At 30.7% G+C, this 72,089-nt stretch overlaps 2 protein-coding genes across 2 annotated transcripts in view; both read right to left on the reverse strand.

The window, feature by feature from the left end:
- Positions 1 to 1,371: 1,371 nt before the first annotated feature.
- On the reverse strand, positions 1,372 to 6,723 carry LOC142231444 (uncharacterized). The gene has a single exon (XM_075302051.1). The coding sequence runs from the start codon at positions 6,721 to 6,723 to the stop codon at positions 1,372 to 1,374; it is 5,352 nt and encodes a 1,783-aa protein (XP_075158166.1).
- A 34,450-nt stretch (positions 6,724 to 41,173) lies between these two features.
- LOC142232176 (uncharacterized) overlaps positions 41,174 to 72,089 on the reverse strand; it is a 212,278-nt gene continuing 181,362 nt past the window's right edge. The window contains exons 3-5 of the mRNA XM_075302894.1: positions 57,141 to 57,845; positions 45,760 to 46,168; positions 41,174 to 41,682 (exon numbers count right to left, since the gene is read on the reverse strand). Of these exons, the coding sequence (XP_075159009.1) occupies positions 41,274 to 41,682; positions 45,760 to 46,168; positions 57,141 to 57,845 (1,523 nt within the window). The 3' untranslated portion in view covers positions 41,174 to 41,273. The remainder of the gene's footprint in view (positions 41,683 to 45,759; positions 46,169 to 57,140; positions 57,846 to 72,089) is intronic.

The raw sequence follows: 72,089 nt of genomic DNA on the forward strand, positions 1-72,089 counted from the left end.
GTTAGTATATGTTCTCTAACAACCATGCAAAAATTAGTTCACATCAATCCATAATTATATATAGCCCCCATATAAACCGATCCCCCGATTTGGCTTGAGGAGCCTTTAAGAGGAGCAAATTTTATCCGATCCGGCTGAAATTTGGTACATGGTGTAAGTATATAGTCTCTAACAACCATGCAAAAATTGGTCCACATCGGTCCATAATTATATATAGCCCCCATATAAACCAATCCCCCGATTTGGCATGAGGAGCCTCTAAGAGAAGCAAATTTTATCCGATCCGGCTGAAATTTGGTACATGGTGTTAGTATGTGGTCTCTAACAACCATGCAAAAATTGGTCCACATCGGTCTATAATTATATATAGCCCCCTGTTTAAAGTTAGGGTTATAGGGGGATTGGTGACGGTGACTGTTTGGAGTGAGAGCGAAGTGGACACCAATTCCTGGAGTAGTGTGTGGACTGTATAACACTTTTAGATACCAAGGCCCTAGGAGAATTGTGGAAGGTCAGTAGGTGGAATAAAATCTCAGTGTATGAGAAATTATGGCACCAAGTCGAGCAACAGGGAAGACAAGAAAGTAAAGGCGGGTATTACAATTCTGAGGTATTGTAAGTTTATTGAGGGATATGCTCACCGTTTGAGGTATTAGAAGGAATAGAATGATTAGCTTATTTTTACTGTCCAAGAAACTTAAACTATAAAGTTACAATTCACAATAACGTATTTCGATAAGTTGGCAATTTCGATGAATCGTAAAAGTATTTCATGGATTTCAATAACAGTAATTTACAATAGTTCAGATTAGATACAAAATATATTCCGTTGAATTCAAATAAAATTATATACAAAAAATAAGTCTAAACACTGGTTTAGACATGCTCCCGTCTCAACAGATGATTACTTCGGGGAGGAGCATAAAACTGAAGCCAAAGCACGAATGGCTTCAGATATAACCTTCTGGTTAGGACGTTGTTGGTTGGTTTTGATGTCATCACCATTTTTCGCTTCGTTGCTTTGACGTTGTCCTTTGTTGGTGTTGTTGTTAGCTTTGGTGTAGTTTGGATGTAGTAAAGTGTTATGGGGTCTTCCGCATTTGCGACACATATTTTTTGATCGGCAATCTCTGAATCTATGGCTTCTTGCCAGGCAGTTGACACAGTACACCTCCCGTAGGACCCAAATGTTGCGCTGCTTTGGCGACATCTTCAAAAATTTAGGGCAGACTTTCAGAGCGTGAAATTTGTTGCAAAGTTTACACTTATATACATTAGCTGATCTCTTTTGACGGGATACGGATGATCTGGAATATATGAGCTTTCATTAATGAATATAATGGGCAATAGGGTTAGTAAGTTGTTAATGTTTTAAACAATTTTATTGTGTTCAGCTTCATCGCAAGAGTTAGAGAAAGGCAAGTAGCATAATTTTGCTATGGGACGAGTCACAGTTCCGGTTTCTGTTCGCACATCTGCGACTCGTACTTTCGTGTCGGAACCGCAATACGTTTTTACAATTCGGCCCAAGAGCCATTCATATGGAGGAAGCAAATCATCAATCACAACGACAAGATCATTTACTTTTAAGTTAGGTGCGGCAGATTTCCATTTATAACGTTTGTGCATGGTCTTTAAGTATTCTTCTTTCCATCTTAGAGCAAATTGATGATGAAGAGCCTTCAGTTTAGTCCATCTATTTATTAAAGACAATTGTGGAGAAATGGGTTCTGGGAGCGCAAGTATTGGAGAACCCCTTAGAAAATGTCCTGGTGTCAAGGCCTTGAAATCCGATGGGTCTTCTGACATAGCCGAAATCGGACGAGAGTTCAAAACCCCTTCTATTCGAGAAAGAAGAGTTGAGAATTGCTCGAATGTAAACCTATGTGCGCCGGCGAGTTTCTTAAAATGAGTTTTGAAACTTTTTACTGCCGCTTCCCACAGACCTCCCATATGAGGAGCATGGGGTGGTATAAATATCCACTCGAATCCGTGAACAGAATACTTTTGAGATATTGAGCTGGAGGTAGTTTTAATAAACATAGAAAACTCTCTGAGAAGCGCTCTACTGGCTCCAACAAAATTGCGACCATTATCTGAGTATATCCTGGATGGGAGCCCTCGCCTCCCCACAAATCGAGCTAATGCAGCCTCAAATGCTGCTGAGGACAACTCTGTACATGCTTCTAGATGTATTGCTTTTGTGCTAAAGCATACGAACACACATACGTAGCCTTTTATTATGGGGGCTTTTCTTAGAGAGGAACTTTTAAGTTCAAAGGGTCCAGCGAAATCAATTCCAGTGATATGGAATGGAGGTGAGAATGTGGAGCGTTCAGATGGCAAGGGGGCCATGATTTGGGAGCTGGGTTTGTGTTTATATATAATGCATGTTTTGCATCTGTGTATTACTCCTTTCACTCGAGGTTTCAAACGGGTAATGTAGTATTCAGTTTGTACAAACCGACACATCTGATTACATTCTCCATGGGCTAGAAAAGTATGTAAATGCGACAAGTAAAGAGTGCAAAAATGAGAATTTCCAGGAAGAATTATTGGAAATCTTTCTTTATAAGGAAGAGATGAATTTGACAAGCGACCATTTGCTCTAAGGACTTGGTCCGAGTCTAAAAAAGGGTTCAAAGTTAGCAACGCGCTTTTGTGAGGTAGCGGCTTTGAATCACGTAAAGCTTGATACTCAGTGTTATAATATCTTTGTTGAGTCAGCGATATGATGCGATTTTTTGTAAATTGTATCTCATTTTGAGAGATTTCGACAGTCTGAGGAGTTCTATTGTTATTCGATCGAGGGTGAATGTTGTGAAAGAAACGAAACACGTATGCCAAAACGCGCAAAGCCCTCGAGTATGAGGAAAATCGAGAAATAATTTCATCTTCGTCAATCGTGACTTGATGAGAGGTAATTTTCTGTGTCGGTAAATTTGGGATTATGGGATTTTTTGTTGGCCATGTGGATTCGGGATTTGTAAGCCACGAAGGGCCATTCCACCAAAGGCAATTTGCTGCTAAATCTCGGGGACTACATCCTCGGGTGCCAATATCGGCAGGATTATGATGCGTAGCAACATATCTCCATTTTGCATTGGGTACCAATTCGTGTATTTGGGATGTTCGGTTGGCTACATATGTCTCCCACGAATACGGAGGTTTCGATAGCCATCCAAGAACAATTGATGCATCAGACCATAGGGTCACTGATGCAACTTGATCGTCGAATATTTGGGAAACATATTTAACTAAATGAGACAGTAAAAGCGCACCATTTAGTTCTAATTTAGGCAACGACACTGGCTTAAGTGGAGCAACTTTACTTTTCGCCATAAACAAATTTGAGAACACTGTTGAAGTGGAGGTTTGCAATCTGAGGTACACGCAGGCACAGTAAGCTCCTTTAGATGCGTCGCAAAATCCATGTATTTGGATTTTATCTGTGGGCATATACTGAATCCATCGAGGTATTTCTATGACATTAATTTGAGACAAGTCCTCTAATAAATAATTCCAATTACGATGGGAATCTGGAGATATTTCATCATCCCAACCAGATTTTTCCATCCAGAGTTGCTGCATAAGCATTTTGGCTCTTATTATCACAGGAGTTACCCATCCTACTGGGTCAAAGAGTTGAGCCACTTGGGAAAGTACTTGACGCTTTGTAGTGGATGTATGACTTTGAGCGGAAATTGTGGAATATGAGAATTTATCGCTCAGAGCATTCCATTTAATGCCAAGTGTTTTTGTTGAACTAGATTCAGCAAAGCGTAATAAGTTCAAATCATACAAGTCTTCGGGAAGTAGATCTTTTAGCAATTCGGGATCATTTGCTGTGATCTTCTTTAATGGGAAACCTGCTGAATTGAGTACGGAGACGAGAGATTTGCGAGATGCAATGGTTTCTTCAATAGAGAATCCACCAAACAAAATGTCGTCAACATAGGTTTCTCGTCTTAAAATCTTTGCAACTTCAGGGAATTGAGTTTCTGAATCAGAAGCAAGTTGTAGCATAGTGCGTATTGCAAGGAAGGGGGCACAGTTGATACCAAATGTAACTCTATTTAATTGGTAATCCTGAACTGGGCCTTTAGGATCCGATTGGAATAGAATCCTTTGATAAGCTCTATCATCGGGATGTATCTTTATTTGTCGATACATTTTTTGAATGTCTCCACTGCATACATATTTGTATTTTCTCCAATTGAGAATAGTGAAGATCAGATCATTTTGAAGTGTGGGACCAGTGTAAAGGACATCATTGAGTGAAAACCCTGATTTTGATTTGCGGGATGCGTTGAATACTATTCGCACTTTAGTGGATTTATGTTCCGGACGAAATACCGCATGATGAGGAAGATAAAAGGAATAAAATTTACCTTGAGCACATATTTCTTGGGAGGAAGTTTCTTCCATATGATTTAGAGTGATGTATTCTTGGAGTACAGAGTTATATTGATCCTGCATATCAGGATCTTTTAACAATGTTCTTTCCATTCTTGTATACTGTCCAAGCGCAGTGAATCTGGACGAACCAAGAGAAATGGATTCAGGAAATTCTTTCCTGAAGGGGAGCCTTACAACATAACGACCATCATCGTCACGGGTTGTTGTTGTGGCATAAAAGTCTTCACAAAATTTTTCAGATTCCGAAATTTCAGGGGCTGCTGGGACCTCTTCAATTTCCCAGAATCTTTTAAGTGCATCGCTGAGCGTATCGGATTCGAGAGCGAAAACTTTGGTTGTGAATGAGAGAATTGATTCCGTTGGCATGGGACCACTGAGCACCCATCCGAATATAGTATTGTATGCAGAAGCGGAGCCGTATACATCTTTTTTGATGCCATCAATATTAATGAAACGCTCAGAGTCATTGCCAAGTATGAGATCAATATGAGATGAGATATTAAAATTTGGGTCAGCTAAATCGAGTTTTAGAAAGTCGGGGCACTTTGGAATTTCGAAAGAGACAGCTGGTAACTTTCTTGTAACCTTTGGAAGGATAATAGCGCTAATGGAAAATCTGGTATTGTGTTTTGGGGAGTAGATGACTAAATCACATTCTTTGTCGGAAAACTGAGTTATCCCACCAATTCCACCGATTTCATACCGGGACTTTCGGAATGGGATATTCAAAAGGTTTCTGACTTTCTCTGACAAGAAAGTTCTTTGGGAGCCTGGGTCAATCAAGGCTCTTATAGTGAATAGCTCGCCTTCGTGTTCTATTTGGACCAAGGCAGTCCTGAGCAAAATAGTTTCACTATTTTGAGAAAAATTCGCATCAACGCGATTGTATGCCTCTTTTGAAGTTGACGGGGTAGGATGCTGAGCATTATTTGTACTAAAATTTCGTTCAGTTGTTCTAGAAGCCGAAGTGCTTGAATTTTGAGATTGGTCGTTCGAAATCGGATTGCGTTCTAAATGTAACAGACTATGATGAGGTTTATGGCAAGTGAAACACAAACGTTTACTTTTACATTTCGTTTTCAAATGAGAAGAAGAGAGACAATTGATGCAAATTTTTTTCTTAAATGCAAAATCAATGCGCTCTTGAGGTGAAAATTTCCGGAAATCGGGGCAAATGCGAATGCTATGCTCTAAGTTGCATAGCGAACAAGTTACGTTTAATTTTTCTTGTGACGTATATGTTTGTATTTTGTTCGTACCCTGAGGCAAATTTTTTTGGGTCATATCATTTTGGACTTTGAAGTTTCGGAAACTAGATATCCGCTCTACCACCTCAAATCGATTGATTAAAAATTCGTCCATTTGGGACCAACTAGGTAGCTCGCGATGGGATTTAAGAGATTGTTCCCATTGGGATATCGTTTCTTCAGGAAGCTTTGTGGAGACCAAGTAGATCAACATAGGATCCCAAGAATCGATATTAACATTTAGTGAAGTCAATGTACTAAGACAGTCTTTCACTGTGGAATGTATCCTTTGTAAAGACTCACTATCTTCGCTTGTAGCTACGGGAATATTGAATAATATTTTAAGTTGGTTATCAACCAAAACGCGCTTATTCTCATAACGAGATTTTAAAGCATTCCAAGCCAAAGTGAAATTTTCATCACATAAGGCATACCGCTTTACTATTGCACCAGCACTACTTTTGGTCTTATTCCTTAAGTGGTAGAGCTTTTGAGCGGGGGTGAGTTTCGGGTGGTTGACATACACGGCCGTGAACATGTCACGAAAAGATGGCCACTCTTCATAGCTGCCCTTAAACACCTCTGTATCGCAAGGGGGTACTTTTATGCATACTTCAGAGCTGTTGGAATTGGAATTCCGAGGTTCTGAATTCCTTTCAGGTAAAAGAGTTAGTCGAGAGTTTCTACGAGGGGCAGTGTTTATAGACATTCTTAAAACATCTAAAATTTGAGACCGAGTATCGTAATATGCCTCAGAGCAAATATTAAGATTTACCTTCGCATTTTGTTTCAATTCCTTGGAAACAACCGATTCGGGAGATAGCATCAAGTTTTCGTACTCTTGTTGAACTTTTCGCCATCGATCGATTAAGTCATCTAGCTTGACTTCTAGTAGAGAATCTGTTTGGTCTGTAATATCAGCATTCTCAAAATCTGAGCAAAAATCAGTTAACTGATTGCAGATAAATGCAAACTTTTCGAAGATGGGCGATGGCTTTGCACTGTTCACGTTTGAGGGGAAATTTCCCGAAGTACTTTGATCCGACGGATTGAGCATTTTGGTGAATGAAATCAGTTGGAAAAATTGAGTGAGAAAAGATTTTCGACTTTTCGTGAAAAAGTTGACCTTAACAATTGACTTTAATTTTTGTAAAAAAAATTAAAGCTGATAAATCAAACGCAAAGTTTTGTTAAAGCGGATTTGGAAAAGACTGAATATTGTATAAAAAAAGACAGCTAGAAAAAGCTTTGGTCACTCCGATAATTCGTGAAAATCTTTATAGAAGTTTTAAGATTTATTGAAATATTTAAAGTAGTCGTAGATCAGACTGTGGAAACTAAGAATTTAACGCGATTCAGCAAATTTACTGAAAATTTTGCAATTTACCAGTGAATTGGGTACACAGTTATAAAGTAAGAGCAAATTTCGTGACAATAGTCTTCCAGTTAAATGCCTCACCGAAATAGTTCATAAGAATACAATTTGAGATACTATAGATGAGGGTTGCTATATCTCAGTTGAAAAATATAGCTCTAGGTTAATTGTAAACCAGAACTGGAAGGTTTTTTTCTGCTATATTTCCGTTGACAAAATATAGCTAAAAATTGTTTGTAAACCCAGAGAATGAGAAGATATCCAATATTATAGTAATGCAATTGAGACTGATAGATTGATATTAAGCTGTTATATATTAGTTGAAATATATAACTCTGAGATGATATTTTTTGTTATATTTCAGTTGACAAAATATAGCAAAGTTATTCGTAAACACGGAGAAATCACAATTTTCGGTATCATATAAAGAAATATGTCCTCGCGACTACTTATATAAATCGAATTTAGAATTCGTAGAATTCTATGCAACAAAATATAGACAGATTTAAAAAGTATTCAATCGCTAATTATTTCAGGGAATCGTTTGTAAAACATACAAACAGTACACTCGAATTTAAAATCACAGTATAAATTCCATAAACTGTAAAAAATTCTCACTTAGGGATCAGACAGAACTATTTGCAAAAACCACAGAGTAAACTTTTAAAATTTAAATTATCCACTTTTTGGATCAACCAGAAAACGACATGTGTATTTTCTTCAAATTCACATACAAAATAATTCAAGATATAAAATATCCACTTTTGGGATCACCAAGAAATTTATGTTTGATTTTTTTTTCCAAAATCCACAGAGTATAACATTAATATTATAAATATCCACAATTGGGATCAGCCAGAAATTAAAAAAAAAAAAAATCCACGTTAGGGATTAGCAGAAATATTCAAAAAAATCCACGTCAGGGATTAGATATAATTAAAAGTTTAAATATGTTGTGAGATAATGTGTATGAGAATGAAATTATCAAATTGTTGTTAAATTTCGTTAGTATAAATTAGTACGGTGAGTATATTTATATGTATTTTCTTTGTATTTGGGTTTTCGTAGGTATTATGTCTAGTGTATTTTAATTTATAGTTTTGGCAGTAAATGTGTTCTTCTTCGTTGGGCTTTTTTTTACAGTTTACAGCTTGTATTAATGTAAAGAATCCGCTACTCAACTTTGGAGTTTCCCATAATTATAAAAATTTTTTATTATAATTTTTCTCGCAGATTAGGTTTCGAGACACTGTGCGTGTTTCAGAACATTCGTGTTTGAATGTATTGTAATTTTAATCAAGAGTTTCTTTTGTTTTAACCAGTAGAACTTTTCGAGCACATTAGGTTAAGAGATACTGTGCGTGTGTAGCTGGGCAGAACATTCGTGCTTGAATGTATGGTGTAGGGTAGATGTGCACTATGTATAACAGTTTCACTAGCATAGCAATGAGCATACTGTGTCGCTCTCTCTTGACTTTTGGTGGTTTCTCGCACAGTGGTTAGAGATTGTAATATTAGCACAAGCAGTATGGGTTAGTTAATTAATTAATATTAACTACTTTATATTAACTCATAAGTGTACCTTAATACATACAGGAAAGTTAATTTATTTACATTTTCTTTACTTCGCGAACCGAATCACCGTTTGGTTTTCATTTTTGTTTCGCGAAACCGATTTTATTGTTTCGTTTTTTTTTTATACCCACCACCATAGAATGGTGACGGGGGTATAATAAGTTTGTCATTCCGTTTGTAACACATCGAAATATCGATTTCCGACTATATAAAGTATATATATTCTTGATCAGGGAGAAATTCTAAGACGATATAACGATGTCCGTCTGTCCGTCTGTCTGTCTGTCTGTCTGTCTGTCTGTCTGTTGTAATCACGCTACAGTCTTCAATAATGAAGCAATCGTGCTGAAATTTTGCACAAACTCGTCTTTTGTCTGCAGGCAGGTCAAGTTCGAAGATGGGCTATATCGGTCAAGGTTTTGATATAGTCCCCATATAAACCGACCTCCCGATTTGGGGTCTTGGGCTTATAGAAATCGTAGTTTTTATCCAATTTGCCTGAAATTTGAAATCTAGAGGAATTTTATGACCATAAAGAGGTGTGCCAAAAATGGTGAGTATCGGTCCATGTTTTGGTATAGCCCCCATATAGACCGATCTCCCGATTTTACTTCTTGAGCCTATAGAAACCGCAGTTTTTATTCAATTTACCTGAAATTGGAAATCTAGAGGTATTGTAGGACCACAAATACGTGTGCCAAAAATTGTGAGTATCGGTCCATATTTTGGTATAGCCCCCATATAGACCGATCTCTCGATTGTACTTCTTGGGCTTATAGAAACCGCAGTTTTTATTCAATTTACCTGAAATTGGAAATCTAGAGGTATTTTGGGACCATAAACAGGTGTGCCGCAAATGGTGAGTATCGGTCCAAGTTTTGGTATGGTCCCCATATAAAACGACCTCCCGATTTGGGGTCTTGGGCTTATAGGAACCGAAGTTTTTATCCAAATTGTCTGAAATTGGAAATCTAGAGGTATTTTAGGACCATAAATAGGTGTGCCGAAAATGGTGAGTATCGGTACATATTTTGGTATAGCCCCCATATAGACCGATCTCCCGATTTTACTTCTTGGGCTTATAGAAACCGCAGTTTTTATCCAATTTACCTGAAATTGGAAATCGAGAGGTACTTTAGAACCGTAAAGAGGTGTGCCAAAAATGGTGAGCATCGGTCCATGTTTTGGAATGGTCCCCATATAAACCGACCTCCCGATTTGGGGTGTTGGGCTTATAGAAACCGTAGTTTTTATCCAAGTCGCCTGAAATTGAAAATCTAGAGGTATTTTAGGACCATAAAGAGGTGTGCCACAAATGGTGAGTATCGGTCCATGTTTTGGTATAGCCCCTATATAGACCGATATCCCGATTTTACTTCTTGGGCTTCTAGAATCCGAAGTTTTTATCCAATTTGCCTGAAATTGAAATCTAGAGGTATTTTCGGGCCATAAAGATGTGTGCCGAAAACGGTGAGTATCGGTCCATATTTTAGTATAGCCCCCATAAGAACGATCTCCCGATTTAACTCCTTGGGTTTCTAGAAACCGTAGTTTTTATCCGATTTGCCTGAAATTGTAAATATTCTGGTATTTTTGGCTCACAAAAACGTGTATCGGATTAAGTTTTTATAGGTCCATTTGGTAATGCCTCCATATAGACCGACTTCACTTCTTGAGGGTATAGAAGGCGCACAGATCATGAAAATTGCTTGAAACTCAATGTAAAATTTCCAGATTATACTTCTCGGGTGAAACTCTACAGATTTAAGATTTCAAATCAAGACGTTATTTTATAATTTTCTTGCACACTTGCAAGAGATGTTAATGATTCCTCTAAAACTCAAACAAAAATGGTTCTTATAAATCCAGAATCTGATATCTTGGGGAAGTGTCCTCAAGTCCTCAAGCCCTCCTGAAATTTCAAAGGAAACCCTAATATTTGGTTCATGGTGGTGGGTATTTAAGATTCGGCCCGGCCGAACTTACTGCTGTATATACTTGTTTTTTGATTACTTAGTAAATCGATAAAAAATATTTCATCTTTGGTTAATATGGTATCACATTAAGCACAAGTTTTTGGAAAAAATTTTATAAATTGTTTTTTGTTTTCTTCATATGGAACACTTTCTCTACCTCTCAATTTCATTTGTTTTGAGTTAAACTCGATATATTTTTTTCAGTCTCTTCATATATCACTCTCTTCGATCCAACACATTCATCACTCATATGTTGCTCTCTTTATTGCAAAATGCAGATTAAATTATTAGCACAGTGGAATGGAACATGCACAAATGAAACGAAAATGGAAGAGAATGTAAATGAAGGGAATGGAAAACGAAAATAGAAATATTTATTTCCCTATATGCATATGTGGACTAAAATTGTTTTTGGAATTTTAACTGTAGTTTGGGTTATGTATAAAGCGACGAACAATTGATGCAGGCACAGAAATTATGTTGTTATTTTTGACGTTGTTTCATGTAACGGTAACCAATGTGCTAATTTTTTCTTAGAAAATTATGCAGAATATGTGCACTGTGAAATTTACTATTATGTAATATTTCTAAGAAATATGCACACTTTATTTTTGATTTTCAGAAATAATTTTAAATTGGAAACCGTGTAATTATGATTGAGCACAATTTTTGAGATTTTGAGAAGTAAATTTGAGATTTTGAGAAAGGTATGTGGCAATACAGCATGTAAATACGAACATGTGTTATTTTGATTATAAGAAGAATGTAGAATTTATGTTTAACGAGTTAAACGAGTACACGGAGACAATTTGGTTAGGAATGCGTTTAATTTAGATTTAGAAAAATGTGTAATAGGGATATGTGCAATAGAAACTTTAATAAAGTTTCAGAGAATTTTATTTCACGTGTATCAAGAAAATTTCGAAATATATGAAAAGCTCTGTATTTATTCCTGTGTGATGTATGAAATATGCTTTCTACGGCAAACAAAAATACGTGCAATTTATCTTAAAAAAATTTACAATCTCGGGTTGTGCAATATAGGTTAGAACGAATTTTTAGAAAGAAATTTTAATCAATATTTTGCCCAATTTTTATTCTGATTATTTAATACTTTTTGAACACGTTTTCATTCACTTTTCCGTTTTTTAACAACTTTTTTACAGTTTTGTATATATATATTTTTATTTTAACTGCTCACGAGTTTTTAACTAATTTTTTGAGTTAATTAATTGTTTTTAATAGTTTTTATGTTTTTTATATAGTTTTACTTTTTACAAAATTATGCTTACAACGTAAATATGAAAATGTTCAAAATTTATTACACAACAATTAGCGAATAGAAGAAAGGCACATTTGCACGTTTTTACGATCTTCCTCGACTTTTACGTAAAATTGTCTTTTATATTTCCCGCATTTTAAAATTTAACATAAATTATACACGATTTTAAACCACGATTTTTCCCGGTTTTTTTCTTTAAATTTGGTTCTTTTTACGTCGAACGATTCTCAATTAGCGGATGAACATGCAATATGCATCGATCAACGTCACAATTCAACTAGTTTGAAGGTTTTTTCTCTACTTTGATTTACCTTCTGTTCTCCTTGCTTGGCTTATGCTGGTTTGTAAATCCTCTCCTCGAGTGGACCATGTTTAAAGTTAGGGTTATAGGGGGATTGGTGACGGTGACTGTTTGGAGTGAGAGCGAAGTGGACACCAATTCCTGGAGTAGTGTGTGGACTGTATAACACTTTTAGATACCAAGGCCCTAGGAGAATTGTGGAAGGTCAGTAGGTGGAATAAAATCTCAGTGTATGAGAAATTATGGCACCAAGTCGAGCAACAGGGAAGACAAGAAAGTAAAGGCGGGTATTACAATTCTGAGGTATTGTAAGTTTATTGAGGGATATGCTCACCGTTTGAGGTATTAGAAGGAATAGAATGATTAGCTTATTTTTACTGTCCAAGAAACTTAAACTATAAAGTTACAATTCACAATAACGTATTTCGATAAGTTGGCAATTTCGATGAATCGTAAAAGTATTTCATGGATTTCAATAACAGTAATTTACAATAGTTCAGATTAGATACAAAATATATTCCGTTGAATTCAAATAAAATTATATACAAAAAATAAGTCTAAACACTGGTTTAGACACCCCCATATAAACCGATCCCCAGATTTGCCTTGCGGAGCCGATCCGGCTGAAATTTGGTACATGGTGTTAGGTTAGGTTATGTGGCAGCCCGATGTATCAGGCTCACTTAGACTATTCAGTCCATTGTGATACCACAGTGGTGAACTTCTCTCTTATCACTGAGTGCTGCCCGATTCCATGTTAATCTCAATGACAAGGGACCTCCTTTTTATAGCCGAGTCCGAACGGCGTTCCACATTCCAGTGAAACCACTTAGAGAAGCTTTGAAACCCTCAGAAATGTCACCAGCATTACTGAGGTGGGATAATCCACCGCTGAAAAACTTTTTGGTGTTCGGTCGTAGCAGGAATCGAACCCACGACTTGTGTATGCAAGGCGGGCATGCTAACCATTGCACCACGGTGGCTCCCTACATGGTGTTAGTATATGTTCTCTAACAACCATGCAAAAATTAGTTCACATCAGTCCATAATTATATATAGCCCCCATATAAACCGATCCACCGATTTGGCTTGAGGAGCCTCTAAGAGAAGCAAATTTTATCATATCCGGCTGAAATTTGGTACATGGTGTCAACATACGATCTCTAACAACCATGCAAAAATTGGTCCACATCGGTCCATATTTATATATAACCCCCATATAACCCGATAACCAGATTTGACCTCGGGAGCCTTTTGGAAGACCAAAATTCATCTGATTCAGTTGAAATTTGGAACGTGGTGTTATATATGGCCTCAAACACCCATGAAAAAATTGGTCGAAATCGGTCCATAATTATATATAGCCCCCATATAAACCAATCCCCAGATTTGACTTCCGGAGCTCCTTGGAAGAGCAAATTCCATCCGATTCGGTTGAGATTTGGTACGTTTTGTTAGCATATGGTATCCAACAACCATGCAGGAATTGGTTCATATCAGTCCATAATTATATATAGCCCCCATATAAACCGATCCCCAGATTTGACCTCCGATGCCTTTTGGAGAAACAAAATTCATCCGATCTGGTTGAAATTTTGTACTTGGTGGTAGTGTATGATATTTAACAACCATGCCAAAAGTGGTCCATATCAGTCCATAATCATATATAGCCCCCATATAAACCGGTCCCGAGATTTGCTCTTGGAGGAGCAAATTTCATCCGAGACAGTTGAAATTTGGTACATTGAAATTTGGAACATATCGGTCTATCGGTAAATCGATCCCCAATCACACAAAAATTGGTCCATAGCAAGTTCAAATTTGTATATAGTCCCCATATAAGCGACCCACGTATTTCAATTCTGGCTCTCTACGTACCGTGCAAAAGTCCATATCGATTCGTAATTATTTGTAGACTTACCTACACATACCTTTTTTGTCTAATATATACCACGTATGGACTAACTCACAATTTAGAAAACGATGTTAGGAAGTTCAGAGATACCACAACCCAAATAATTCGATTGTGGATGACAGTCTTTCGTAGAAGTTTCTACGCAATCCATGGTGGAGGGTACACAAGTTCGGCCTGGCCGAACTTACGACCGTATATACTTGTTTTTATAACCACCACCATAGAATGGTGAATGGCATAATAAGTTTGTCTTTCCGTTTGTAACACATCGAAATATCGATTTCCGACTATATAAAATATATATATATATATATATATATATATATATATATATATATATATATATATATATATATATATATATATATATATATATATATATATATATATATATATATATATATATATATTCTTGATCAGGGAGAAATTCTAAGAGGATATAACGATGTCCGTCTGTCCGCCTGTCTGTCTGTCTGTTGTAATCACGCTACAGTCTTCAATAATGAAGCAATCGTGCTGAAATTTTGCACAAACTCGGCTTTTGTCTGCAGGCAGGTCAAGTTCGAAGATGGGCTATATCGGTCCAGGTTTTGATATAATCCCCATATAAACCGACCACCCGATATGGGGTCTTGGGATAATAGAAATCGTAATTTTTATCCAATGTGCCTGAAATTCAAAATCTAGTGGTATTTTATGACCATAAAGAGGTGTGCCAAAAATGGTGAGTATCGGTTCATGTTTTGGTATAGCCCCATATAGACCGATCTCCCGATTTTACTTCTTGGGCTTATAGAAACCGCAGTTTTTATTCAATTTACCTGAAATTGGAAATCTAGAGGTATTGTAGGACCACAAATACGTGTGTCAAAAATTGTGAGTATCGGTCCATATTTTGGTATAGCCCCCATATAGACCGATCTCCCAATTTTATTTCTTGGGCTTATAGAAACCGTAGTTTTTATCCAATTTACCTGAAATTGGAAATCTAGAGGTATTGTAGGACCACAAATACGTGTGTCAAAAATTGTGAGTATTGGTCCATAATTTCGTATAGCCCCCATATAGACCGATCTCCCGATTTTACTTCTTGAGCTTATAGAAACCGTAGTTTTTGTCCAATTTAGCTGAAATTGGATATCGAGAGGTACTTTAGAACCGCAAAGAGGTGTGCCAAAAATGGTGAGCATCGGTCCATGTTTTGGTATGGTCTCCATATAAACCGACCTCCCGATTTGGGGTCTTGGGCTTATAGAAACCGTAGTTTTTATTAAATTTGCCTGAAATTGGAAATCTAGATGTACTTGAGGACCATCAAAAGGTGCGCCGAAAATGGTCCGTATCGTTCCATGTTTTGGTATAGCCCCCATATAGACCGATATCCCGATTTTACTTCTTGGGCTTCTAGAATACGGAGTTTTTATCCAATTTGTATGAAATTGGAAAACTAGAGGTATTTTGGGCCATAAAGAGGTGTGCCGAAAACGGTGAATATCGGTCCATATTTTAGTATAGCCCCTATAAGAACGATCTCCCGATTTAACTCCTTGGGTTTCTAGAAACCGTAGTTTTTATCCGATTTGCTTGAAATTGTAAATATTCTGGTAGTTTAGGCTCACAAAAACGTGTATCGGATTAAGTTTTTATCGGTCGTTTTGGTAATGCCTCAATATAGACCGACTTCACTTCTTGAGGGTATAGATGGCGCACTAATCATGAAAATTGCTTGAAACTCTATGTAAAATTTCCAGATTTTACTTCTCGGGTGAAAATCTACAGATTTAAGATTCCAAATCAAGACGTTATTTTATAATTTTCTTGTAAACTTACAAGAGATGTTAATGATTCCTCTAAAACTCAAACAAAAATGGTTCTTAGAAATCCAGAATCTGATATAGTCATCATAGGTGAAATTTCTAAATTTATCTTCGGGAAGTGTCCTCAAGTCCTCAAGCCCTCCTGAAATTTCAAAGGAAACCCTAATATTTGGTTCATGGTGGTGGGTATTTAAGATACGGCCCGGCCGAACTTACTGCTGTATGTACTTGTTTTATATACTAATCTGTCCCAAGAGCTGTTTTCCAAGTACATGTTTATGTTCCAGGGTGGATATTTACGATTCTGCCCGGACGAACTTTCGGTCATATATACTTGGGCACATGCCTCTTTCTCTCTATCCATAGTGTAAAAATTATCGAAACAAAATGCAACGTGAATCCATTGAAAATCTCACATATATTGAAAAAATATTTTTGTGAGGCCAAAGATTTCAAGTCCTTAAATTTCGAATGCGAATTTTACTTAGCACAGAAGACACATGTCTCTGAAACAAGTTTTTTCCTTGTCCAAAAATCGATAAACTTTTCAAGTCATTTTGTCCTTATTGATAAGTGATTAAACTTAAAATTGGATATTTTAACATGAAAGATAATTTCATTTTACTAAGATCAACTTGGCTTTAATACATTTAAAAAAAAATCAAATTTAACAAAATCGTCTTTGTTGACGTTTTACATCTTGACTACAAAACTAAAAAGCGTTGAAAAATGTTTGTTAACATTTTATTATAAATAACGGGAGCCATCGTGGTGTAGTAGTTAGCATGTCCGCCTTACATACACAAGGTCGTGGGTTCGAGCCCAGCTTCGACCAAACACCAAAAAGTATTTCAGCGGTGAATTATCTCACCTCAGTAATGCTGGTGACATTTCTGAGTGTTTTGGTTTTTTTTTTTTTTTTTCAGTGTGCATAAAACAAATAATTTAACAATTTTTTTTTGTTTTTTTTTTTTTTTTGTGTTTTTTTAATACCATTATAAAAGGCTTCTGATTCAATTTCGATTTAAACCTAAAAAGTTAGAAGCCTCAGATATTATTATATATTATGTACTAAAGGGCTCTTTATGGATCTTAAGAATCCCACATTGAATTTAAAGAAAAGAATATCCTAGTTTCTTTCCATTGAAGAGGTAGCACTTTTTTGTTCACCTTTTTCATAATTTCTATGCAAAGCTCTTTATTCAATGTAGGTTTTCTCTTGAAAAATATTTCGAAGGTCATACTTGAAATTCCTTTTGGCAAAACTCAGGAGTATGCAAAATCCCCATACGTGCTCATATCTTCGCAAAAATTCTGCTCATATTTAATCCTTTATGGTTTTGTCCCAGTGGATTTTTGTGTCAGATACCAGATAGTCTACTATCATGCTGCCTTTACCACATAAAAATGCATGCGCTGAAGTCTTGATACCTTTAACATTTTTTTTTTGCTTCTTTAGCCAGTTGCGAAGCGGTAGACATTTTGGCACTTGATAACACTTTTGTGCATTTGAGACTAATCCCTGCCTCTGTATCTCTATCTCCCTCTCCCTCTTCCCTTCCCTACCATATCCTGTTATTTATGGTTGTAATATCATCTGATGTTTTAATTTTCATTTATGGTGGTTCCGAGCATTCTCTTAAGTCTAATGGAAAAATAACATATGAATGTTCCTTATGGGTTATGGGTGGGTAACTAAGTAAGAACAATGAATTGCAGCTTTTGTGTGCCACAATTTGAATGTTATTTGATCCTTCAGAAGATAGGAAAAAAACAGTGGAAATATTTTTTGTTTTTTAACTCGGAGTGATAAAAGAGAAATGTTTCAAAGGAAGAAAAATTGTGACAAAAATAAAAGCCTTCTACAGTCAATATTCTAGTGGTTTCTAAATCTATAATTTATGGCTTCGGTTTTCACACCTTAACAAGTGCAGTAGAAAATAAAATTCTTTAACAAGTAAGGAAACTCTAAAATCGAGGCGATTTATTATCATGGTTGCCACAGTAGGTAGAATTCTACCAAAAATTTTAATTTCTTTCTGTTTGGTAGAATTCTGGTTGTTTGATAGATTTTGTAAAATATACAACATTTTGTATAGAAAAAAAAAGATAAAATTTTTTATGGAAATAAATTTTCTATAGAAATAAAATTTTGAAATTTTCTATATGATTAGAATTTTGAGACAATTTTTTTATAGAAATACAATTTTGACAAATTTTTCTACAGAAATACAATTTTAACAAAATTTTCTACAGAAATAAAAATTTGACAAAATTTTCTATAGAACTAAAATTTTGACAAAATTTTCTATAGAACTAAAATTTTGAGACAATTTCATAGAAATAAAATGTTGACAAAATTGTCCATAAAAAAACAATTAACAAAATTTTCAATCGAAATAAACGTGTTGACAAAATAAAAGATATAAAACAAAATTTTAACAAAATTTTCTAAAGAAATAAAGTATAGACAAAATTGTCTATAGAAAAAAAATTTAACAAAATTTTCAATACAAAAATATATTTATAAACATCTCTATTGAAATACAATTTTGACAAAATATATTTTTATAGAAAGAAAACTTTGACACAAATTTTCCATGAAAATAAAATTGTGGCAAAATTTTCTATAGAAATAAACGTGTTGACAAAATAATAGAAATAAAACAAAATTTTGGCAACATTTTCTATACAAATAAAGTTTTAACAAAATTATCTATAGAAAAGAATATTTATAAAAATTTCTATAGAAATAAAATTTTGACAAAATTTTTTATAGAACTAAAATTTTGACAAAATTTTTTATAGAACTAAAATTTTGACAAAATTTTCTATAAAAACAAGTAAGGAAAGTTTAAATCGGGCGGAGCCGACTATATTATACCCTGCACCACTTTGTAGATCTACATTTTCGATACCATATCACATCCGTCAAATGTGTTGGGGGCTATATATAAAGGTTTGCTCCAAATACATACATTTAAATATCACTCGATCTCGACAGAATATGATAGACTTCTACAAAATCTATAGACTAAAAATTCAAGTCGGCTAATGCACTAGGGTGGAACACAATTTTAGTAAAAAATAAGTAAGGAAAGTCTAAAGTCGGGCGGGGCCGACTATATTATACCCTGCATCACTTTGTAGATCTACATTTTCGATACCATATCACATCCGTCAAATGTGTTGGGGGCTATATATAAAGGTTTGCTCCAAATACATACATTTAAATATCACTCGATCTGGACAGACTATGATAGACTTCTACAAAATCTATAGACTAAAAATTCAAGTCGGCTAATGCACTAGGGTGGAACACAATGTTAGTAAAAAAAAATATGGGAACCATTTAAATCTGAAGCAATTTTAAGGAAACTTCGCAAAAGTTTATTTATGATTTATCGCTCGATATATATGTATTACAAGTTTAGGAAAATTAGAGTCGTTTTTACAACTTTTCGACTAAGCAGTGGCGATTTTACAAGGAAAATGTTGGTATTTTGACCATTTTTGTCGAAATCAGAAAAACATATATATGGGAGCTATATCTAAATCTGAACCGATTTCAACCAAATTTGGCACGCATAGCTCCAATGCTAATTCTACTCCCTGTGCAAAATTTCAACTATATCGGAGTTAAAATTGGCCTCTGTGGTCATATGAGTGTAAATCGGGCGAAAGCTATATATGGAAGCTATATCTAAATCTGAACCGATTTCAACCAAATTTGGCACGCATAGCTACAATGCTAATTCTACTCCCTGTGTAAAATTTCAACTAAATCGGAGTTGAAAATTGGCCTCTGTGGTCATATGAGTGTAAATCGGGCGAAAGCTATATATGGGAGCTATATCTAAATCTGAACGGATTTCAACCAAATTTGGCAAGCATAGCTACAATGCTACTTCTACTCCCTGTGCATAATTTCAAGTAAATCGGATGAAAAAATTGGCCTCTATGGTCATATGAGTGTAAATCGGGCGAAAGCTATATATGGGAGCTATATTTACATCTGAACCGATTTCAATAAAATTTGGCACACATGACAACACTACTAAGTGTACTCCCTGTGCAAAATTTCAACGAAATTGGGGTAAAACTCTGGCTTCTGGGACCGTATTAGTCCATATCGGGCGATAGATATATATGGGAGCTATATCTAAATCTGAACCGATTTCAAAAAAATTTGGCACACTTGACTATAGTAGTAATTGTTTTTCTTGTGTAAAATTTTAAGCAAATTAGGGTAAAACTCTGGCTTCTGGCGTCATATAAGTCAATATCGGGCGAAATATATATATGGGAGCTATATCTAAATCTGAACCGATTTCTTCCAAAATCAATAGGGATCTATTCTGAGCCAAAACACAGACTTGTGCCAAATTTGAAGTCGATTGGACTAAAACTGCGACCTAGACTTTGATTACCAAAATGTGTTCACGGACAGACGGACAGACGGACATGGCTATATCGACTCAGGAGCCCACCCTGAGCATTTTTGCCAAAGACACCATGTGTCTATCTCGTCTCCTTCTTGGTGTTGCAAACATATGCACTAACTTATAATACCCTGTTCCACAGTGTATATATTATACAGTGCAGGGTATAAAAATTTTAACAAAATTTTCTATGGAAATAAAAATTTGACAACATTTTCTATAGAAAAATATATTTATAAACATTTCTATAGAAATACAATTTTGACAACATTTTCTCTATCTTTTATAGAAATAAAACTTTGACACAAATTTTCCATAAAAATAAAATTTTGACGAAATTTTCTATAGAAATAAACGTGTTGACAACATAATAGAAATAAAACAAAATTTTGGCAAAATGTTGACAAAAAAAAATAGTTTTGACAAAATTTTCTTTAGAAATTAAATTTTAACAAAGTTTTCTATGGACATTTTGAAAAAAAATTCTATAGAAAAAAATATTTATAAAAATTTCTAAAGAAATACAATGTTGACAAAATTATAAAACAAAATTTTGGCAAAATTTTGACAAAAAAAAATAGTTTTGACAAAATTTTCTTTAGAAATTAAATTTTAACAAAATTTTCTATGGACATTTTGAAAAAAAAATTCTATAGAAAAAAATATTTATAAAAATTTCTAAAGAAATACAATGTTGACAAAATTTTCTATAGAAATACAATTTTGACAACATTTTCTATAGCAATAAAATTTTGACCAAATTTTTCATAGAACTAAATATTTGACAAAATTTTCTATAAAAAAGATTGCCACACTTTTCTATAGAATTACAGTTTAGACAAAAAAATTCTATAGGAATTAAATTTTGACACAAATTTTCTAAAAAAATTAAATTTTGACAAAATTTACTATAGAAATACAATTTTGACAAAATTTTCTATAGAAATGAAATTCTGGCAAAATTTTCCATAGAAATAAACGTGTTGACAAAATAATAGAAATAAAACAACATTTTAACAAAATTTTCTATAGAAATAAAATTTTTTATAGAAATAAAATTTTTACAAAATTTTCTATAGAAATAAAATTTTGACATATGTTTCTATGGAAATAAAATTTTGACACAATTTTCTATAGAAATATAGTGCCGACAAAATTTTCTATAGGAATAAAATTTTAACAAAATTTTCTATAGAAATAAAGTGTCGACAAAATGTTCTAATGAAATACAATTTTGAAAAATTTTTCTACAGAAATAAAATTTTTACAAAATTTCGTATAAGAATAAAATTTTTTAAAAAAATTTTCAATAGAAATAAAAGTTTGACAAAATTTTCTATAGAAATAAAATTTTGACAATATTTCCCAAAGAAATACAATTTTGACAAAATTTTGTATAGAAATACAATTATGACATTTTTTATAGAAATACAACTCTGACAAATTTTTCTATAGAAATAAAATATTGACAAAATTTTCTATAGAAATAAAATGTTGAGAAAATTTTCTATAGAAATAAAATTTTTACAAAATTTTCTATAGAAATAAAATTTAGAAAAAATTGTCAATAGAAATAACATTTTGACAACATTTTCCATAGAAATGCAATTTTGACAAAAAGTTTTATAGAAACACAACTCTGACAAATTTTTCTATTGAAATAAAATTTTGGCAAAATTTTCTAAAAAAATAAATTTTGACACAATTTTCTATAGAAATCAAGTTTTAACTAAATCAAATTTTGTCTAAATTTACTATAGAAATAAAATTTAAAAAAATAAATTTTCTATAGAAATAAAATTTAAAAAAAATTGATAGAAATACAATTTGACAAAATTTTCTTTAGAGATTAAATTTTGAAAAAAAATTCTATAGTAAGAAAATTTTGATAAATCTTTCTTTGCAGATAAAATTTTCTTAAAAATTTCAAGTTGTATAAAAGCGAAATACAAAAGGCAATCCTCTTTAGCCGATTTTTTCCAAATTCAATAGTGTGCCGAAAAATCACTATACAACAAATTTGCAAACAACATATTAATGGACAGACGGACGGAGGAACGGATATCTACGGCTAGGAGGTGATTCTGAGTCGATCTATTTTATGGGGTCTAAAACTCAATATTTCTGGAATTTTTTTGTACAATATACCATTGTCCTCTAATTAATAGGAATAAATTTTAATGACCCTTTTTTCCTAATTTTCTATGCATATAAATTTAATTATCTGACAATAGCCACCCATCTACAACATTTGAACTTTGAATTCAAAGGATTACCACAATGAACTCAAGCACTTAGAATAAAACGTTTCGTTGGTCATTGCACCGTTGAAGTGAACATCCGTAAAAACGTTTCACATAATTTAATTAATTCAAAATTCAGCGGATATGATTTGCCCTAAGGCACAACAGTGGCGGAAAACAACAAAGCACTCAATGATTTTTTGTCTCAAACAATGAAAATATCCAACACACTTGCAATCAATAAACTCTCACATTCCATGGCTTTATTAAAACCAACAAACGAACATCCGATTATGGTTAGTGGAATGTTTGCATAAGAATTTCAATTAACCTCTTATTGTTTATATTAATTTCCATCTCCTTTTGTTTTGGTCTTATGAACCCAACTCTAGCTGTCTGACAATGAAGGCAATTGAATTTTATTTTAATTTTTTTTTATTCAAATTCAGACAATGTCTTCATGCATATTTATGAACTTTGTTCATTCCTTATAAAACAAATATTCTATAATTTAAGTTGATTGGGCTCAATTGGTAAAAATCCGTTTTTTAAGTAACCCAATGGTCTGACGGAGCCCCCTATACCATCATGATTGAAGGATGCAATATGGAGACTTTTAGAAAATTCAACCGAGCTACATTCAAATCTGAACAGACCTGTTCAATAATTTCTACGTCAAAGGAATGCCGTTGAGGATTATTTTTAATCCAATTTGAATAACACAGAATATTATATGAGTGATATTGGCGATATATTTGTGTCCATACTAAAAATTAGTGATAAAATCTTACCCGATATTCCAGTTATTTTGTTCACTGAAGGCCTAGGCACCAAAGTCACCAAAAAAGGTTTTACATATACATACGGACGGTTTAGATCGTTTTGAAGTTGGCCACGTAATAACTTTGGGCCATTGTGGAGCAATGGCTACAATACCAGCTTTGCATACAAATGGCGGGGGTTTTAATCCCAATTTCGACCGAATCCAAAAAAGTTTTTCCGTAACGTTGGTGACATTTCTGATTTTTTCTGCCTATAGTAATCAACTTTCAAAAACGGCACTATACTGGGTCCGATATGATTTCTTTGACTTCGGAACTCCACAATTTTCATCATATTTGCCTGAAATTGGAAATCTAGATATATTATGTATCGATTTTGGTTTATATCGTTTCATTTTGCTTTATATGTTATTCAGCAAAGTAAAGCGCTTTAGTGTTCAAGGTTTTTTAATTTTATTGTTCAATTTAGAATCAGTTTAGATTTATACGGTTGCCACAGTTGGTAGAATTCCACCAAAAATGGTAGATTTTTTACTGTTAGGTAGATTGGTAGAATTCTTGATGTTTTTTGCATTTCAGAGGTTTTCATAAATTTCCTCTAGAAATAATATTTGTCAAAATTTTCTATGGAAACAAAACGTTAAAAAAATTCTTGTATAGAAAACTTCAACAGAAATAAAATATTGATAAAATTTTCCTAGAAATACATTTTTCACAACATTTTCTATAGAAATAAAATTTTGATAACAGTTCCTATTGAAATAAAAATTTGACAAAATTGTCCATAGAAGTAAAATGTTGACAAAGTTTTCTACAGAAATAAATGTTGACAAAATTTTCTGTTAAAAAAAATCGAGAAAATTTTCTATAGAAATAAAATTTTGACAAAATTTTTTATAAAAATCAAATTTTGAGAAAAAATGTTCCGAAAATATTCTACACATATAAAACTTTGACACAAAAAATTAACTGCCTGAATTTATTATGATATTTGGTTGATAGTTTTGCTGCAAGTAGAGGATGCTGATGAGGAATGTGGTAATTCCGAAACGTGCCTCCATCCAACCATCTTGCAGTCTATAGGGCTTTGCCCAAATAAATTTGACAAGCATCGTTTCCATCTGTTGTTAAGCTACACTTGTAGTTTAGCCAATGCATGGAAGCTGAAATCAAAAACAACAACAATGATTAAAAAACAAAACAAAACGAATAGAAATAAAATTTTGAAAAAGTTTCTACAGTCATAAAATTTTGACAAAATTTTCTATAGAAAAAAATTTACGAAATTTTCTATAGAAATAACATTTTGCAAAAATGTTCTACATTTTAAAAAAATCTTGTATAGAAAACTTCAACAGAAATAAAATGTTCATACAATTTTCCTAGAAATACATTTTTCACAATATTGTTTATAGAAATAAAATGTTGACAACATTTTCTACAGAAATAAAATGTTCACAAAATTTTTTATTGAAAAAAAAACAAGGAGAACATTTTCTATAGAAATAAACGTTTCACAAAATTTTGTATAGGAATAATATTTTGACAAAATTTTTTTATAGAAATAAAATTTTTATAGAAATAAAATTTTGACAAATTTTTTTTATAGAAATAAAATTTTGACAAAATTTTTATAGAAAAAAAAAAATTATAGAAAAAAAAATTTTACAAAATTGTCTATAAAAAAAATTTAGACAAAATTTTCTGTAGAAATAAAAATTTGGTAAAATTTTCTATAGAAATAAAATTTAAAAAACTTATATAAATTTTAAATAAAATGTTGACAATATTTTCTATAAAAGTCAAATTTTGAGAAAATTTTCTATAGAAATAAAATTTTGACAAAATTTTCTACATACATAAAATATTAACAAAATTTTCTATAGAAATAAAATTTTGACAAAATTTTTATAAGAATAAAATTTTGACAAAATTTTTTATAAGAATAAAATTTTGAAAAACTTTTTTACATTTAAAAAAAAAATATTTTGTAGAAAACTTCAACAGAACTAAAATGTTTATAAAATTTTCCTAGAAATACATTTTTCACAATATTGTCTATAGAAATAAGATGTTGACAACATTTTCTACAGAAATAAAATGTTCACAAAATTTTCTATTGAAAAAAAAAATGAGAAAATTTTCTATAGAAATAAAATTTTCAGAAAATTTTGTATAGGAATAATATGTTGACAAAATTTTTTATAGAAATAAACTTTTGAGAAAATTTTCTATAGAAATTAAATTTTGAGAAAATTTTCTATAGAAATAAAATTTTGAAAAAATTTTCTACACACATACAATTTTGACAAAATTTTCTGTAGAAATAAAATTTTGACAAAATTTTCTATAGAAAAAAAACGAAATTTTCTATAGAAAAAAAAATTACGAAATTTTCTATAGAAATAAAATTTTGAAAAAAGTTTCTACAGTCATAAAATTTTGACAAAATTTTGTATAGAAATAAAATTTTGGCAACATTTTTTATAAGAATAAAAATTTGAAAAAATTTTCTATAAAAAAAAAATTACGAAATTTTCTATAGAAATAAAATTTTGAAAAAAGTTTTTACAGTCATAAAATTTTGACAAAATTTTGTATAGATATAAAATTTTGACAACATTTTTTATTAGAATAAAATTTAGACAAACTTTTCTGTAGAAATAAAAATTTGGTAAAATTTTCTATAGAAATAAAATTAAAAAAAAACTTATATAGAAATAAAAGTTTGACAAATTTTTCTACAAAAATGCAATTTTGAGAAAATTTTCTATAGAAATAAAATTTTGACAAAATTTATTATAAGAATAAAATTTTGACAAAATTTTTTATACAAAACAAAACAAATGGAAAAAGAAGAGGAGGCACGCTCAAAATAAACCCAGCCATGTGAATTCAAATCGATGATTTGACAGTGGCATAGGAAAAGAGATATGTTTGTTTCGAATTTATTTCGGCATAAGCCGGCTATCAATGTAAAACCTTTTTTCGGAGGGTTCAAGTGTGGTTTTTGTTGGGTTTAATAAACTGCCTGAATTTATTCTGATAATTGGTTGATAGTTTTGCTGCAAGTAGAGGATGCTGATGAGGAATGTGGTAATTCCGAAACGTGCGTCCATCCAACCATCTTGCAGTCTATAGTGCTTTGCCCAAATAAATTTGACAAACATTCTTTTCCTCTGTTGGTTAAGCTACAATTGTAGTTTAGTTAATGTATGTATGGTTTTAAGCTGAAATAAAAAACAACAACAAGAAATAAAATTTTGACAAATTTTTTTATAAGAATAAAATTTTGACAAAATTTTCTACAGAAAAAACATTTTGACAAAATTTTCTATAGAAATCAAAGTTTGGCAAAATTTTCTACAGCAACAAAATTTTGACAAAATCTATATATATAAAATTCAATTTATGTTTGTTTATTTGTTTGTTTGTTTGTTTGTATGTACCGAGTTGGCTCCGAAACGGCTGAACCGATTTACTTGAAACTTTCAGAGATCGTAGGGGGCGTTCATGTGGTGAAAATAGGGTACCTCATTTTTTGACACCTGGTCGCGGAGGGGGACCTCCCCTTTGTCGGACTTTTTGAAAATTGGACCAAAGTTGACCGATTTGGTTAAAATTTTCGTTGAAGATTGGGGTTGGCATCTAGACAAAGATCCGATACTTTTTATTTCGATATTTGGAGGCGGAGGGGGGCCTCTCCTTTGTTCGACTTTTTTTAAAGTACAATGAAAAAACTAAAATTCTCTAAATTATCTGAGATTTACAGAGAACATGTGGTGAGGTTATGGAATTAATATGGGGTACCCGATGATTTCATATGTGGATGGGGAGGGGGACCTCCCCCTTGCCCTAGTTTTTGAAACTTGGAACAAAATTATGCGATTTGCTTGAAATTTTCATTGAATGTTGGGGTTGGCATGTAGACAAAAATCCGCTACATTATTTTCCGATATTTGGTCGGGGAGGGGGACCACCCCTTTGCCCAAATTTTGTTTTTTTGAAAGTTCAAACAAAACTAAACTCCCCCGACTGAAATTTTACAGAAAAAATGGGTTACGAAATTTATATCAGGTTCCTGATTTTTTAATAAAAATAAAAGGGCATAGGGAGACATCCGCTTCTCTTAAGCGGATGTCTCTTAAGATACAGAGAAACAATTAAACTTTACCGAGTTACTTGAAATTTACAGAGGACTGGGGAGAGATCGTAACCTCCGTCAACCGTAATAGTTGATACCTGATTTTGTGATATTTGGACGGAAGAGAGGCCGCCCCTTTAGGCTTATAATTTGCTTGACATTTTCTGGGACGTTTACAAAAGATACGCTTTTCGACATTTGGTCGGGGAGGAGGTCCTCCTCTAAAACTACAAAAAAAAATTAAGTTTTCTTGAAATTTACAAAAGCAGTGGGAGAAGGTTATGAACGAAGAGGCAACCTTCTTTGCCCCACACTTGAAGGAAAGTTTCACGAATTTTCAGGGAAGGTTAGGGGTGTCGATATTGTATCGGGGAAAGTGACGTCCCTTTAAAACAATAGAGCAAAATTTAAACATCTCCGATCTACTTGAAATTTACAGGAATGTGGCAGGAGGTGATTAAATTTATACATAATTTTTAAATTAGTATATGATTTTTCGATATCTGGTTGGGGAAGGGGAAAATTGAAATAAACTTTATCGATTTACTTCGAGAGAATTTATAGGGACCAGTGAGTAGTTGCGAAATTAATATAGGGTACGTGATAGTCAGATATCAGGTCGGAGTGAAGCGAAGGTGGGGAGAGGGTTCCCTTTTGTCCGTTTTTTTTTTTTTTTTTTTTTTTTTTTTTTTTTTTTTTTCTTAAATTGAAAGTAGAGGGTTGTCCGTAAATGGGAACTCGGTACATAATTTTATGATTTTTGTACAGGCTTCTGCCAGACTTCTTTTTAGTAAAGAACTTAAATTTACATGAAATTGGCAGCCAACGTAGAGGGTGCATCATTTTCCAACCTTTTTGGCAAATGTTAATGTGGTAAATTTTTTTACTACTTTTGCTTTTTCCGATTTATTGGATGGGAAACAGTAATTCTTTGTATGTTATTATAATATAGTGCTTAATTTTCAGATATGTTGAGGAGAACGATACCTTTCCTTGACAAACCCCACTTAAAATTCACAAGAAATATAGAAGATTGTCCAACTACTTGAATACAGCACATTATTAAAAAATTTGGAGGAAAGGGTACACCCTCTCCCGCCGTATTTGTACCTATAAACGAAAAATCAAGTAGTCCGATTTGTTTAAAAGACTTCAACTCTTTTCGAATTTGTTTTCAGCACGAAGGATATGCAAAATGTTCCTCCAAATACGCTTCGGAAGGCGCAGCGAAGCGGGCCGGGTTACGCTAGTTGTCTATAAAAATAAAATTTCTGCAGAAATAAAAATTTGGTAAAATTTTCTATAGAAATAAAATTTTAAAAAATTTCTATAGAAATAACATTTTAAGAAAATTTTTTATAGAAATAAAATTTTGAGAAAATTTTCTATAGAAATAAAATTTTGACAAAATTTTCTACACACATAAAATTTTGAGAAAATTTTCTAAAGAAATTAAATTTTGACAAAATTTTCTATAGAAAACTAAATTGATGAAATTTTCTATGGAAATAAAATTTTGACAAAATTTTCTACAGTCATAAAATTTTGACAAAATTTTTTACAGGAATAAAATTTTGACAAGAAAATTTTTGACTATATAAACCAAATTTGACGAAATTTTCTGTAGAAATAAAATTTTGACAAAATTTTCTATAGAAATCAAAGTTTGGAAAAATTTTCTACAAAATTTTGACAAAATTGTCTATAGAAATAAAATGTAAAAAAAAAAACTTCTATAGAAATAAAATTTTGACAAAATTTTCTATATTTTTCCATTCGTTTTGTTTTATTATTGTTTGTTTTGTTCTTTAAGCATTATTGTTGTTTTTTATTTAAGCTTAAAACCAAGCATTGACTAAACTACAAGTGTAGCTTAACCAACAGAGGAAAAGAATGTTTGTCAAATTTATTTGGGCAAAGCCCTATAGACTGCAAAATGGTTGGATGGACGCACGTTTCGGAATTCCCACATTCCTCATCAGCATCCTCTACTTGCAGCAAAACTATCAACCAATTATCAGAATAAATTCAGGCAGTTCATTAAGCAGTTCAGGCAGTTCAGAATAAATTCAGGCAGTTCATTGTTAAATTGTTACATTTTGTCTAAAATAAAGTAATATAAGTTTATCATTCACGCCAAATTTCAAAATAGTTAATAATTTAAATTTTTGAATCCAAAAATATAAATTTTTTTAGATTTGATGGAAAAAATTATGTTTTGTTCTGAACAAATCCAAATATAAATTATATATAGTTCTTTCAAATATTTTCTATTTTTTATTTTCCAGTTGTTTAATATCATCTGCGAAATGTCTTTCTAAAGGGTGATTCTTTTGAGGTTAGGATTTTCATGCATTAGTATTTGACAGATCACGTGGGATTTCAGACATGGTGTCAAAGAGAAAGATGCTCAGTATGCTTTGACATTTCATCATGAATAGACTTACTAACGAGCAACGCTTGCAAATCATTGAATTTTATTACCAAAATCAGTGTTCGGTTCGAAATGTGTTTATCGACAAATTTTGTTCAGCGATGAGGCTCATTTCTGGTTGAATGGCTACGTAAATAAGCAAAATTGCCGCATTTGGAGTGAAGAGCAACCAGAAGCCGTTCAAGAACTGCCCATGCATCCCGAAAAATGCACTGTTTGGTGTGGTTTGTACGCTGGTGGAATCATTGGACCGTATTTTTTCAAAGATGCTGTTAGACGCAACGTTACGGTGAATGGCGATCGCTATCGTTCGATGCTAACAAACTTTTTGTTGCCAAAAATGGAAGAACTGAACTTGGTTGACATGTGGTTTCAACAAGATGGCGCTACATGCCACACAGCTCGCGATTCTATGGCCATTTTGAGGGAAAACTTCGGAGAACAATTCATCTCAAGAAATGGACCGGTAAGTTGGCCACCAAGATCATGCGATTTGACGCCTTTAGACTATTTTTTGTGGGGCTACGTCAAGTCTAAAGTCTACAGAAATAAGCCAGCAACTATTCCAGCTTTGGAAGACAACATTTCCGAAGAAATTCGGGCTATTCCGGCCGAAATGCTCGAAAAAGTTGCCCAAAATTTGACTTTCCGAATGGACCACCTAAGACGCAGCCGCGGTCAACATTTAAATGAAATTATCTTCAAAAAGTAAATGTCATGGACCAATCTAACGTTTCAAATAAAGAACCGATGAGATTTTGCAAATTTTATGCGTTTTTTTTTAAAAAAAAGTTATCAAGCTCTTAACAAATCACCCTTTACTCACCCATATATATTCCGTTTACCATCCATGGTATCATTATTAAAACTCATTATGTGATTATATCGATTTAAAGCCAAAAATTTTTAATGTCCTTTGATTTTTGTCATACTCCTTGTTAAAGATTTAGCTTATAATTATTACTTGTAAAATAAACATTTTTGAAAGACAAGTTTTATTACAAAGAAATATGTCTTAAAAGTATGACTTGAAAATGTCAATAGGATATTGTGATTTATATATAATGAGATATTTTTAGTAAAAATACAATAGAGATTTGATAGACTCTTTTTTACAAATTTTAATTTCATTATATCTACATTCAGAAAAATAAGGCAATTAAATTAGACTATGGAAAATATAAGAATGCAAATGCAAAAAAAAATATATAATTATGTCATGTTCTTGTAAATCATACGAAAACCCATTCGAAGGAAACGCCTTACTACTGTCACTCGACATTTTTTATATTTAAAAAAAATGTTTGTTTTGTATTAGAAAGCGTTAATTTTTCAAAATTAAATATTTTTAAATTTTTGCTCTGAGAATCACGACCAATTAAGGCAGTAACCTAAATAAGAACCAATTTCTCTATTTTGGGAATTTCAGTTATTTTTGGCGAAAACGATGATTTAAAAAAAAAAATATTTTTTTACTTTTTTTTATGTCTAAAAATGGGTTTACTTTTACCGACTATTACACAGCAAAATGTGAAATAGTTCATTCAAACTCATTTTTCTTTTATTTGAAACTCGAAAGAAAGCTTTCGTATAAGATAAAGGAACCGGACATTAATTTTAAATTATTTATGATTAAATAGAAATTTATCATTTATATTATATACTAGTGAAAAAATAATATAAAATAAAATAAAATAATATAAAAAATATCATATTAAAAATTAAAAATTAATATTTATATTATTTTAGTTTAGGCAGACTTTTAAACTTAACGATAATATCAAAACAAATTATTTTTTAATATTTTAATATTTGAAATAAGCCTTATCCACAATTTTACAATAATTTTTATTTTAGCAATATTTGTATTTTTTCTTTTCAACAAATTTACAAACATAAAAATCAATGTTATATAAATTTGTTGTATATATACATAATATTTTATTAGTTTATATTTCAAATTTCATTTGTTTATCCGTTAATTCATGTTTTTTTATGAAAATTCAAATACATTTATTTTGTTTTAAATATTGAGCCTTTTAGACTGTTTCAGTAACTAAATGAACTAGATACCTTATATTAGCCCACAATATTCACGAAAATCTGTTTCAATTTACTAGTGACCAACATTATTATTTTTTTTTTATTTTTTTTTTCGACATGTCTATTATCTTTTACCCCTCTTTTTTATACCCTCCACCATAGGATGAGAGGTATATTAACTTTGTCATTTAGTTTGTAACACATCGAAATATTGATCTAAGACCCCATAAAGTATATATATGAGTCGATCTGAGCATGTCCGTCCGTCCGTCTGTTGAAATCACGCTAACTTCCGAACGAAACAAACTATCGACTTGAAACCTGGCACAAAAAGTTGTTATTGATGTAGGTCGGATGGTATTGCAAATGGGCCATATCGGTCCATAATTACATATAGCCCCCATATAAACGGACCCCCATATTTGGCTTGCGAGGCCTTTAAGAGAAGCAAATTTCATCCGATCCGGCTGAAATTTGGTACATGGTGTTAGTATATGGTCTCTAACAATCATGCAAAAATTAGTTCACATCGGTCCATAATTATATATAGCCCCATATAAACCGATCCCCCGATTTGGCTTGCGGAGCCTCTAAGAGAAGCAAATTTCACCCGATCGGGCTGAAATTTGGTACATGGTGTTAGTATATGGTCTCTAATGACCATCAAAAATTGGTCCATATCGGTTCATAATTATATATAGCCCCATATAAACCGATCCCCCGATTTTGCTTGCGGAGCCTCTAAGAGAAGCAAATTTCATCCGATCCGGCTGAAATTTGGTACATGATGTTAGTATATGGTCTCTAACAACCATCCAAAAAGTAGTTCACATCGGTCCATAATTATATATAGCCCCATATAAACCGATCCCCCGATTTTGCTTGCGGAGCCTCTAAGAGAAGCAAATTTCATCCGATCCGGCTGAAATTTGGTACATGATGTTAGTATATGGTCTCTAACAACCATCCAAAAAGTAGTTCACATCGGTCCATAATTATATATAGCCCCATATAAACCGATCCCCCGATTTTGCTTCCGGAGCCTCTAAGAGAAGCAAATTTCATCCGGTCCGGCTGAAATTTGGTACATGATGTTAGTATATGGTCTGTAATGACCATCAAAAATTGGTCCATATCGGTTCATAATTATATATAGCCCCCATATAAACCGATCGCCAGAATTGACGTCCGGATCCTCTTGGAAGCCCAAAATTCATTTTATTCAGTTGAAATTTGGTACGTGATGTTAATATATGGCCTCAAACACCAATGCAAAAATTGGTCGATATCGGTCCATAATTAAATATATGCCCCATATAAACCGTTCCCCTGATTTGACCTCCGGAGCACCTTGTAAGAGCAAAATTCAACCCATTCGGTTGAAATTTGGTACCTGATGTTAGTATACGGTCTCTAACAAGCATGCAAAAATTGGTCCATATCGGTCCATAATTATATATAGCCCCCATATAAACCGATCCCCAAATTTGGCTTGCGGAGCCTTCCGGAGCAGCAAAATTCATCCGATCCGGTTGAAATTTGGTACGTGGTCTAAGTATACGGTCTCTAACAACCATGCAAAAATTGGTCCATATCGGTAAATAAATATATATAGCTCCCATATAAACCGATCCCCAGATTTGACCTCCGGAGCCTCTTGGAGGAGCAAACTTCATCCTACCCGATTGAAATTTGGTACGTGGTATTAGTATATGGTCTCTAACAACCATGCAAAAACTGGTTCATATCGGTCCATAATTATATATAGCTCCCATATAAACCGATCCCCAGATTTGACCTCCGGAGCCTCTTGGTGGGGCAAAATTCATCCGATCCGTTTGAAATTGGGTACCTGATGTTAGTATACGGTCTCTAACAAGCATGCAAAAATTGGTCCATATCGGTCCATAATTATATATAGCTCCCATATAAACCGATCCCCATATTTGAACTCTGGAGCCTCTTGGATGAGCAAAATTCATCCGATCCAATTGAAATTTAGTACGTAGTGTTAGTATATGGTCTCTAACAACCATGCAAAAATTGGTCCATATCGGTCCATAATTATATATAGCTCCCATATAAACCGATCCCCAGATTTGACCTCCGGAGCCTCTTGGAGGAGCAAAAGTCATCCGATGCGGTTGAAATTTGGTACATTTCGTTAGTATATGGCCTCTAACAGCCATGTAAAAATTGTCAAATTTTACTACTATAGAAAGTTTTGTCAAAATTTCATTTCTATAGAAAGTTTTGTAAAAAGTTTATTTCTATAGCAATGTTTGTCAACATTTTATTTCCATAGAAAATTTTGTCAAAATTTTATTTCTATAGAAAATTTTGTAAAAAATTTATTTCCGTAGAAAATTTTGTCAACATTTTAGTTCTATAGACAATTTTGTCAACATTTTATTTCTATAGAAAATTTTGTCAAAATTTTATTGCTATAGACAATTTTGTCAACATTTTACTTCCATAGAAAATTTTGTCAACATTGTATTTCTATAGAAAATTTTGTCAAGTTTTTATTTCTATAGAAAATTTTGTCAAAATTTTATTTCTATAGAAAATTTTGTCAAACTGAATTATATACGTATTTAATCGGCCTTTTTTTTGTTTAATATATTCCCCTTATGGACTAACTTACAATTTAGAAGACAGTGTTAAAAAGTTTTACGATACCTTGCCATCGGCAAGTGTTATCGCAACCCAAGTAATTCGATTGTGGATGACAGCCTTTAGTAGAAGTTCCTACGCAATCCATGGTGGAGGGTACATAAGATTCGGCCTGGCCGAACTTACGGCCGTATATACTTGTTTTTGTGTGAGTTATTTTCCTCTTTGTTTGTGAGTCCCTTGTGGGTCCCCGGCTGATCTGTAAGCCTTGAAAAGTGATCACTTCGGGGGTATGCAATTTTGTTTTAGCTCAAATCGGTACTTATGAATCGATTTCAAAGATTTTTTTCATTTTTCATTCGCGCGTATGCGAATATCTTTTGCAGTTTACGATATATGGGACCCTTATTAATTTTTTGCCAAACTTTAATAAAGTGGGGTTAGTATTTAGAGCCTAGAAATCTCGTTTGTAGATTTGCCGGGGGCCATATAAGTGCATATCGGGCGTAAGATATATGTGTGAGCTATATTTAAATCTGTACACGAAAATAAATAATTTTCGTGAACTGTAATATTGTTAAATCGGCTACAGTATTTTGCGGTGATATTTTTTGTACAAACAAATTCACCTTACATTTGGCTCAAAGTAGTAGTTAACAAAGAATAAACCTTTTCACTGAAACTGAATTTTCATTAATTATATTGCAAACAGTAATTAATTAGTATCTTACAGTACATAATTTATTTAAATTGATTTATTTATTATATGTAGTTGAATTGTAAAATACAAATACACCCATAAATAAACAAGAATATAATATCAATATTTATAATGAGGCAAATACATTTAATAGTAGGTTTCAGTTTAGTTATTTATTTTGTTTTACAAATATTTACATATAATTATTCTATATAGATATTTAGCATGTTATATATTAGAGGATATTGAAAAAAATATTAAATAATAATAAAAAAGAAAAAAATACAAAAATTTAGCTTAGAAAATGCTTCTTTTGGGATATCAACCATTATCTTATTTTTTGTTTTGTTTTTTTTTTAATTGTAATTGTTTTATGATTACAATATTAATTTTTTTTTTTTTTTTTTGAAATCACAACTTTTTTATTTTATTCATATAGTTTGGTTTTATTTATTACTTAATTACTTATTATTGTTTCAGAAACCCCAAATTTTAGAAATGAAGTTTGACTTCTCTCAATCTCTATGCCTAAGTCTCATTCTATATCTAACTACCTTTATTGTTATAGAAAAACAAAAATAATTTTTTGTTTCTTACCCTACAATGTCATTTAAATATAAATTGCAAAAAAACAAAAATTAAGTTATCAAAGCTAATTGTACAAATAAATACAACAAAACAAATGCCTTTTAGTAATTGCGTTATTTTTCTTTATGTATTTCCCATCTTAAATTTATCAAATGCATTGTTATTTCATAAATTCAATATCCTTATATTATATTTAAGCTCAGAACCTCTGTAAGAAAGAATAGAAAATGAAAAAAAAAATTAAAATCTTTAAAATCGATCGGAGTACAGGCCCTCAAAAATGTGAAGCGTTTTTGCCCAGTGGAAGGAAATCATTAAAATTTGTTTTTATTTTTAACTATGATCCTCAAGGCATGTCTCCTTTTTTCCACTTTCGCTGAAGTTATTTTGACCAAATCTTAACTAATGCCTGATTTTGGCTATTGTATGATAAAAATTAAAATTTGGTCAATAAAATGCCCAAAAATAGAAAATATTGTAAAATTTTGCATCCTATATAGCTGAACTTAACTAATGCTATTAAGCCAAAAACCTTTGTTGAAACCATTGTAATGATTTGTTGATTGATTGTAAAAGCCGTAATAATAAAGCAAAAAAAAATTATAAAAACATTAAAAAAACAAATCAAGAAGTTTCCCAGCTGGCATTTCAACTTGTATCGTTTGATACAAATTACTATAGAAAAAATTTTGATGAAAATAAAAATATAAAATTAAAAAAAATATTTTAAAAAAAAATTTGATAAAATTTTGATAAAAATTACAACAGAAATAAAATTTTGACAAAATTTTAAATATTTTCTATATTTTCTATATCAAAAATTTTTAAAAAAACTCTATAGAAATAAAATTTTGACACAATTTCTATAGAAATAAAATTTTGATAAAATTTACTATTTTTGCATCAGAAATAAAATTATTCAACATTTTTCTATAGAAATAAAAGTTTGTCAAAATTTTCTACTGAAATAAAATTTTGAAAAATGTTCTATAGATATAACATTTTAAAAAAATTTTCTATAAAAAATAAAAATTTGTCAAAATTTTTTTAGAGAAATAAAATGTTGAAAAAATGTCCTATAAAAGTTTATTTTCACAAATGTTTTTATAGAAATAAAATTTTGACAAAATTTTATATAGAAATAAAATTTTGACAAAATTTTCTATAGAAATAAAAATTCAACAAAATTTTAAATAAAATTTTAACAAAATTTTCTGTAAACAAAACATTTTGACAAAACTTACTATTTTTTGCTAAAAAAATAAAAAATTGACAAAATTTTCTATATAAATAAAATTTTGACAAAATTTACTATATAAATAAAATTTTGACAAAATTTCTATAGAAATAAAATTTTGACAAAATTTACTATTTTTTGCTATAGAAATAAAATTATTCAAAATTTTTCTATATAAATAAAAGTTTGTCAAAATTTTCTACCGAAATAAAATTTTGAAAAATGTTCGATAGAAATAACATTTTATGAAAATTTCCTATAAAAATAAAATTTTGACAAAATTTCCTATAAAAATAAAATGTTGACAAAAAATTTTTAGTAAAATAAAATGTTGACAAAATGTCCTATAAAAATTTATTTAGACAAATTTTTATATAGATATAAAATTTTGACAAAATTTTCTATAGAAATAAAATTTTGACAAATTTTTTTACAGAGATAACATTTTGACAAAATTTTCTATAGAAATAAAATATTGACAAAAATTTCTCTAGAAATAAAATGTTGACAAAATTTTCTATAGAAATAAAATTTTGACAAAATTTTCTATAGAAACAAAATTTTTGCAAATTTTTCTATAGGAATAATATTTTAGCAAAATTTTCTTTATTATAAAATTTTGACAAAATTTTCTATTAAAAAAAATAAAATTTTCACAAAATTTTCTCTAGAAAAAAATAAAATTTTGGCAACATTTTTTATAGAAATAATTTTTTGACAAAGATTTCTGTAGAAAACAAATTTTACAAAAGTTTCTTTTGAAATAAAATTTTGACAAAATTTTCTATAGAAATAAAATATTGACAAAAATTTCTATAGAAATAAAATTTTGACAAAATTCTCTATAGAAATAAAAATTTAACACAATTTTAAATAAAATTTTAACAAAATTTTCTGTAGACAAAACATTTAGACAAAATTTACTATTTTTTGTTAAAGAAATAAAAAATTGACAAAATTTTCTATATAAATAAAACTTTGACAAAATTTTCTATATAAATAAAATTTTGGCAAAATTTCTATAGAAATAAAATTTTGACACAATTTTCTATAGAAATAAAATTTAAAAAAAATGATACAACTTGGGAGAAATGATTCTAGTGTGTAATTTCCATAAAAAATTAGCATATAAGACCGAAATTGAATCACCTCACCCAGCCAGATCTTACTAGAGACTATGGAAATGTGGATTAGCCAACACTGAAACATATGTATAGTCAGGCTTGTATCTGGCATTTTCTTTTCAATAGCATAATAATACCAATTCCTTAATCTTCATGTCCAATTAGCTCGCATTTAAAATTGTAATTAATGTAAAAAAAAATAAAATTATTCAACATTTTTCTATAGAAATAAAAGTTTGTCAAAATTTTTTACCGAAATAAAATTTTGAAAAATGTTCTATAGAAATAACATTTTAACAAAATTTCCTATAAAAATAAAATTTTGACAAAAAAATTTTAGTGAACTAAAATGTTGAAAAAATGTCCTATATAAATTTATTTTGACAATGTTTTCTTATAGATATAAAATCTTGACAAAATTAAAGTCTTGACAAAATTTTCTATATAAATAAAATTTTGACAAAATTTTCTATAGAAATATAATTTTGACAAATTTTTTTATAGAGATAACATTTTGACAAAATTTTCTATAGAAACAAAATTTTTACAAAATTTTCTATAGAAATAATATTTTAACAAAATTTTCTTTATAAATAAAATTTTGAGAAAATTTTCTATTAAAAAATATTAAATTTTAAAATTTTGACAAAATTTTCTATAGAAATAAAATTTTGATTTCTATATGAAAAAATAAAATTTTGGAACAATTTTTTATGGAAATAATTTTTTGACAAAGTTTTTTATATAAATAAATTCTATATATTTCTATATAAATAATTTCTATAAATAAAATTTTAACAAAATTTTAAATAAAATTTTGACAAAATTTTCAACAGAAATAAAAATTCTATAAAAATAAAATTTTTACAAAACGTCCTATAAAAATAAAATTTTGATATAAAGTACTACAGAAATAAAACTTTGACAAAATTTTCTATAGAAATAAAATTTTGACAGTTTTCTATAGAAATAAAATTTTGACAAAAATTTCAAAAGAAATAAAATTTTCTATAGAAATAAAATTTTGACAAAATTTTCTATAGAAAAAAAAATTTACAAAATTTTTTATTGAAATAAAATTTTACCAAAACTTGAAATAAAGTTTTGGCAACGCTTTGTATAGAAATATTTTTTTGACCAATATTACTATCGAAATAAAATTTTAACAAAATTTACTATTTTTTAGTTAAAGAAATAAAATTATGACAAATTTTTATATCGAAATAAAGTTTTACAAAATTTTCTACAGAAATAAAATTTTTATAAAATTTTTTATAGAAATATGTTTTGTATAGAAATTTAATTTGGGCAAAATTTACTATTTTTTGCTATAGAAATAAAATTATGAAAAAATTTTTCTATAGAAATAAAAGTTTAACAAAATCAAAATAAAATTTTGACAAAATTTTCTATAGAAAAAAATTTTGACAAAATTTCCAATAGAAATAAAATTTTGACAAAAAAATTTTACAATTCCTCCAAAATGTTTAGAATGTATGAAAATGATTGAAATGATCATGATTTGACGACAATGATATTTTTCTTCACTTTTAGTTAATTTTTTCCGCAACCATAGGGTGTAACAAAATTATAATTAAAAAGTGTAACACATAATTTCTTCTTCCGCATAAAGCATTCTGCAAAACCGAAAAAGTTGTGTACAATTTGTTTACATTTTCGCTCGAAGGTTACATTTTCACTCATTTCTCCCAGTTTACATTTTTCTGTGTGGCTGAATGTGCTAAGGAATTTTGTTGTAATGGCAAAATATCCAGGTCCAATTCACGGTCGGTGCAACAATGTTTTTCAAAATGTATAAATTAGGTAAATGGAAATTAAGGATTAGCACAAAAAAAGTCACCAAAAAATATTTAAATTCCTCGATTCAACATAAATTCCATGATATAAAAGTTCTATAGCATACCAGCAAAAAAAAAATTGGAAGTTCTTCTAAAGGCACAACTTTAAAAGCACTCCCAAAAATGTCCTACCAAAGATGTTCTTTATTTTAGCTGCACAGGAATTTCATCTGAGTCAATAAAAATATTTTTTTTCAACTTTTATCTAAATAAATAAATTTTTTAAAAAAAATTCTATAGAAATAAAATTTTGACAAAATTTTCAATAGAAATAAAATTTTGGCAATATTTTCTATAGAAATAAATTTTGACAAAATTTTCTATAAAAATAAAATTTTGACAAAATTTTCTACAGAAATAAAATTTTACCAAATTTTTAAATAAAGTTTTGGCAACGTTTTCTATAGAAATATTTTTTTGACAAAGATTTCTATCGAAATAAAATTTTAACAAAATTTACTATTTTTTAGTTTCATTTAAAAAAAAAAAAAAAAAAAAAATTAAAAAATAATTTTTTTTTTCAACTTTTATCTCAACATAGAGATGCTTTGAATAATTCTAGCAAATGTTTTGTAGCTAACAAAAAAAGCGATGACATCATTAGTTTCATTTTAAAAAATAAATAAAAACTTGAGAAAAAATATTTTTTAATTTTTTGATTTTTATATCTACACAGAGATGCTTTGAATAATTCAAAATGTATTGCAAAAACGAAAGAATTTCGATTTTTTTGTTGAAAAATTATACAATAAATAAATAAAATAATTAAAAAAAAAAAACTAGACAAAAACGCATTGAGGTTACATTGTAAGTTCTGAATATTTTCGCAATATTAAAATTAGTATTTGGCGAAAATCTATAGAAAATATTTATACAAAAACTTATAGATATCTAATTTAAATTAGGTGGCATTTAATGAAACACATGATGTTATACTTAATAACTAAATATGCTAATTAAATACAATTAAGGTATTTTTTGTTTCCATTATCTGTGCGCTAAATGTCAGTTCTTTTTCTACGTCTAAAAACCCAAATTGATTTGGAGTTTTTTTGTTTTTTCTTCCATTAGCAGGCGGACAACTCTTCATCACATGTGAATAAAGCTCTTGATTTTGATTTTGAGATTTTCTTCTCTCTTCTCGTCCTTGGGTCTCAAAGTCGGGGACTATCCAAAACGGTATTTGCAGTCATTACCGTACAGCTGTTACCCATGGCAATTGAATTTCCAGCCATCGATAGATTTGTAGCTGTCTTTGAGCTTTTATGCCAAAATGAGCCACCATTCAAATGGATACCGCGGAAGGTATCGACAAAAGCCCGACGAAAACCGGCATTCATAAAGCAGTAGGTTATGGGGTTGCAACAGCTTGACGAGTAGGCCAACAATTGGAAAAAACTTATCGTAGTATAGTCCACATACTCGTAAATGGCCGGGCCAATAAACATGGCCACTGTGTTGATGACATAGAGTGGTGTCCAACAGATGAAAAACTCCAATACGAGAACAAAAAGCATTTTCACAACACGCTTTTTGCTTTCCAAATTCTTTTCGAGATTAGATCTGAAATGGTACAAAAGAAAAAAAAGAAAACAAAAAACAAACGGTAACAGTGTGAGAAAACTTGTAGAGATGATACAAATAAAGCTTTCAATGGCCATAATTGATAGATAGAAGCATTTCCATGTCAACACAAATACAACGCACACAAAAAAGGACTTCAAACAAAAAGCCCCCGCATATGGAAATGTTTGGCAGATTTTCAGAAAAAACTATCATAGCAAAAAGGTAGGGGGAAATTGAGGTCTAAGAATTGCAATGCCTAATGCAGATTTAATAACAAATATTATTTAAATATAATTTTTGCGACAAGATTTATACTGAAACAAGTAAGGAAAGTCTAAAGTCGGGCGGTGCCGACTATATTATACCCTGCACCACTTTGTATATCTAAATTTTCGATACCATACCACATCCGTCAAATGTGGAATTTGATAGATAGACTTTTACACAATAGATAGACTTTTACACAATCTATAGACTCAAAATTTAAGTTGGCTAATGCACTAGAGTGGAACACAATTTTAGTAAAAAAATACGGGAAACATTTAAATCTGAAGCAATTTAAAGGAAACTTCGCAAAAGTTTATTTATGATTTATCGCTCGATATATATGTATTAGAAGTTTAGGAAAATTAGAGTCATTTTTACAACTTTTCGACTAAGCAGTGGCGATTTTACAAGGAAAATGTTGGTATTTTGACCATTTTTGTCGAAATCAGAAAAACATATATATGGGAGCTATATCTAAATCTGAACCGATTTCAACCAAATTTGGCACACATGACTATATTAGTAATTGTACTCCTAGTGCAAAATTTCAACCAAATTGGGCCAAAACTCTGGTTTCTGGGGCCATTTAAGTCCATATCGGGCGAAAAATATATATGGAAGCTATATCTAAATCTGAACCGATTTCAATCAAATTTGGCACACATAACTATACTACCAATTGTACTCCTTGTGCGAAATTTCAAACTAATCGGGATAAAACTCTGGCTTCTGGGTCCATATAAGTGCATATCGGGCGAAAAATATATATGAGAGCTATATCTAAATCTGAATCGATTTCAACAAAATTTGGCATGCATAGTTACAATGCTAAATCTACTCCCTGTGCAAAATTTCAACCAAATTCGGCCAAAAATCTGGCTTCTGGGGCCATATAAGTCCATATCGGGCGAAAGATATATATGGAAGTTATATCTAAATCTGAACCGATTTCAATCAAATTTTGCACATTTGACTATACGACTAAGTATTATGTTTGTACAAAATTTCAAGCAAATCGGTATAAAACTATGGCTGCTGGGTCCATATTAGTGCATATCGGGCGAAAGATATATATGAGAGCTATATCTAAATCTGAACCGATTTCTTCCAAAATCAATAGGGTTCTATTCTGACCCAAATTAGGAACATGTGCCAAATTTGAAGGCGATTGGACTTAAATTGCGACCTAGACTTTGATCACAAAAATGTGTTCACAGACAGACGGACGGACGGACGGACGGACGGACGGACAGACGGACAGACGGACATGGTTATATCGACTCAGGGACCCACCCTGAGCATTATTGCCAAAGACACCATGTGTCTTTCTCGTCTCCTTCTGGGTGTTACAAACATATGCACTAACTTATAATACCCTGTTCCACAGTGTGGCGCAGGGTATAACAAGTAAGGAAAGTCTAAAGTCGGACGGGGCCGACTATATTATACCCTGCACCACTTTCTTGATCTAAATTTTCGATACCATATCACATCCGTCAAATGTGTTGGAGCTATATATAAATGTTTGTCCCAAATACATACATTTAAATATCACTCGATCTGGAAGAATTTGATAGAAGTCTATAGACTCAAAATATAAGTCGGCTAATGCACTAGGGTGGAACACAATGTTAGTAAAAAAATATGGGAAACGTTTAAATCTGAAACAATTTGAAGGAAACTTCGAAAAAGTTTATTTATGATTAATCGCTCGATATATATGTATTAGAAGTTTAGGAAAATTAGAGTCATTTTTACAACTTTTCGACTAAGCAGTGGCGATTTTACAAGGAAAATGTTGGTATTTTGACCATTTCTGTCGAAATCAGAAAAACATATATATGGGAGCTATATCTAAATCTGAACCGATTTCAACCAAATTTGGCACACATAGCTACAATGCTAATTCTACTCCCTTTGCAAAATTTCAACTAAATTGGAGCAAAAAATTGGCCTCTGTGGTCATATGAGTGTAAATCGGCCAAAAGCTATATATTGGAGCTATATCTAAATCTGAACCGATTTCAACCAAATTTGGCACGCATAGCTACAATGCTAATTCTACTCCCTGTGCAAATTTTTAAATAAATCGGACCAAAAAATTGGCCTCTGTGGTCATATGAGTGTAAATCGGCCGAAAGCTATATATTGGAGCTATATCTAAATCTGAACCGATTTCAACCAAATTTTGCACGCATAGCTATAATGCTAATTCTGTTCCCTGTGCAAAATTTCAACTAAATCGGACCAAAAAATTGGTCTCTGTGGTCATATGAGTGTAAATCGGCCGAAATCTATATATTGGAGCTATATCTAAATCTGAACCGATTTCAACCAAATTTGGCACGCATAGCTACAATGCTAATTCTACTCCCTGTGCAAAATTTCAACTAAATCGGACCAAAAAATTGGCCTCTGTGGTCATATGAGTGTAAATCGGCCGAAAGCTATATATGAGAGCTATATCTAAATCTGAACCGATTTCAACCAAATTTTGCACGCATAGCTATAATGCTAATTCTGCTCCCTGTGCAAAATTTCAACTAAATCGGAGCAAAAAATTAGCCTCTGTGGTCATATGAGTGTAAATCGGGCGAAAGCTATATATGGGAGCTATATCTAAATCTGAACCGATTTCAACCAAATTTGGCACGCATAGCAACAATGCTAATTCTACTCCCTGTGCAAAATTTCAACCAAATTGGGGTAAAACTCTGGCTTCTGGGACCGTATTAGTCCATATCGGGCGAAAGATATATATGGGAGCTATATCTAAATCTGAACCGATTTCAATAAAATTTGTCACACTTGACTATAGTACTAATTGTTCTTCTTGTGCAAAATGTGTTCACGGACATCGCTATATCGACTCAGAAGCCCACCCTGAGCATTTTTGCCAAAGACACCATGTGTCTATCTCGTCTCCTTCTGGGTGTTGCAAACATATGCACTAACTTATAATACCCTGTTCTACAGTGTGGAGCAGGGTATAAAAAGTCTTGTTCTACCAAGACAACGCACCGTGCCACAAGTCATTGAGAACGATGGCAAAAATTCATGAATTGGGCTTCGAATTGCTTCCCCACCCACCGTATTTTCCATATCTGGCCCCAGCGACTTTCTTGTTCTCAGACCTCAAAAGGATGCTCGCAGGGAAAAAATTTGGCTGCAATGAAGAGGTGATCCCGAAACTGAGGCCCTTTTTTAGGCAAAACCGAAGGAGTACTACCAAAATGGTATCAAAAAATTGGAAGGTCGTTATAATCGTTATATCGCTCTTGAAGGGAACTATGTTGAATAATAAAAACGAATTTTGACAAAAAAAATGTGTTTTTCTTTTTTAGACCGGGGACTTATCAGCCAACCTGTTAGAAGGCGCACTGATCATGAAAATTGCTTGAAACTGAAGCCAAAATTTCAAGATTTTACTTCTCATAATCATTTAAATAATTGGGATGAAAATCTACAGATTTTAGATTTCAAATCAAGGCGTTATTTCATCATTTTCTTGCACACTTACAGGAGATGTTTATGATTCCTCTAAAACTCAAACAAAAAATAGTTCTTATAAATTCAGAATCTGATCTAGTCTTCATGGGTAAAATTTTTACATTTATCTGTGGGAAGCGTACTGGTTGAACTGATCTGCTTGGGAAAATATCTGTCATCAAACCCCCCTGAAATTTTCGAAGGAAACTATTATAATTGATACATGGTGGTGGTTATTTATATATACTGTATATACTTTTTTTAGTTTTCTAAATAATTCCCAATTAAACAAATTTCTTGCAATTGCACAGCGCTTACCTCCTTAAAGCTGACTCTGTAATGCGTAAACTGGGTGATGCATTCAATTTTCGTTTCTCTAATGGCACATCGATCGATGATTGCTGCGGTGGCTGTTGGTGGTATTGCGTGTGACGCATACCCATCAACGCCGATTGTTGTCCTGATACCGGTAGTTTGGAGTGCCTTTGAAACTTTGTGGACAGTGCATTAAGAGAATGACATGATGAAGAAGTGGTGTCCTCACTATCGGCACTGGTTCGACTACTGCGATTGAAGGACTTAAATGAGGCAGAACGCATACAGTAGAGCTGCTGACGGCGACCATCTGTGGTTTTGGCCACAATAGCACGTTTACTGTTCAAAGGATTAATTATCGATGCGGTTGAAGTTTCCGATGAAACATTTGGGCCTAGTTGAGTGATGTCGTCTGTAACAAAAAAAAAAAAAATAAAAGCAAAACAAACAACTATAGTCTAGTAAATTTATACCGTAAGCAATTAACAATAAATTAAGAGTGTGTAACATGGTTTATTCCACAGCAATGAGATGAGGGAAAAAATTAAATTTTTATATACATACATATTTTTCTTCGAATTTAATTAAGAAACATGCTATTTGTAATTAATTATGGTAAATGTAAAATAAATTTAAAAAAATTTCTTCGAAAAACTTGGTTTAATGGAATGTATATAAAGCTGGTACCATAATTGGTCCTCTCCAAAATACCTAATAAGCCACATCTGGGAAACGGTCCATAAGGAGTATGAAGTTATAAACTCCTTATGGACCGTTTGGTTGAAGTGCATTGCACCTCAATCCGATGGACTATTTCACGTGGGACATTTTGCAGAAGTTGACAGTAATCGCAATGTAAATCATCATTGTAATTGTAACATGTATTCTGCCTAAATACATTTGACCAAATCGGAAGAACTTACATAGGGGGACTTTATCTTATATATGATCGATTTCGATCATATTTGGCATTTTTAAATAGAATATAATATCTACGCGTTATGTCAAATATCAAGTCAATTAGACCACAAATCTCATTGAATCTTGGGATAAAATTTCAAGCAAATCAGGTTATAATTCTGTCTTCTGGAACAACATTAATGTATATCGGGCGAAGAATATATACATGGAGCTATATTTAAATCTGAATCAATTTGGCTGATATTTTGCAAGTTTTACGTAACTCACAAAAAATTCGGATATGCGAAGCTTTGAGTAGATCGAATGATAAACACGTCAATTATGACCAGATCGGCGATAAATACATATGCCAGTTATATCTAAATCTGAACCGATTTTTGGCAAAACCAATAGGAATCCTCACTGAGTCGAGGTAAGTCCTTGTGCCAAATTTGAAGACGATCGGACAGACAGGCAGACTGACTGACATTGGAAATCGACTCAAAATTTAATTCTAAGACGATCGGTATACTATACGATGGTTTTCAGACTGGTTTCTTGGCGTCATATAAAAATCACAGTTGTCACAGTTAGAAGAATTTTACCAAAAATGGTAGATTTTTTTTACTGTTTGGTAGCTGTTTTGGTAGGTTTTGCAACAACTTTTACATAGAAATAACTTTTACATAGAAATAAAATTGTGATAAATTTTTCTATAGAAATAAAATTTTCAAAAAAATTTCATAGAAATAAAATTTTCCTAAGAAATATAATATTGACAAAATGTTCTATAGAAATAATATTTTGAAAAATATTTTATTGAAATAAAATTTTGATAAAAATTTCTATAGAAATAATATTTGGACAAAATGCTCTATAGAAATAATATTTTGACAACATTTTCTATTGAAATAATATTTTCACAATATTTTCTATTGAAATAAAATTTAGAAAAAATTTTCTATAAAAATAAAATTTTGACAAAATTTTCTATAGAAATAAAATTTTAACAAATTTTTGTATAGGATTCAAATCTTGACAAAATTTTCTATAGAAATAAAATTTTGACAACATTTTCTACAGAAATAAAATTTTGACAAAATGTTCTATAGAAATAATATTTTGACAAAATTTTCTATTGAATTAAAATTTAGACAAAATTTTCTATAGAAATAAAATTTTGACAACATTTTCTATAAAAATAAAATTTTGATAAATTTTTCTATAGAAATAAAATTTTGACAAAATTTTCTATAGAAATAAAATTTTGACAAAATTTTCTATAGAAATAAAATGTTTGCAAAATTTTATATAGGAATAAAATTTTGACAAAATTTTCAATCGAAATAAAATTTTGACAAAATCTATATATATAAAATTCAATCTATGTTTGTTTATTTGTTTGTTTGTTTGTATGTTCCGAGTTGGCTCCGAAACGGCTGAACCGATTTACTTGGAACTTTCAGAGATCGTAGGGGGCGTGTGGTGAAAATTGGGTACCTCATTTTTTGACACCTGGTCGCAGAGGAGGGCCTCCCCTTTGTCGGACTTTTTGAAAATTGGACCAAAGTTGACCGATTTGCTTGAAATTTTCATTGAAGGTTGGATTTGGTATCTAGACAAAGATCCGCTACTTTACATTTCGATATTTGAAAGCGGAGGGGGACCTCCCCTTTGTTCGACTTTTTTTAAAGTACAGTGAAAAAACTAAAATTCTCTAAATTATCGGAAATGTACAGAGAACATGCGGTGAGGTTATGGAATTAATATGGGGTACCTGATGGTTTCATATGTGGTCGGGGAGGGGGACCTCCCCCTTGACCTACTTTTTTAAACTTGGAACAAAATTATGCGATTTGCTTGAAATTTTCATTGAATGTTGGGGTTGGCATCTAGACAAAAATCCGCTACATTATTTTTCGATATTTGGTCGGGGAGGGGGACCACCCCTTTGCCCGACTTTTTTTTAAAATACAGTGAAAACTAAACTAAACTCCCCCGACTGAAATTTTACGGAAAAATGAGTGAGGTTATGATATTTATATCAGGTTCCTAATTTTTTAATAAAAATAAAAGGACATAGGGAGACATCCGCTTCTCTTAAGTAACTACATACAGAGAGCAATTAAACTTTACCGAGTTACTTGATATTTACAGAGGACTGGGGAGAGGTTACGATATTAATAGTTGATACCTGATTTTGTGTTATTTGGACGGAAGAGAGGCCGCCCCTTTAGGCTTATAATTTGCTTGACATTTTCTGGGACGTTTACAAAAGATACGCTACATCACTTTTCGATATTTGGTCGGAAACAAAAATTCTTAAGTTTTCTTGAAATTTACAAAGGCAGTAGAGGAAGGTTATGAACGAAGAGGCAACCTTCCTTGAAAGTTTCAAGAATTTTCAGGGAAAGTTAGGGGTGCTATTCACTACGGTGTTTGTCGATATTGTATCGGGGAAAATGACGTCCCTTTAAAACAATAAAGCAAAATTTAAGCATCTCCGATTTACTTGAAATTTACAGGGAACGTGTGAGGAGGTGATTAAATTTATACATGATTTTTAAATTAGTATATGATTTTCCGATATCTGGTTGGGGAAGGAGAAAATTTAAATAAACTTTGTCGATTTACTTCGACAGAATTTATAGGGACCATTGAGTAGTTGTGATAGTCCGATATCAGGTTGGAGTGGAGTGAAGGTGGGGAGAGGGTTCCCTTTTGCCCGTTTTTTTTTTTTCTTAAATTGAAAGTAGAGGATTGTCCGTAAATGGGAACTCGGTTCATAATTTTATGATTTTTGCACAGGCCAGACTTTTTTGTAGTAAAGAACTTAAATTTACATGAAATTGGCAGCCAACGTAGGGGGTGCATCATTTTCCAACATTTTAGCAAATGTTAATGTGGTAACAATTTTTACTACTTTTGCTTTTTCCGATTTATTGGAAGGAAAACATTAATTCTTTATATGTTATTATAATATAGTGCTTAATTTTCAGATATGTTGAGAAGGAAGATACCTATCCTTGACAAACCACACTTAAAATTCACGAGAAATATAGAAGATTGTCATACTACTTTAATATAGAACATTATTTAAAAAAATTGAGGAAAGGGTACACCCTCACCACGACATTTTTTAAGACGAACAGTTTTACATATGTATATCCGCCGTGTTTGTACCTATAAACGAAAAAGCAAGTAGTCCGATTTGTTTGAAAGAATTCAAATATATTCGAATTTGTTTTCAGCACGAAGGATATGGTTGACTAAGTTATCGCAAGATGTGGCTACAAATACGCTTTGGAAGGCGCAGCGAAGCGGGTCGGGTTACGCTAGTTTTCTATAAAAATTAAATTTGCAACATTTTGTGTGGAAATGCATTTTTGACAAAATTTTCTTTGGAAATAAAATGTTGACAAAATTTTCTGTAGAAATAAAATTGTGACAAAATTTTCTATAGAAATAAAATTTTGACAAAATTTTGGCAAAATTTTCTATAAAAATAAAATTTTGACAAAAATTTTTATAGAAATGATGTTTTCACAAAATTTTCTAGAAATAAACTTTTGACAAAATTTTCAATAGAAATAAAATTTTGACAAAATTTTTCCATAGAAATAAAATTTTGACAACATTTTCTATAGAAATAAAATTTTCACAAAATTTTCTATAAAAATAAAATTTTGACAAAATTTTTTTTTAGAAATAATATTTTGACAAAGTTTTCTATAGAAATAAAATTTTGACAAAATTTTCTCTAAAAATTGTGACAAAATTTTCTCTAAAAAAAAATTGACAAAATTTTCTATAAAAATAAAATTTGCAACATTTTGTGTGGAAATACATTTTTGACAACATTTTCTGTAGAAATAAAATTGTGACAAAATTTTCTTTAGAAATAAAATTTTGTCAACATTTTCTATGGAAATAAAATTTTGACAAAATTTTCTATAAAAATAAAATTTTGGCAAAATTTTCTATAGAAATACAATTTTGACAAAATTTTCTATAGAAATAAAATTTTCACAAACTTTTCTATAAAAATAAAATTTTGACAAATTTTTTTATAGAAAAAATATTTTGACAAAGTTTTCTATAGAAATAAAATTTTGACAAAATTTTCTATAGAAATAAAATTTTGCCAAATTTTCTATAGAAATAAAATTTCGACAAAATTTTCTATAGAAATAAAATTTTGACATTTTTAAAATTTGACAAAATTTTCTAAAGAAATAAAATTTTGTCAACATTTTCTATGGAAATAAAATTTTGTCAACATTTTCTATGGGAAAAAAATTTTGACAAAATTGTACACAGAATTAAAATTTTCACAAAATTTTCTTTAAAAAAATTGACAAAATTTTTTACAGAAATAATATTTTACAAAAGTTTCTATAGAAATAAAATTTTGACAAAATTTTCTATAGAAATAAAATTTTGACAAAATTGTCTATAAAAATAAAATTTTGACAAAAATTTTTATAGAAATAATATTTTGACAAAATTTTCTAGAAATAAAATTTTGACAAAGTTTTCTATAGAAATAAAATTGTGACAAAATTTTATATAGAAATAAATATTTTACAAAATTTTCAATAGAAATAAAATTTTGACAAAATTTGCAATAGAAATAAAATATTGAAACATTTTCTATCGAAATAATATTTTGACAACATTTTCTTATGAAATAAAATTTTGACATAATTTTCTATAAAAATACAATTTAAAAAAATTTTCTTAGAAATAAAATTTTGACAAAACTTTCTATAGAAATAAAATTTTGACAAAATTTTCTATAGAAATAAAATGTTCACAAAATTTTCTTTAGAAATAGAGTTTTGACATTTTTTTTTTTTTTTGTAAATTCCATATCTTTAAAAATTTTAATTTTCGTGTGAGTTCATACTATCAAAGTCCATTGTAGAAGTATTAACTTTCCCTTGTGGGAGGGATATAAAATGTATAACAGGAGGGGGGTCATAATATATAATATTGCAAATACTGAAATAATAATGAAACAATTCTGTCAAACATTTTTTTTCGTTCATACTAACCTCAAAATAATATTTTTTTAAAATATGGTAAAGTTTTAGTAAATTTTGCTTCAAGTAGCAACCGTGATACTAATGTACGAACTTATTATACCCTGTCCCACAGTAGTGGTGAAAACATTTCATTTGAGTAAAAACAAAAAAAATAATTTTATTTGAAAAAGGTTTCATCTACCTCCATCCTACGATTTTGGGTATAAAATCTTTTAATAAATACAAAACGACCATTTATAGCAAAACATCAAATATTTATGACAACAATTTATAACAATCGATTAATTCAACATTGTTTTAGTATTAAAGAAAATTAGAAATCATAAAGTTAGGATATGATAAAAAGTGTGTTCATATACAACGAATTTTTTGCGATCATCTAAATCAAATCATTTTCCAATTACAAAAACATAAAATAAATACAGATTGTAAAAATGTTATAAATATTTCATTAAAAATGCGCAATGTTTTTAAACTATTAAAAAATTATGCTCGTGTTTTTATGCTTCGCTTTCATGTTTTCTGGTTTTATAACATCCATTATTTTCTATTGATTTTTTCCTTCTTCAGAGTGTCCACTTGAAATTCACGAGATAATGTGAAATAAAATTGTTTAAGGAGGAAACAAAAAAAAAAAAACAACACAACCGAAACGAAACGAAACAAATTATTTATGTTCAATAAATTTTGACATTTTTATAGCTGGAGGCCGACTACATAGGTATGAAATAAATTTATAGACATCTCATTTATAATCAACAACCAGAAATGACTGAATGAAATTGTGAACATGACATGCAATCGAAGGAAAACGAAAACACAAGAAAGAAAGAAAGAAAAGCAGCCGTAACATACATTACATGAGGTAACTTGACCTGTTGTAGAAAAAATAAAAATATTTAATATCCACGTGGAAACTTGCTGCCAGCGAAAAGTTTATTGCTCAAAAGAAGTGAACGAAAACTCGAAGTGCACTTGAGTGAATTTCGTTTCAAGTTTCGATACAAGAAAATACAGGTGTATAGAAAGTTCGTATGGTTAAATTTTAAGATGACCAGAAAACAATTTGGAAGTTCTTCCTAAGCCATTAATTATAATGCGTATCCAAAAGGTTCTTCTGGAAAATAATTTAATTTTAAAGTTTGCCTTCTAGGGATCTAAAGTCAAATTGGAACTATTTTAGTTTGGAGAATTATTTGGGTTTGAGAATATTTTTTTTTTAATAATTTGGTTGCAATATATAAAGATTTATGTTCCCATATACAATAAACAAATAATAAAATTTAAATTAGCTTTGGGCGAAACACAATGTTAGTCAAAAATATGGGAAATATTTAAATCTTATGCAATTTTTAGGCAAATTCGAAAAAGTGCATTTATGATTTATAGGTCGAGAGGTCTACGAAAATTTAAGCAATTTTCACAGTTGTCTTTGAGCCGGAATAATACCCTATGTCAAATTTGTGGATGATCGGACTCAAACTGCGAGCTGTACTTTGCAAACAAAACTAAAAATATGGGAAATATTTAAATCTTATGCAATTTTTAGGCAAATTCGAAAAAGTGCATTTATGATTTATAGGTCGAGAGGTCTACGAAAATTTAAGCAATTTTCACAGTTGTCTTTGAGCCGGAATAATACCCTATGTCAAATTTGAGGATGATCGGACTCAAACTGCGAGCTGTACTTTGCAAACAAAACTAAACAGTTTTTTTTAATTATACCCTAAACCAAATAGTGGTCAAAAGTAATAACCTTGATCTGCAAAAAAAATGTGCCTACTAGAATAATTGATTTTAGACCACATAAAATATATACCGATCGAATCAAAATCACCTCGTGAGTCGATCTAGCCTTCGATGTCCGTCTGACCATGTATTTCTTTTTTGCAGTATTCCGGTCGCAATTATTAACCTATTTTGATGAAATTTCGTATATGTTTTTTTTTTTTGACACACGGACGAACGCAATTGAATTTGGAAAAAATCGGATCAAATTTATATATAGCTCGCATATATATGTATAGTCCGATTTCATTAAATGGGGTTGTTTTAATAATTATTCAACACAAAGTAATCTAATTTACCACCTTTTAATTTTGCAAAATTTCATTGAAATCGGTTCAGATTTAGATAGAGCTCCCATATATATGGGAGTATCGCCCGATTTTCCCATATTTGGTCATAAACCCTTTATTTATCAACCGATCTAACTCAAAGTTGGCCAAATCCAATCTTCTGTATTACTAACTATAGAAACTTTTGTAAAATTATTTTTCCATAGAAAATTTTGTAAATTTTTTTTCAATAGAAAATTTTGTCAAAATTTTATTTCTATAGAAAATTTTGTCAAAACTTAAATTTTTATAAAAAATGTTGTCAAAATTTTACTTTTTAACAATTTTCATCAAATGTTTATTTGTATAAAAATTTTTCCCAAATTTTTATTTCTATAGAAAGTTTTCTCAAATTTGTATTTCTATAGAAAATGTTGTAAACATTTTATTGACAAACATTTTTATAGAAATAAAATTTTGACAACATTTTTATAGAAATAATATATAGCAAATTTTGTCAAAATTGAGTTTCTAAAGAAAATATTGTCAAAATTTTATTTGTATTCAAAATTTTGTCACAATTTTATTTTTATAGAAAATTTTGTCAACATTTAATTTCTATAAAAAATTCTGTCTACATTTTATTTTTTTTTTAATTTTTATCAAATGTTCATTCCTATAGAAAATTTTCCCAAATTTTATTTCTATGAAAACTTTTTTCAAAAGTTTATTTCTTTACAAAATTTTGTCAAAATTGTATTTCTATAGAAAATTTTTTTTCAAAATTTTATTTCTACAGAAAACTTTATAAATTTTTATTTTTAAAGAAAACTTTGTCAAAATTTAGTTCTATAGAAAATGTTGTAAACATTTTATGGACAACATTTTTTATAGAAATTAAATTTTGACAAAATTTTTTATATAAATAATATATAGAAAATTTTGTCAAAATGTTGTTTCTAAAGAAAAATTTTTCAAAATTTTATTTCTATATAAAATTTTGTCAAAATGTTATTTCTATCGGAAAATTTGTCCAAATTTAATTTATAGGAAAAATTTTGTCAAAAATTTATTTCTATAGAAAATTTTGTCAAAATTTTATTTCTATAGAAAATTTTCTTAAAATTTTATTTCTACAGAAAATTTTCTCAAAATTTTATTTCTACAGAAAACTTTAAAAATTTTTATTTTCAAAGAAAACTTTGTCAAAATTTAATTTCTATAGAAAATGTTGTCAACATTTTATGGACAACATTTTTTATAGAAATTAAATTTTTACAAAATTTTTTATAGAAATAAACTTTTATCAAAATGTTGTTTCTAAAGAAAAAATGTTCAAAATTTTATCTCTATATTAAATTTTGTCAAAATTTTATTTCTATCGGAAAATTTGTCCAAATTTTATTTCTATGAAAAATTTTGTCAAAAGTTTATTTCTATAGAAAATTTTGTCAAAATTTTATTTCTATAGAAAATGTTGGCAAAATTTTTGTTCTACAGAAAATTTTATCAAAATTAGAAAATCTTGTCACAATGTTGTTTCTAAAGAAACATTGTTCAAAATGTTGTTTCTAAAGAAACATTTTTCAAAATTTTAATTCTATATAAAATTTTGTCAAAATTTTATTTCTTTTTGAAAATTTGACGAAATTTTATTTCTATGAAAAATTTTGTCAAAAGTTTATTTCTGTAAAAAATTTTGTCAAAATTTTATTTCTAAAGAAAATTTTGGCAAAATTTAATTTTTACAGAAAATTTTCTCAAAATTTTATTTCTACAGAAAACTTTACAAAATTTTATTTCTAAAGAAAATTTTATCAAAATTTTATTCCTAAAGAAAATTTTGTGAAAATATTATTTCTATAGAAAATGTTGTGAACATTTTATGGACACATTTTTTATAGAAATAATATATAGAAAATTTTGTCAACATTTTATTTCTATAGAAAATGTTGGCAAAATTTTAGTTCTGCAGAAAATTTTCTCAAAATTAGAAAATCTTGTCAAAATGTTCTTTCTAAAGAAAAATTTTTCAAAATTTTATTTCTATAGAAAATTTTGTGAGAATATTATTTCTATCGGAAAATTTGTCCAAATTTTATTTCTATGAAAAATTTTGTCAAAATTGTATTTCTATAGAAAATTTTGACAAAATTTTATTTCTAGAGAAAATGTTCTCAAAATTTTATTTCTACAGAAAATTTTACAAAATTTTATTTCTAAAGAAATTTTATTTTTATAGAAAATGTTGTGAACATTTTATGGACAACATATTTTATAGAAATTAAATTTTGACAAAATTTTTTATATAAATAATATATAGAAAATTCTGTCAAAATGTTTTTATGTAGAAAATTTTGTCAAAATGTTGTTTTTAAAGAAAAATTTTTCAAAATTTTATTTCCATATAAAATTTTGTCAAAACTTTATTTATATCGGAAAATTTGTCCAAATTTTATTTCTAAAGAAAATTTTGTAAAAATTTTATTTCTATAGAAAATTTTGCCAAAATTTTATTTCTATAGAAAATGTTGTCAACATTTTATGGACAACATTTTTTTATAGAAATTAAATTTTGACAAAATTCTTTATAGAAATAATATATATAAAATTTTGTTGTTTCTAAACAACATTTTTTTCAAAATTTTATTTCTATTTAATATTTTGTCAAACTTTTATTTCTATCGGAAAATTTGTCCAAATTTTATTTCTATGAAAAATTTTGTCAAAGTTTTATTTCTATAGAAAATTTTGTCAAAATTTTATTTCTACAGGAAATTTTTTAAAAATGGTATTTCTACAGAAAACTTAACAAAATTTTATTTCTTAATAAAATTTTGTCAAAATTTTATTTCTATAGAAAATTTTTGTTTGTGTTGCAAACTTATGCACTAAGTTATAATACCCTGTTCCACAGTGTGACACAGGGTATAAAAGACCTAACTCTTCCTCACTAACATTTGAAAGTATCCGTTGATTTGTTGACCCGACCTCGTATATATTTTTGGAGGCCCACTGTCATTAAAATTAATTATATAGTAGACAATCAAAGGTAACATTTACATTTTTGTTAATATTATAAGCACTTGTAAACCTTAAACGATTTCACATTGCGTGTAAATTTCATTATCGCACACAAAACAATGTTAATTGCTTTATTGTTCACTTATTTTTTATTAATGTCAAAAATGTTTTTAAATTCCATTAAATTAAATACAATTTCACACACACACTCATTCTGCCACGCCCCACGTAAGGATCACATAAAAAACCATTGTCAATATTAAAAATTCCAAATAAACACAATAGCCCCATTTAGGAGCCATGACAAGACAATGGCTCATTTTGCCACATTGCCACTGACTACTACAAAACTTACCATAACAAAGTTGTATCGAAGATGACGAAGTGGAGGCGTGGACTGTTGTATGATTTTGTGGTTGTTTATCATGCGATTGTAGCCGTTGAATTTCATTATGGGATTCTTTCGTAGATTTACCGACTGCTTCTCTTTCCAAATGAATCCTTGGCTCATTATTTGATATCTTGGTATATGTGGCCACTGAATCCCCAGACATTGGGGCCAGGGATTTTATTTCTTTGCTGTTGCCATTGCCATTACCATTTCGGGAAGGCTGGGAAGGTTTAACAATTTGTAGCATTTCTTGGGTATTGATGCAGGCGGATGATGAGGAGGAAGGAGGATGAGGAAGAGGCCCACTTTTTTGGTTGGCATAACGAAAGGAAAAGTTCAATTTAAAGACGTTGTTCGTTGTTTTCGCATCTCCCGCAGAGCCAACATGGGTATATACTTTGCCATCGCCCATAGAGGATGATGCAGGAGGATGGGTGTTGCCACCGCCACCACCACCACCAACACCACTGACCACATTATTATTTTTACTACCGAATATGAGAGCCTTCTCATCCTTAATGCCCAGATATAAAGTCCGCGTTATCAGTATATAGGCTATGCATAAAATTCCCAAAGGCAATACCAGCAATACGAGATCCAAGAAAATGTTATAGGATCTTTCATAGCCCACAGCCTGTTCGGGCCATTGTTCACGGCATTTGCGAAGGCCTAAGGAAAATGGAGAAAAGAAAAATTGATATGTTATATAAAAAATTAGTTTGTTAAATTAAGAAAATATACAATGATTTTTTCTCAAATGTTTTTTTTTTTATTTTTTTTTTTTTTTTGGTATTTATTTATTTTTTTTTTTTTTTTGGTTGGGAAAAATCTGTCTGACCACAAGACTGCAAATATGTTTGCTACAATAGACTCAATAGACTCTTGCTTTCTTCATCAACGCTTTTTTTTGGCTTTTAAATATATTGAAATTCTTAGAAAAATTTCTCAAACACAAAAATTCCTTGTCTGGTCTGGTCAATCTTATTTGTCAAAAATTTGAAGGATTCTATGGAATGTTCATATCTGCTTTGTAAAAGAAGAAAACTCCATTGTATGACCTATGACTTTATTAGGATGATGAAAATATATTTCATTTCACATAATAGAAATGAAAAAAAACCAAGGAAATACTTTATCAGCTCATACCCCAAATAAGGTCTTATTTGACATTAGTGACTCACATTATAATTGATCGCCTTCGGATAAGCATAAAATTGATTTTCAAATAATTGCATTGAATTGACAAATATGTTCGATCCATAACAGTTTGTGGGTCAAACCCGTCCTAACACCCAACTGGCTAATGTTGTATTACAAGTAAGTACATACTATGTTTGCAATCATGAAGAACATTTAACTAAACAACACACAAAAAATTCGAAAATGGACTTTATCGATACTAAATAAACAGAAAAAAATCTTACAGAAGATGTTGGCAACATTTCATTTCTATAGAAATAGAAATAAAATTTTGACAAAATTTTTTATAGAAATAAGATTTTGACAAAATTTTCTATAAAAATAAAATTTTGTCAAAATTTTATTTCTATAGAAAATGTTGTCAAAATTTTATTTCTATAGAAAATTTTGCCAAATTTTATGCCTATAGAAAATTTTGTCAAAATTTTATGCCTATAGAAAATTTTGCCAAAATTTTATTTCTATAGAAAATTTTGTCAAAATTTTATTTCTATAGAAAATTTTGTCAAAATTTTATTCCTATAGAAAATTTTGTCAAAATTTTATTTCTATAGAAAATTTGGTCAACATTTTATTTCAATAGAAAATTTTGTAAAAATTTTATTTCTATAGAAAATTTTGTCAAAATTTTATTTCTATAGAAAATTTTGTAAACATTTAATTTCTATAGAAAATTTTGTCAAAATTTTATTTCTATAGAAAATTTTGTCAAAATTTTATTTCTATAGAAAATTTTGCCAAAATTTTATTTCTATAGAAAATTTTGTAAACATTTTATTTCTATAGAAAATTTTGTCAAAATTTTATTTCTATAGAAAATTTTGCCAAATTTTATTTCTGTAGAAAATTTTGCCACAATTTTATTTCTATAGAAAAATTTGCCACATATTTGTTTCTATAGAGAATTTTGTCAAAATTTTATTTCTGTAGAAAATTTTGTCAAAATTTTATTTCTACAGAAAATTTTGCCAAAATTTTATTGCTATAGAAAATTTTGTCAAAATTTTATTGCTATAGAAAATTTTGTCAAAATTTTATTGCTATAGAAAATTTTGTCAAAATTTTATTTCTATAGAAAATTTTGTCAAAATTTTATTTCTATAGAAAATTTTCTCAAAATTTTATTTCTATATAAAATTTTCTCAACATTTTATTTCTATATAAAATTTTCTCAAAATTTTATTTCTATAGAAAATTTTCTCAAAATTTTATTTCTATAGAAAATTTTCTCAAAATTTTATTTCTATAGATAATTTTCTCAAAATTTTATTTCAATAGCAAATTTTGTCAAAATTTTATTTCAATAGAAAATTTTGTCAAAATTTTATTTCAATAGACAATTTTCTCAAAATTTTATTTCAATAGAAAATTTTGTCAAAATTTTATTACTATAGAAAATTTTGTCAAAATTTTATTTCTATAGATAATTTTGTCAAAATTTTATTTCTATAGAAAATTTTGTTAAAATTTTATTTCTATAGAAAAATTTGTCAAAATTTTATTTCCATAGAAAATTTTGTCAAAATTTTATTTCTATAGAAAATTTTGTCAAAATTTTATTTCTATAGAAAATTTTATTTCAATAGAAAATTTTGCAAAAATTTTATTTCTATAGAAAATTTTGCCAAAATTTTATTTCTATAGAATATTTTGTCAATATTTTATTTCTATAGAATATTTTGTCAACATTTTACTTCTAAAGAAAATTTTGCCAAAATTTTATTTCTATAGAAAATTTTGCCAAACTTTAATTTCTATAGAAAATTTTGCCAAAATTTTATTTCTATAGAAAATTTTGCCAAAATTTTTAGTTCTATAGAAAATTTTGTCAAAATTTTATTTCTATAGAAAATTTTGCCCAAATGTTATTTCTATAGAAAATTTTGCCAAAATTTTATTTCTATAGAAAATTTTGTCAAAATTTTATCTAAATAAAATTTTGGCAAAAAGTTCTTTAGAAATAAAATTTTTACAAAATTTTCTATAGAAATAAATTGTTGACAATATTTTCTATAGAAATACGATTTTGACAAAATTTTCAATAAAATTAAATTTTGACAAAATTTCAATAAAATTAAATTTTCACAAAATTTTTTATAGAAATAAAATTTTGACGAAATTTTCTATAAATTTAATACTTTAAATTTTTTTTAATTTTCGTATTATTTCATACCATCAGTGCCCATTTTGAGTAATTTCTCCCTTCTTGTAGAAAAAAACAACTTTCCATTTTTGGTTCAAGCTAAAACCGTTAAAATATTTAAATTTTGACATTTTACAATTCAAGAGATATCAAGACACCCAAGAAATTGTAGCTAAAGGAGATTATTTCATTGATTCGAAGAAAAAACATTTTATAAAATTTATTTTAAATTTGTTGGATTCGTGGTAAAATATTTTTCAAATTTTGGTAAATTATTTTTGGCACAAGTGACAACCGTGAATATAATAACAATTTCCAAAAAAAAAAAAATATGTGATAAGTGTACCAAACCATTTCTCGCTAAAAGTGATATTTACGACAAAATATTTGTAGAATTAAAAGAGGAACAAATTTAAAAAATATATATTTATTATTATTTTTTTCTGTTTTCTTTTTATGACCACTTAGTTTTATTAAATTTTTTGTTTATTTTAATGGGCTGTTTAGGTCAAAGTATATAAATATCAATAAAACAAGGATATTTCATCTTTTTATCGACGTTTTGTCGGCTTTTTTCCGATCTCTTCCAAAGAATTTTTTTATTTGAAATATCCGTAGAGGAAAATTCTATTTAGATTTCATTAACTGTAGATTTTAATTCTTACTTACAATTGTATTACATTTGTTTCATTTATAAATCATTAAATCTGGACACCACAAACAATAATAATAACTAAATAAATAAATAAAATGTAAATATTGCACCAAAACTTAAAATCTATATCACAGAACTATGTATGTTTACTCTTTAAACTGATGCAATGGAATACTCTAATTTGGTGTTATCTTTGTCTTCCTTAGTGTTCATTGACGTCTCTATTCTCTGTTGAATACGTAGGCTCTCCAGTGTATAACGTTTGTTCTCGTTTCTCTCTCTGTCGAGAATTTTAACAGCTTTGAAGTCTATGCTATGTGTTGTGCTAAAGCTGTTCTTTCTCTATGTTTGTTTATGTTGGCTTCATGTTCTGCCATTCGTATTTTCAATTGTCTTCATGTTGTACCCACATAGTGCATACGATATTGCATGTCTCCCTTTCTTTTCCATTGCATGTTAGTTCGTACACAACGTTGTCTAATTGCATTTTGTCTGTTCTGTTTGTTTTTGTTGTAAATACTCGTTGCAGTGTGTTGTTTGTATGCTATTGTTGTTGTTTCTTCCTCTGTTGATCTCAACCAAGTTTTGCATTCCGTTCCGCGATGATAGCCAATATTGTACTAGACAATCTTTTGGATGAAGTGATATTTATTGGAGTTAAACAGTAAAAATATAAGGAGACGAAATAGACACATGGTGTCTTTGGCCCTAATGCTCAAGGTCGGGCCCCGGGTCAATATATCTGTCTGTCCGTCTGTAAACGTATTTTTGTAATCCTTTTTTGTTGTTTCATTACGTTCGGTCGAAAGTATATAAGGCTTTATAAAAACTATTAAAAACATTGATATAGATCAAATAAAAGTGTGTTATTTGGTTTCACACAAACACTACCGTGTGCTGTGCAACTTTTGCGTTTCGGCTATGAACGGGTCGGGCTGTGTAACCGATAATATCTCATTAACATTTTTTCATTTTTTTGGCACAAAAAAACTTAAATACTTTGCTATAAAAATATTACAAACAAAAACCACCGCTGCTGATAGAGACAGTAAAGAAAAAAGTAAACAAATACATCTGTTCTATTCGTTCAGAAAATTTGTTAGTGATACCGGATCGTCTACTTTACACAGCGGTTGGTTAGTAGGCCAACCAGCTGATTACAACTAACCCAGTAGGAACAGATAGTAGAAACAACCCATTAAGAACAAACAAACAATGAGTTTTCCGAACTCTCACCAAGACACACCAAGAAATAGTTTATCCGAATTCAGGGTAAATCGGGTAAAAGAATTGGAAGCAATTAATGTCAATTTAATAAAGAGAGTCAATGAACTTGAAGCTTATGTTCATAACCTTCTCCAGGAAAACAATAAATTGAAAGATGAAAACAATTCGCTCAGAGAGGAAATCGATTTGAATTCTGAAGAAATTGTTGAAACACAAAACCAACAACAAACCGGCGATGACCCAACAGCTGATAAAACCATGAATGGTGAGTACTTCTCTGACGAGAAGAACTCAATCGTGAAACGGACTGGATCGTCCAGAGACACAAAAAAGCAAACAGGAACAAAGGGTTTATGCTATCAACAGAGCCATCCACAACAAAACAAGCGGAAGAAATGCGTAAAAAAGAGAGAGAAAGAAATGCACAACTAAACAGGCCACCACCGATAATAGTTTCTTTTGATAAAAATTACAACGAGTTACACAGTCTTGTTAAAAAAACTGTTAAAAATGATTTTACGATCAAGTTACTCAACAACAAGTCTTACAATATAAATACTGTGGAAGTCGAGGACTACCGAAATACTACAAAATCATTTAACATATTCAATGGGGATCAAGATTGACCACAACGAAAGGAAGAGAACTAATAAAAGCAGTAAAACAGTGTGGATGCAAAGTATAAAAGTACGTATAAAAACAAAAAAACTGTTAACGTTGAAAAGCCACAATTAATAAGCTCAGACACAGACTGGGAATTATTTAATACTCTTGTTAATAAAGGCCTAAATTCATATACACCAATCGAAACTCCAGATGATCTTGAAAATGAAACCAATAAACTCACAATCGTAATTCAAAATGCTTGTTGGAATAGTACACCGACATACCAAAAACCAACTTCATGTAACTCGTATCCCTTGCACATAAGAAACCTGGTGAAACAAAAAAGGAACAAATAAAGAAATGGCAAAACAGCAGATCTCCTCATGATAGAAAACTGTTGAATGATTTGACAAAAAAAGTGAGGAAGGAAATTAAGAAAATCAACAATGTGACGTTTTCTCAGTTCATATCTAAACTGAGTTACGACAGTAAAACTAATTATTCCCTATGGAAAGCCACAAAAAAACTAAACCGGCCAAAAACTCTTAACCAGCCAATTCGAACCATGCAAAATACCGTTTTCGCAAATTTTTTATCTTCAATTTTTTCAAAAAAGTCAACCTCAAATATTATTAAAAGCTATACTGCATGCGAGGAACAGATTCCAAAAGTTACTTACCAATGATTGGAAAACTTTTTGAGAAGATTGTATGCAAGCGTCTCAACGAATACATTGAAAAAAGAAATATCATACCAAGCCATCAATTTGGTTTTCGAAAGGGACATTCTAAAGTCGGGCAAATCCATAGGATAACTTTCGATATTGAAGAAACCTTCGAAAAAAAGGAAGAATGTTCAGCAGTATTTTTGGATATATCCCAGGCTTTTGATAGAGTAGGGCATGCCTTGCTAAAAAAAAAAACTAAAAACAATTCTACCGAAAAGTTACTGTAACTTATTAGATTCGTATCTAAATGATAGATGTTTTCGGGTCAAGCACGGAAATGACTATTCGGAAATCTTTCCAATTCACTCTGGAGTCCCACAAGGCAGTATATTGGGCCCAGTTTTATACTTGTTATATACATATGACCTTCCCTCACATTCACAATGTACGATAGGGACATTCGCCGACGATACGGTCTTAATAGCTAGAGGAAATTGCAATGAAGCGTCAACATTGAAACTACAAAACGCCCTGGTGGAAGTAGATGCATGGACGAACAAATGGGGACTTAACTTAAACAGTTCGAAATCTGTTCACGTTGATTTCACGCAAAGACAAATACAATATAAACCCATTTTCATAAAAGGCCAACAAGTACCGGTAGCTGACTCTGCAAAATACCTTGGAATGACACTAGATAGCAAATTAAACTGGAAAACCCATGTATCAAATAAAACGAAAGCCCTTGAATTAAAATATCGGGAGTTGAAATGGATGATAAGTAGAAAGTCATCATTATCCATCGAAAACAAACTTATGATATACCAACAAGTCCTAAAGCCAATATGGGCGTATGGTATCCAGCTCTGGATGCGCTAGAGAAAGTATTATTCAAGGTATTCAAATACTCCAAAACAAAATCTTGAGAGATATTGTAAATGCCCCTTGGTATATAAGGAACAGTGATCTACATAGGGATCTGAAAATCAAAATTCAGCAAGCAGCAGACAACTATGAAACACGTCTGCACCATCACATAAATCCGGAAATTCCTAAACTTTTAGAAGCCAATGTAACCCGAAGACTAAGTCGGTATAAGCCTCTAGATCTGAAGAGCAGATTTGCCCAGCGAATTGTACATTGAATCACAAGCTGCATCACATTCATAGTTAAACATATATTAAAAAAACTACTAGTTAGTCTTATATACTAAGGACTAGTCGTAGTATTATACTTAAGCAGTTGTGGTATGTTTAAGAAATAAAAAAAAAATTGTGATCAAAGTCTAGGTCGCAGTGTAGTCCAATCGACTTCAAATTTGGGACAAGTATGTATTTTGACTTGACTTTGAAAGAAATCGGATCAGATTTAGTCGTCTCCATATATATTTCGACCGATATGCAATTATATGACCATAGATGCCATAGGTTTACTTTGATTTACGTAAAATTTTGCACAGAGTGATAAACTACCATTCTACCATTTGTAATGAAAATTACGTGAAATTTTGCACAGACAATAGAATTTACATTTTTGCCATGCACGTGCTAATTTATATATAGCTCAACTATATATCCTTCGCCCGATTTGCACTTATGTGGACCCGAGGCCAAAATTTCTCTCCATTTTATTTGAAATTTTGCACTAAGTGTATAACTAACATTCTAACTGTGCGTGCCTAATTTGGTTGAAATCGGTTCAGATTTTGATATAGCTCCCATATATATCTATCGCCCGATTTACAGTCATATGACAACAGAGACTCAGATTTACCTGAAACTATTTACAAGGACTATAATTAACATTTTTACTATGCATGCCGAATTTTATGGAAATCATTTCAGTTTTAGATATAGCTGCCATATATACGTTTTTCCGATTTCGGTAAAAATGGCCAAAATAGCCACATTTTCCTAGTACAATCACCACTTCTAAGTCGATAACCTATAAAAAAAAGTTTATTTGTTACCAAAGGTTTTGAGCTTCCTTTAAGGATTTTGGTATTGATTTCGAGCCAAAGATGTGGGTTCATTACCTATCTGGCTTTAAATCTTGGACCAATAAAATTAAAATTAGGATACAGATCTCATTTATCAAATTTTCGCTACCTTTTCGCGGTTTATTAATAAAGGTACTCACGTACAATCAAATGCCAGTTTAAAAACCTAAATTATAAAGGATGCTTCAAAATTTATCCATAAATTTTCTATGATGACTTTTATAATGGAATTTTTATACATTTAAATATGGTTTCAAATTTAAAAATTTTCTGAACTTACAAAAACAATAAAGTTAATTTTTTCTTTTTTGTATTTTGGAAGCAAACGCTTTTATTAAGAAATATTAAATTTTCACTCCCCACACCAAACTCCCCTCTATCGTAACCCAATTCTATTATTGCCATGGCGAGTGAGTTACACTGTGGTCTTCTTATCAATGCACTCCCGATCCATTGAATCTGTATCAATGGCCGCAAACATAAAATAAAGTCCTAAGAAATAAATTTAAAATTGGGTTAGGTAAGTCCATTTGCCCGACTTTCTGTCCATATATTTTGTTCTCGTAATTAAGTGATTCGACTTAAAAATGCTTATATTAACATGAAAGCAAATGTTGTTTCACTAAGGTCAACTTGTCTTTAATAATTGTGAAAAATTCTTTGAAATTATTGAAATTTTCTTTAAATTTCTTGTCTTTTTGCATCTTGTCAACAAACATAGCATAATTTCTGCTTGAAGTCGAAATATATAGTAAAGGGTGATTCTTTTGAGGTTAGGATTTTCATGCATTAGTATTTGACAGATCACGTGGGATTTCAGACATGGTGTCAAAGAGAAAGATGCTCAGTATGCTTTGACATTTCATCATGAATAGACTTACTAACGAGCCACAACGTCGAATTTTCAGTGAATGGGCCCTAGAAAAGTTGGCAGAAAATCCGCTTTTTTATCGACAAATTTTGTTCAGCGATGAGGCTCATTTCTGGTTGAATGGCTACGTAAATAAGCAAAATTGCCGCATTTGGAGTGAAGAGCAACCAGAAGCCGTTCAAGAACTGCCCATGCATCCCGAAAAATGCACTGTTTGGTGTGGTTTGTACGCTGGTGGAATCATTGGACCGTATTTTTTCAAAGATGCTGTTGGACGCAACGTTACGGTGAATGGCGATCGCTATCGTTCGATGCTAACAAACTTTTTGTTGCCAAAAATGGAAGAACTGAACTTGGTTGACATGTGATTTCAACAAGATGGCGCTACATGCCACACAGCTCGCGATTCTATGGCCATTTTGAGGGAAAACTTCGGAGAACAATTCATCTCAAGAAATGGACCGGTAAGTTGGCCACCAAGATCATGCGATTTGACGCCTTTAGACTATTTTTTGTGGGGCTACGTCAAGTCTAAAGTCTACAGAAATAAGCCAGCAACTATTCCAGCTTTGGAAGACAACATTTCCGAAGAAATTCGGGCTATTCCGGCCGAAATGCTCGAAAAAGTTGCCCAAAATTGGACTTTCCGAATGGACCACCTAAGACGCAGCCGCGGTCAACATTTAAATGAAATTATCTTCAAAAAGTAAATGTCATGGACCAATCTAACGTTTCAAATAAAGAACCGATGAGATTTTGCAAATTTTATGCGTTTTTTTTAAAAAAAAAGTTATCAAGCTCTTAACAAATCACCCTTTATAATACTACTTTGACAAATTATAACTGATCACTTTAACACGTAAAACATACAACCACCCATCCACTCCCCCAACAATACTTTGTAAAATTGCTGCACTCACTACACTCCTCCACCCATCCCGTTACTATCGTTTACTATACAAAATACCATCGCATTACTCGCATCTCTCTCCTTCTCTCTCTTAAATATTTATGCAACCGGTCTTAAAATATTGAATAAAATTCGTAGCTAAAATAACGTTAAATTTAACGTATTTTTTATTGCAAAAAAAATAAAAATATTTATTATACCCTTCACCACTACTGTGGTACAGGGTATAATAACCCAGCAAAAAAAGCGTCGCCAAAAAAGTAATGAAAATGTTCTTTTTGGATCCGGAAGTGGTGCAAAATTGACGCAGAAGCGATGAATTTAACATGGGCTTGTCATAGGACGGAAGTCCTCCATTTAAACAGCCGTTGCACTGAATTTGCATCACTTCTTTAGGTGTGATCCGAATTCAATGTTTTGGATGTAAATTTGAAAATTCTGTGATATTTTTTCAAATAAATAATTTTTATAATTTTTAATGGATTCTAACGCTTGTCGGAAACGTTTGACCTCAACTATTTTCAAAAATGCACAATTTTTTCAGATTGGATTTAGCATTTTTTTCGACAAAATTTAAATGATTTGTAACATTTCATGACTTCTTACTATGTTTTTAACCTATTTGAAAGAAAAAAGTTAAAATTACCCACTAAATGTATGAAAAAACCAAGTTATAAAAAATTGAATTAAAAGAACTTCCTTGGTAGTTAAAAAAAGAACGTCATTGGGAGTGCATCTTCTGGAAGTGCTTTTACAGTTGTGCCTTTGGAAGAACTTCCAAATTTTTCTGCTGGGAAGTTTGTGCATTTGTATGTAACGCCAAGAAATAATTGTCATAGACCCATCTTTTAGTATACCGATCGGCTTAGAATTAAATTCTGAGTCGATTTAGCGATGTCCGTCTGTCTGTCTGTCTGTCCGTCCGTCTGTCTGTATATGTAATTTTGTGCACAAAGTACAGGTCGCAGCCCCCATATATATCATTCGCCCGATTTGGACTAATATGCCCACAGAGGCAAAATTGCTACTCTGATTTACGTGACATTTTGCAGAGGGAGTAGAATTGAACTTGAAACTTTGCACAGGCAGTAGAATTAAGGTTCTGCATATGCGTGCTTATTTAGGTTGAAATCGGTTCAGATTTTGATATAGCTCCCATATATATCTTTCGCCCGATTTTCCGTCATATGACCACAGAGGTCAAAGTTGTTATCCGATTTACGCGAAATTTTGCACAGGGAGTAGATTCAACATAGTAACTATGCATGTGAAATTTGATTGCAATCGGTTCAGATTCCGATATAGATTCCATATATATGTTTTTCCTATTTAGCAAAACTGGCCGAAATACCTACATTTTCCTTATCAAATCGCCACTGCCAAGTCGTAGACTTATCAAAATGACTCACATTCTTCTATTACTTTAATACACATCTGTCGACCGATAAATCATAAATACACTTTTGCGAAGTTGCCTCAAAATTGGTTCATATTTAAATGTTTCCTATATTTTTTTTCTAACATTGTGTTCCACCTCAGCGCATTAGCCGACTTAAATGTAAAATCTATAAGTATTGCAGAACTCTGTACAGATCTGCTCAGATATACAGAATATATGTGTATAGATTCATATAGCATCCAACACATTGGACGGATTTGATATGGTATCGAAAATGTGGACTTACAAAGTGGTGAAGGGTATAATATAGTCGGCCCCGCCCGACTTTAGGCTTTCCTTACTTGTTTTTAGTTCCGTTTGATTATTATTTTTTTTTTTTTGGAATTTTCCAAATCCCAATGAAATTTTCCTGTTTTTGAGTATGTGTCAAACATTTTATGAACTAAACGTGGGTATTACGTTCAATTACCGTACACGTAAATTCAATATGATCTAACGCAAAAGAAAGTTTTCATGCGATGCACAAAAATTGTAACAATGAACTACAGTATGGTTAAAATGGTTATGATTTTGTTCTTTGCTTCTAGTTAATTTTTTTCTTCCATGAGAGGGTCTGATTTTGTGAATTGTAGTAAAAAAATTGCATCAAAGTATTATATTTTCTTGGTTTTAACAACGCTTTGTGGAAATCTCAAAATTTCGATTTTCGCCATAAAACAGATTACTTTTTCTGTGAATGTACATAAACATTTCATACGAACATTTTATTCTCCTTTACACTGTAGTATGAAATTTGTAGTTATCCAAAATATACCCCTATTGCAACAACCATATATTCGTATATGGCATCCCTATAGCAGCGGGCTTAAATAAATTTAAATTAAAATAGTGTAATTTATGTTTCTAAATTTTCTTTAACAAAATAAGTAAAATAGACACGGCTAATTGATCACTTTACTACGTAAAACTTAAAACCACCCACTCCCCCACCCACCCTATCTATTACCATCTTACAATTCTATTATTCCCATTGCTTTAGCTCCCAATCAACTCTCACATTATCACTCTCAAACTTACTCTCCCCCATGCCAGCATAACAAAAGCCAACGCACAATGTACACACACGCTCCCACACGCTACAATAAACCGAACAACAACTCTCTCGCTCTCACTCTTAAACTACAACACAACAACGTCAATATTTTTTGCCATATCTACGCAAAATTACCTTTCTTCTGATACCAAATTTACCATACAACACCCTCTCACACGCCCACAATATGTACACAAAATACTTCTTTATAGATTTTCTTATGATTCTGTATGGTTAGGGTTTTTTTTTTCAAAAATAACAAAATACATAGAGGTGGCTTTTTAAGGTTCGCTGAACTGACGATTGTATGTCCAGGTTCACATTCTAATAGATCCATTACTCATTGGTTATCTCATTATTAACAATATGGCTATTTACAAAATATATTTTGTTCTCTTCAATTTATGGACTGCCATGAAATTCTATTGTCTTCCATAAGCATTGTCTTATTTTTGAATTTGTATTTATAGTTGATAACAAGAAGCATTTAACTCACAATAGTAAACAAAATTTATGCTCAATTCTATTTTGGCCACTTCAGTGTCCATTTTAGGGCACTTAAAGTCCTCAAGTACTGAACAACTAGCCCAAATACACAATAATTTGAAAAACTGACTTAAATTCGATAAACACGACAACGACTACAGCAGCCAACTTCAGTGATGCGAATGATTTCCTGATTACCCAATTTTAAGATTGCCAACACGCGATTGCGTGAGACAGGGAAAGACAAAACAACCAAATTGCCATAGGTCTGACAGTTTAAGATAAATTATGGCAATTACCTATTAAGTTATCCATTTTCAAGAAGAACAAAAAAAAAAAAAAAACGATGCGACCATAAACCATGTTTGCGAAAACTCTATCTCCATGGCATGGGATATAGAGTTAATGAAAATGTTCGTTATATGAATAGACGCTCGTTTGCTGTGCATAAAGATTTATGGATCTATGAATACATAGCTCAAAATTTATTTCCGACATTGCTTGAATTATGCCAATTTGCATAAGATTACGTTACAAGAGTGTGATATTTATTATGGAAATTAAATGGCTCTATTACATTCTTGGCTTTTTGTTTTCGAGGATATTGTGCAAAACTTCATTTTGCTAATCTTGATTTGGGAGAAACAGTAATATAATTCAAATGGTTTAGCTTTAGTGATGCTAGGGCAAAAGGATTGTTTTTATTTGGCAATAAGCTAAGGACTTAAGACTTACGCAATGACCACATTGGGCAAATATTTAGCAGATCAAAAAGAATTCGTAGTCATAGACAAACCATTAAATATTTTGCGTTAATATTGTATTTGGATAAGAAAATGGTATCTGTATATTTCGAAAATCTCCCTTGAAAAAGTTTCACTCTCAGTTTTCAAATATTTGGCTAGTGTGTCCATTAACTAATACTACCATAAAATGCTTATGGCTGCTTCTAAAGCTATTGCCTACATATGACCTTAATATGATCATTTAATAGTGAAATATTGTAGGTTAGGTTAGGTGGCAGCCCGATGTTTCAGGCTCACTTAGACTATTCAGTCCATTGTGATACCACAGTGGTGAACTTGTCTCTTATCACTAAGTGCTACCCGATTCTATGTTTAGCTCAATGACAAGGGACCGAGTCCGAACGGCGTTCCACATTGCAGTGAAACCACTTAGAGAAGCTTTTATAACCCTCAGAAATGTCACCAGCATTACTGAGGTGGGATAATCCACCGCTGAAAAAATGTTTAGTGTTCGGTCGAAGCAGGAATCGAACCCACGACCTTATGTATGCAAGGCGGGCATGCTAACCATTGCACAACGGTGTAAATAAATGGATCAATTACAACAACATACAATAATTTCCTTTAAGAAAATCTCAACGTACATACAAAAAAAGTGAACCCACCAGGAAAGAACATTTTGGTTAATTATAGATTTCTAATTTAGAAAATTTTTAAGTTTTTACTGAATTTAAATAAACGTCAATAAGTAAGGAAAGTCTAAAGTCGGGCGGGCGGACTATATTATACTCTGCACCAATTTGTAGATCCATATTTTCGATAACATATCAAATCGGTCGGTTATATGTGGAGGATTTTGTCCCAAACATTGCCAAACATACATCAAATCTGACTCGATCTAGACAAATTTT

The sequence above is a fragment of the Haematobia irritans genome, chromosome 3 (assembly GCF_050003625.1).
Source record: "Haematobia irritans isolate KBUSLIRL chromosome 3, ASM5000362v1, whole genome shotgun sequence".
Lineage (NCBI taxonomy): Eukaryota > Metazoa > Arthropoda > Insecta > Diptera > Muscidae > Haematobia > Haematobia irritans.

Coding starts and splice junctions, on each gene's coding strand:
- LOC142231444 (XM_075302051.1), bottom strand. CDS start 6,723: ATGCTCAATCCGTCGGATCAAAGTACTTCGGGAAATTTCCCCTCAAAC.